Source organism: Triturus cristatus, chromosome 12, assembly GCF_964204655.1.
Source record: "Triturus cristatus chromosome 12, aTriCri1.1, whole genome shotgun sequence".
Lineage (NCBI taxonomy): Eukaryota > Metazoa > Chordata > Amphibia > Caudata > Salamandridae > Triturus > Triturus cristatus.
Window position 1 is genome coordinate 849,968,440 of NC_140595.1, and position 72,089 is coordinate 850,040,528.

A 72,089-nucleotide genomic window follows, 5' to 3' on the forward strand; every position below is an offset into this window, starting at 1 on the left:
GGGCGGTGATGGGAATGGAGGAGGCGGGGACAGATGTTGGGCTGCTGCCAGGTGTTGTAGCAGCCTCCGCCCCCTCGATGAGGTCAGCCTCGGACCCGTCAGCGTCGTAGTTGGTCTCGCCTCCAGACAGGTCCTCCGACTGACTCCCCTCGCCCTCCGTGCCACTTGCTCCCGCAGACTCGCCAGCACTGGTGGCACCGGTGCTGGATCCCTCCTCCAGGTCCGTGCAGGTGTCTCCCTCGGTTTCCTCCGATGATGCTGTGGGCAAGGTGAAGATACAGAAAAAAATCAGTCACCTGTATACATCTGACACATGAGTCCAAACAAAATAGGTCACAGTGCATATCAGGCAATGCATCATGAGTAACATCTAGATTACTCCGCACATATGTAAGCCCTGTACTCCCCAGTTGGTTGACGCACCATGCCACTTGGAAACAAGGAAAAATAGGACACATCAGCCAAAAACTTGAATGAGAAATATACTGAGAAGCTAGTGTCTGGGAACAGTTGAGCACAACAATACTATGAAGTCATGCCACCTCTTGTTTACCTGGAAAGAAACAGTATTGGTGCACCCAATGCTAAATAACAGACCTCAATGCTAAAGGTGTCCCCACACTCAGAGACCTGTAAGTACTTTGGAAACCCAAACGAAATACATTTTGATCCCTTGAGAATCACACCACTTTACACCATCGACATGTTTAGAATGTGTGAATGTGCCACTTTGTGAACAGAACACACATGTGCCTGTATAAAAGAAGACTCAAAAGGAGGTGCACACAAAACTACATTTACACAATCATTGTATAAGCTGCCAGCCTTATTTAAAGAAGCCACTGTTAGAAAGAAATGGTGTTTCAGAAAGTACATATACATGGGCCCACGGCGGTCTGGATGACTTGACACTTGTAAGTTGGTATCACCAACAACCAAGGACTTACCCAAATTCCACCACACTGTGGGAACATTGATATGTATAATCTGAAAAACAGTCTTATTCGAACTGTGCCTTTCTTTAAAATGTGCCAGCGTGTTCCCTGAAAGTGTAAAGGTGGTTTCTTGTGCACTTCCTTGGGAGACAACTGTCATGCAGGCACATTATTGTCCTTCACAACAAAACATCAAACTCAAGCATTGAAAACATGAAGACATGTTGACAAGTGTAGTGAGTGCCAAGGTACAATACTTTTTGACTAACAACTTGAATTATGCCACTTGTCACATGGCCATCCGTACCATGATGACTAAGTTGGCAACACATCTGACCCACTGCCTGTCATGTGGAGTGGCACACATGTCCAAACACAGGTCAATGCATGAGCTAATGGGCCTGCAATTGTGTTGGAAAAAGGCATACCTGCACTGAGGAGACACCCTCATGGCAAGCCAGAATGTCCACACAGATGTCAGCACACAAAGACAAAACTACGTAGCATCTGGACCACACACTGATGCCAAAAATGTATGAGCAGGAATTGTGTATTTAAACTATTGACACATGCTGCAAAGCACAAACATTAAACCCTGCACAACATGACTGGGTCACTGCATGTTGAGTCTCTGTCCAGCCAATTATCACACACAGGTCAGACCTGGCAAGGAGACATAAGATTTGGCCATGTAGGCCTCGCACGTACAAACCCCCCATACCTGAGACAATGTGATTGAGACAGATCAAGAAGTGACACCTCTTAATCAGGGTTTACCAAAATGTGCAGCAAGAATTACCAAATGTACTCCACATCACCTCGTGAGGCTGCCAACGCATATTTGTGACAAACAACCATCAACAGATTGTTGTGAACAGACACACAGGCACTGCCAGATGTGAGTATGCACAAGCCAAATGGGGTCTCCCTGTCCAGTGGACACATGTAGCACACATTCGATAAATACAAATGAGGGCAGGGAACAATGCCACAGACGCCAACCTATGATGAACACACAGAGAATGGGCACAGTGTTGGATGACACACATGATTACGAGGCAAGCGTGTCTCAGGGGACTGTAGTGGGCACACTGCTCCAAGGTCCTGGAATGATCTGGCACTATGCATATCTCCCACTCATGCACATCATGTCTGAGGCCTCAACATCGGTCATGCATGCTGCAAGTGTGTTCATTTGAAATCTCAAACTCCTATGTTGAGACTCAGCATCAGTGGCAACAAATATGGACCCCCAACTGACTGAACAGGACAGGGCACAGGCAAGGTACCAACATATGTCACAGACCACCCTGAAAGCAATGTGCACTTGGAATAACTGGCAGCCTAGATGACCATGTGCAATAGTGATTACACTCAGACCAGGGAACACATGTCAAGGAGGGAAAGAGAGGAATACGAGCACCGGTTGACTTGGGGGAACAGAATATGCACTGCACATGTAAACCCTGGCAGTGTATCCAGGCGACAGAGCACTTCCAAAAGCTGGTGACACACAACAAACACACCTGTACCTACCCCCTCCTTGCTGCTGTCTCTCCTGGATCTGCCTATCCATGTCAGGGAAGACCACCGCCAGGACACGCCTCATCTGGTGGGTCAGGCGTCGGCGCACGCCGTGGGGGCGTGGAGGTGAGAGCCCCAGCTGGACCCGGGCGATCCTCCGGGTCCAGCACCGGATGTCCTGCCACCGTTTTCAGACTTGGGCTAGGCGCCGACTGCGACCCTCTGCCGATCTCGCGGCCCTGACGGCCCGCTTCCAGATCTCCCCCTTCTGGTAGGCAGTTACCTGTGGGGATGACAAAGTGAGACAACATCACTACACCTGCTCCATGTCACAGAGACACATATTTGAACGTCTTTGATATGTTGAACAGGGCATAGGATGCTGCCAAGGAATAGCATCTTTGTCATATGGACATTGGCCTCTATGGAAGCCCCAATGCACTACATGGCATTGAAAGTACACAGGCGGCATGAGGGGTGCGACACACTCCCTGATCATGGCACACACTGTGCATCACAAGCAACACCAGGCTGATGGACAGCACCTCAAAGCAGTTACATGCCCCAGGCCACTGACGCAATCTCAGCAGAGTACACAGACACACACAGGCACAGATCAATCACCTGCCATTGGCAGCAGCGGATACAAATCTCACTCTGCACATGTGCCACTTGCCTGTGGGGTGTCACAGGTGTAGGGCTAGCTCAGCAAGTCAGACACACAGCACAGCTTACTTCTCACATCTGATGGGTAGAGCTGTTGCCTCCTCCATGCAGCTGTGGTGCAACACTTCACATAGACACTCACCCACATGACAAGGAACATTCACACACATCAATGTCCAGGGGTCGTACACATCACTTGGACACTCTCACCACAGCTCCAATCAACTCACACACATCTGTGGGTACAGTCACCTGTCACACCGGGGGGACCACTGAATCACTTCAGGACTATAGACCAAAAATGCCATAAAGGATTACCCAGGCTGAATGTGTCATGCACTATGCAGTGAATGTCACAGTAAGCACAATGCAAGTGAGGAGTGCACACATGAACTACATCATGCTCTGCATGAGAGACATAAGCCATTCCCCCCCTGGGACCCACTCGAACCAACATTGCATGTCTGTCACACCTGGACACAATGCCAGAAGTGACAGTCACAAAAAAGGTGCACAGTCAAAGGTAGTGGAGTCAGCACTCACCTGCTCTCCTGGTCTCCCATAGAGGCTGGGGTACTGTGGGAGGATGACATCCAGGAATGCCTCATTCTCCTCCTGGGTGAATGGCTGGGCCCTCTCCACAGACCTTGACATGGTGCCAGAGGAAGCACAGACAGCAGCAGTGTTGTCCACAGGAAAGTTGTGCAGGCAAGTGCCCTCTCATGGGTTCTGGCTGACTTATATCTGTCTTGCTGAGGGGCATTCATTTGGAGGAGTACATAGTGATTGGTCAGATTCATTTGCATCTTACGTTTACTCCAATCCCTTTAAACATACACCAGAGACAGCATTTGCATCGTTCAAATTTTGAGCATCATGTCAAATATACAACCACTTTTCAACATTGTATTTTGTGGCCAACTGACTTTTCCAGGACACCTGATGGTGACATTTCTACTGAAAACTCGGTATCCATGACAACCAGCATGCATTTAGGGCCTAATACTTGTCCCTTATGTGTCCCCTATGCAATTTTCAAATCCACACACAGGTACGGTGCGTTTCACACGTACCCCTACGGCACCAGGTGCACAGTGCGTTTGACACGTACGTGTACGCACTGGTAGTACACGTATGTGTACTAAGGTAGTACACGTACAAGTACGTGTATGCACTAGTTGTACACGTACGTGTACTATCTTAGTACATGTATGTGTACTACCAGTGCGCACACGGACTTGTACGCGTACGTGTACTAAGGTAGTACACGTACGTGTACAAGTCCGTGTACGCACTGGTAGTACACGTACGTGTACTACCTTAGTACACGTACGTGTACAAGTACGTGTACGCACTGGTAGTACACGTACATGTACTACCTTAGTACATGTATGTGTACAACTAGTACGTACACGTACGTGTACTAAGGTAGTACACGTACGTGTACAAGTACGTGCACACACTGGTAGTACACGTACGTGTACTACCTTAGTACAAGTACGTGTACTACCAGTGCATACACGGACTTGTACACGTATGTGTACTACCAGTGCATACACGGACTTGTACACGTACGTGTACTAAGGTAGTACACGTACATGTACAACTAGTGCGTACACGTACGGTACTACCTTAGTGCACGTACGTGTACAAGTACGTGTACGCACTGGTTGTACACGTACGTGTACTAATGTAGTCCACATACGTGTACACATACGTGTACGCACTGGTAGTACACGTACGTGTACTACCTTAGTACACGTACATGTACAACTAGTGCATGCACGTACGTGTACTACCTTAGTACACGTACGTGTACTACCAGTGCGTACACGGACTTGTACACGTACATGTACTAAGGTAGTACATGTACGTGTGTACGGTCCGTACCACGCGTACTCCTACGGCACCACTACTATAGTGATGCGGACCGTACACACGCCCTCATAGCGTGTGTACGGTCCACATCACTATAGTAGTGGTGCCGTAGGAGTACGCGTGTGTGTACGGACCGTACACACACGCGTACTCCTACAGCACCACAACTATAGTGATACGGACCGTACACACACCCTCAGAGCGTGTGTACGGTGCATTTTCACACGCTTACACTGGTGATAGGATGCGCACACGAAAGGAATGGAGGTCTCAGACTCGCAAAAGGATGTACATCAAGTCATTGTCATTGCAGTCCTTCATGTGCAGGGCTTAGGTGTGTCAGGCAGCGATATTGCACATGTCTCCTCATGTATTTGTACAATTGATGTGTGATGACCTGTGTATACATGTCATGTGTGATGGGGCACTATGTGGCACACTTCCACTTCACACTTTGCACATGTGTGCATGTAGTACAAACGTGTCAAGCACAGCATCACTGGTATGGCACAGTCACCACCACCCGCAACTGTCCCCTGATGCCAGGGACAGGGACACTAACAACTGACATTTAACGTGTTCCCATGAGCTTGCTGTTGGTGTTCCGTCAACTGCATCTGCTGTTGCTGCATCCAACATGTGTCTGTGTGGAGATGGGCATGGCACACATCTACGCACACCATGCCACATGTGGATTCCCACGTAACGTGCGTCTATATGCATCAAACATGATATTTTGACATGAGGACATATCTGCGTCGTCTCAATGTCTGTGTTTTCTGTTTTCACGCGTACCCCTTCATCGCAATGTGTGTGACCTGTACCTTTGACATTCCATGTGACCTGTGCGTCTAGCTTGCCGTCAGCTGTCTGTATGAGATGACATCCTTCAAATGCAGATATGTGGATGTATGTCACTCCTGTGATGTCTCTGGCTGTTCACTTACACTGGCCCACAGCTCGTTTCAGGGCATGTCATGTAGACTTGCCAATCAACGGGTGTATCTGGCTTTTCGTAGGAGTATCACCTGGCTGGCATACGTGTCCTGGATGTATTGCACAGACCAGACTCTGTATTTAGCAGATGTGTATTAGCAGTTGAGCATGTGCTCAGTTCATTGACATTGATGTTGTTATGTTCTCACTCTTCGTTATTCATTCCAATTTTCTGCAGGGCACCGCCTCTCCCCCGACCAATGCCAGACTTGGGTGCCATGAGGGAACGGGACTGCATACGACGTTACAGATTCACCCAACAGTTGATTGAGGACTTGACCGCCAAGCTGGCACCACACCTCCAACCGCGAAACAGGTATCCTACTGCGCTGACCCCCAAGATGAAGGTGATGGCAGCCCTAAATTTTTTTGCCACCGGTATGTTTCAATTCACCATAGCTGATGTTGGTGGCATGTCACAGACGATGTTCAGCCGTGTCCTGCATGATGTTTTAGAAGCCATGTTGGAGCACCTTGATGAATTCATCCATTTTCCGACTCCTGAGGAGTTGACAGGTGTCAAGGGTGATTTCTATGCCCTGGGAGGGATGCCCCATGTAATTGGGCCCATTGATGGGACACATGTGGCTTTGGTACCACCCCAGGCACAGGAGGTAGCCTATCGCAACCGTAAACACTACCACTCTATAAATGCCCTTGTGGTGTGTCTTGCTAACATGCTGATTTCCCATGTCTGTGCACGTTTTCCAGGGTCAGCACATGATGCCTACATCATAAGGCGTAGCAGGGTGCCACAAATGATGCTGCGGCTGCACAACAAACGAGCATGTCTTGTTGGTGGGTATACTCTGTTTGTCCTGTGTTATGCGGTATCTTTGTATCTTACGGCATCTCCTGACCCACTTCTTTACATGATGTTTCCATGTAGGGGACTCTGGCTATCCCAACATGCCATGGCTGATGACGCCTCTCTGCAACCCAAGATCAGCTGCAGATCACCGGTACAACAATGCACACGTGCATACCAGGAGAGTGATTGAGAGGACGTTTGGCCTCCTGAAAAGCCGATTCCGGTGCCTTCACAAGACAGGCGGGTCCCTCCCATATGCACCGGCGAAGGTCTGCAAAATCTTACTCGTGTGCTGCATGCAGCACAACATGGCAGTGGAGAAGGCAGTGCCACTCATTCTGGAGCAGGATGAGCAGGAACATCCACCCGTGGAGGATGAAGGGCTTGGTCACGAGGCAAGTGAGGAGGAGGAGGAGCAGGAGGAGGATATCCGGAGTCAGCTCATACGCAACTTCTTCTCATAATGGTGAGTCACTTGGTCTGAGTGTGCACGCTTGGAGCCTTGTGTGGCATGTGTTGCAATGTGTGTGTCCAGCTGACTGTATGCTAAGTGACTTAGATGTGTGTTCTGATGTGTCACTCGAGTGATGATGTCATTCCACACATTTTAGCTGAGACACAAAATTTTAAATTAGCATGGTGACAACATTATTCCTGTAGAGTAAATGACCATGCATGCAGATGACAATCTTTTACCTGACTTCTTGTGTGTCTGTCATCCCCAGGTTCTTGCGCATGTTGTCTGCTCGTGTCATCGTTGGCCTCCTGCTATTCCTTATGAGTATTGCAACGTGTGCTGAATCAGCGTTCCATGCACGGACATGGGGAAAAGTCATTTTGGGTAAGGATTGCAGCAAGGCATTTTGGGGGTGGTACGTGTTTGGAATGTGTGGGGAATGCTCCTGTGCATGTTGTGTTACCATGCATACATGTCGACTCACCATGGGGCACATGACATGTAGCATGACTCCCATGAATTGATAGTCACCCTTCGTGACAGTCATCTGTAATGGTTTGTGGATTCTGATGAAGGCATCAATGTGTGTAAAACTTCCCTCAGAAACATACAGGATGCTACGGGTGGACATAGTGTGGGACATCCCCATAAGAAGATTAATGGGGAATTGCAGCCTCTCCGTGTGCAGCAGGGGGTGTTTGGCTCACCCCCTTAACTTGTGTGCCAGTTCATTTGGATTTTCAACATCTGTGTTGTGAAGGGGGTGTCCAGTGTAGGTCCCACATGTTCAGCCAAATGACCTGTGAGTCTGTTCATATTGATGCATTTCCCTTAGTGTGAGCCTGAGTAATAAAGGTATTCCTCACCCTCCAAGGTGCCTCATCTCTGTCAATGCAGGTCTCTTGCCACTTTGCATGCGGCATCTCTGGCATAGTTGTCAAAGATTGTACATAAGAGTCTATGTGTAGTTTTGCAACATGCATGCAGTTCTTCATGGATTAGAATCTCTATTGTGCATGAATTCCATGGTTGTGTATGTATTTGGGCATGTTGGTCCCCACAACGGGCCGTCAACGCCTGCTGAGGGTGTGTCTCCTGTGCGCAGCTCGGCCTTCTGTTTCCTGATCATGTGTCAGTCATCTTTGGTGATTGTACATCCATTTTCTCTGGATGTGCCATGGGTAACCGGACACTCCTTCCTTTACATACGCCTGTTGCAGTTGTCCTTTCTGACACCCTTGTCTTTGTGTGCTACTTTTGGCATAGTTTCCAGGACATGCCGCCTGCTGCTGCGGCCCCTGTAGCAAGGGCCCACAAAGTTGCCAGATTCGGCAACACACATGCCTCAAAGATGCTCCTCACTTCCTCCCTCCACCCATTCATTTGGCTGTCATCAGCTTGTCTGTGCCACTGTTGCGGCCACGCGGTGCCAAAGGCAGGACCATCAGCGCATGCAACGTGCACATTGCACGACCCTCATGTCCTTGCATGACCCACATCATACTACAGTCTGATGTTGCAGCCACCCTCCAAGCAATGTCCATCCGAAAATCAACTGCCTGCTCTCAGGCATACCCTAAATGCACACACGACACCTTTGCATGCTGAGTGTGCAACTCCAACTGCCTACACAGCGCTGCCCCGCCTTCCAGGCCCTGTCACACCAACCAGGTCATGTCCCTCCTACTCCACACCGGCTCCGTACACCAGCAAGGCCATGGGAGTGGGACTCTAGCCTTCAGCATGTAGTATAGTGGCGTCATCTGGCACATGGCCCAGGGATCATCTCTCAGCGTGTCAATCTTCAATGTGTCCAGGACCCCCCGCTCCACCATCACATGCGCACACAACCTCATCATCAGCTCGTATGCCATTGACAGCCAGGTACTCCTCACCCTCACCAAAGATGCAGCCATTGCCAGTTCCAACATTCAAGAAGGCATGAGGTCCGTTGATGAATGGCTGAACATCAGCCACCTGAGGCTGGACTTGTACAGGACTGAGGAAATCATCTGAGGATTGTCCCCTTACAACTGGGTCGACTCCTTGTGTCCCACCCGCCAGTGCACTGCGCAAGCACCCAGTGGCCACGCACACAAGATGGTGTGCATCATGGATTCGTCGCTCACATTTGCCATGCAAATCACCAGCATCTGTACCTCATGCTGCAACACCCTCTGCATGATGCACATGATCCACAGATAGATCCACTCCAAGGAAACACAGACCATCCCCCAGGTCCACGACAACAGCCATGTCAACTACTGCCCCGCCCTCTATGGAGCAAGTACATCCAAACTCCCGGGAAACTTGTCCACATCCAGGGTGCATCTGCACACCTCAGCTTCAACATCCCACGCCCCAGCCACATCACCGTCCACCTGAGATAGCTGCAATGGATCACTGTCTGCTGCAGGATGACCTTCAGACTCCTCACCCACACTCAGGAGGCAGTCCACAACCCCAGACCCCAAACCAACCTTGGACGTCTGTCATCCGAGACCCCGTTGGGCCAACTCCGTGCTTCCAATCTTGCCCTGGCCACCATTCTTCACATCCACCGAACTCCAGCATGCAGGACATAGTTCTCCCACCTGGCCAAACATACCTGGTACTCCCTCCCCGGTAACATCCACATGAGCCATGACCTCTACGCCTTAATGATACTCTTCCAAATTGGTCTCTCCGCACAGTATTGCAAGCCCCCCCTTAGCAGCTTGAGGCCATCACGGGTGAGTACTGTGCTCCATGTCTGTATTGGATGATACATTGAGACCCATGTGTGTCCTGTACCAGACTCAGATCCCAGAGTATGGATGGCTGGAGTTAGTTCAACACTCAGGCATAGTTTGACATTTCCCCACACGTAGGTTGTGTACTCATGCAAAATGACTGCAACATCTAATTAAAGAAATTTAGTTTTATTCTTAGTGGGGGGCGTGTTTAGTGTGGAAAAATAGTTGCTATACAGTGTGCATAGAATCCAAAGTTCACAGTGGGAGATGGGATCCTTGTCATTTGAAGTCATCAGAGTCCAGACCACAGTGTTTGTCATCATTGGTCAGACTGTGACCAGCAAGTCCATGTGGCAGAGAATGTCATTGAATGAGGTGCTGCTGTTGCGCATGAGGGCCAGGTGCCAGGCCAGGTGACCTGGGAGATGTGGATGGTCCGCTGCCTCTCATGGTCTTTTCCGTGGACGACCCATCTTCCTCGGGGGACCCTCAGATGCAGGCCTTGACGTTGTTTGTGATGCTCTGTCGGACGAATCCTCCTCCTCCTTCTCCCTGTGGCTGGTGGTGGTCTTCGCCTGGGGGCACAGGGAGGGTTGCCCATGTTGTCGGCGATCCGACAGAGTGAACGGCTTATGTCCTTTTGCGCCGCCAGGAGCTCAGCCAGTCTTGCCTCCATCCGTTCTTGGTGTTGTTGTTGACTGGCGTGTTGCTCGGCCTGCTGGTTCTTAATCTCTGTGAGGGTCTCCACTACCTGGCTGATGGCCCTGGTGTCACGCCGGTATGTGTCCAGGATGTGGCGTATGTGTGACATACCGGTCCCTTCAGCTGGCTGGTCAGGTTCTCGCCTCTGCCTGCCTCCACTCCCACCACCCCTGCCCACACAAGCCTGGCCTGGCGTTGTGGGCACATCGGGCCTACGGGACCCCTGAGGGATGGCATTTGCGGGGTTGTCTGCCTCCTCCTGGGTGCCCGGAGAACCTTGACCCTCCAGGTCGAACTGGCTCAGTTGTTCAGTGCGGGCAGGGCTTCTCGGTGTCTCCTGGGATGTGGCAGGAATGGGGGTGGTGGTTGGCACAGATGTACCTGAAGCAGGTGCTGCAGGGGCTTGGGCACCAGAGGGTCCGGGTGGATTGGGGTCATCCACGGAGTGTTGAGAGTCGTCACTGCCGGTGGGATCAGCTTCCTGCCGAGCCTGGGACTGTGATTCTTCCCCCCCATTTTTGGGGGCAGATCCATGACGTTGCCCTGTGTATGAGAGAGAGACAATGTTAATGCTGTTTCATGCGACATCCATGTTTCATACATATTCAAGTTGGCACAGTTCCTCCAGGTAGTTGGATGTGCCTAGCATTCCTCTCAATGTTCACTTGTGGATGGGTATGTTGCGGGGGACAGATTGATATTGTGTATTCGGAAGGGCGGTACGGATCGTACTTGCACGCTCAGACTTCAGTTTTACGATTTGTACGTAAAACTGTCCGGCTCCCTCTCGTACACCTTTTCCCGAAGCGATTCGTATGTATTTTTCACATACGAATCGTACTTCACCGGTTGTACGGGACTTGTACGATTCGTACGTAAAAATATACGGTTAATTTTTTTACCCGATCGGAATTGGCACCTTAGTGTGTATTCTTTCATGTATTTTGGTAGAATTTTTTATTTTAATAAGTAGTAATTGATATTATTTTAAGTCTTAATATTTTTAGCAAACTTTGTATAAAAAGTTAATTATAAAAATAAATTGATATTTAGAAGGATGTATTTTAGGTATACAACACTTACAAAGTTTAATTTTTAGGTTGAATTAATTTTCCGTTATTTCCTCTTCCTCTTTTCCTTATTTATGCTTCCTCTTTTCAATATTTCTACTTACTTTTTCCCTTATTTCTCCTTATTCTTTTCCTTATTTCCTCTTCCTGCTTCCCTTATTTCCTCTTCCCCTTATTCCCCCTTTCTACTTCCCTTATTTCTACTTCCTCTTTCCCTTCTTTCTACTTCCTCTTTCCCTTAGTTCCCCTTTCATTTTCCCTTAATTCCTCTTTTTCATATTTCTACTTTCTCTTTCATTTATTTCCCCTTCCTCTTTTCATTTTTCCCTTTTTCCATATTTTTCCTTCTTCTTTCCCTTATTTCCTCTTCTCTTTATTCCCCCTTTCTTTTTTCCGTATTTCTACTACCTCTTTCCCTTATATCAACTCGCTGTTTCGTTTATCCCCCCTTTTTCGTTTACTTAGTTCTACTTAGGGGTTGATTCTGATTCCGGCCGCAAAATGAACCGACCGACACGAACCCGGACCTAATACCGACCGACATGGACCAGCGGCGTACGACCCGTGCAGTACGATGCAACGCAAGTGAATTACAACCGACATGTACGGAATACAAGCCGTACGACCAAGCCGGAGGGAAAATAGTGATCCAGCCGGAAAACCAACGCGATTTTCACCGACCGACACGAACCCGGAATCAACCCGACCGACCCGTACCCGCGATGTACGATTAGCACAGTATGATGCAATTCTTGTAAAACTAGACCGACTCGCACGGAGACCAAGCCGCATGACCGACATGCACTGAGAAACCGGCACACAAGCAATAGACACCGCTGCGAATGACGCCTACCAAACACAGAAGACAGGCAGCGTGAACGAGGCGGAGAATCCCGCACGAGACAACAGCAGCGTCCGTTTCCGTCACATGAACGTCTCCTACATGCCTACAAAACACAAAGGAAAAAACACAAAAAAAGGACCAAACAAGCAATGACTGAGCCAATAAATACCCTAAAAAAATGTATTGGACAAAGACACACCCACAACTCCAACAGAGATCCCAGAGACTGGTGAGTACACAAACAACATACCCAAGATTGTGTGCCAAGGGGACAGTGAAACCATACGCCCCAAGCAAAGCTACACTAACCAATAGATAATCAACCCAAGATGTGTAAGCCAGTCACACAAACACAATACCTGCCATCTCATAGTGACTGGGGACTGTGTCATGACATGCACCAACCTACAAACAAATAGAGCAAGCCAGTGGCACTAAGCCAAATACACCCAGCCAGACAGTTTGCCACCACAAACACACCACCTCACAGTGCAGCTGACTGTCAGGAAGGAATAGTGGGGATGCAGGTGAAGTGAGTGTAGCCAAAAGCATGTAGTCACAGATAATGCTCCCCCTCCTGATTGGCCCATCAAGACCCCTCTAAAACATGCCCACATCACAGGGAGTGGAAAATGACTGACAAGATGGCTGACACTAGCTCCTGCTGTGGGGAGCACAAGGCCCTGCTAGGGCTTGTGTGCAAATCAGAAGCAGGACACCACTGACTGACATCCTGAAAGACAACTTGCACGCCCTACAATGGAAGTACGTTTCATGATGGGAAGGAGGACTGACAGCCCTGACCATACTAATCAGCATGGGGAGACACCCCCCCAACACAAACTCCATACAACTCACCGGTTACAAATGCATTGACACACACCTCATTAAAATATCAGCAAAAGATACTCCGTACTGGGTGCTGCTGTGTGAAGTACAGGGACGCACTTGGGACTTGTAGCCAAACAAACACCAGGATTCCACTGTCAGCCATCTAGCCAGTGATGTCACACCCCCTCACAGGGAAGCAGAGTCAAGAGGGAGGAAGCATGGGTATGCTGGGAAGGGGGGTGTAGCCAAGAGTATGATGGGACTCGCAGTCACAGACAACCTACACCCACTCACATGGCACAGAAAGATCAACCTGAACCATACTCGCCTCACAGGGAGTGGGAAGGGACTGACAAGATGTCTGACACTGGGCTCTGTTGTGGGGAACACAAGGCCATGCTGGGAAATGGCCAACATCATACATCAGGGCTACACAGTCAGCCATCTTGCCATTGCTGTCACACCCCCTCACAGGGAAGCAGTGTCAAGACGGAGGAAGCATGGGCATGCTAGGAAGGGGGGTGTAGCCAAGAGTATGATGGAACTCGCAGTCAAAGACAACCTACACCCACCCACATGGCTCAGCAAGATCAAACTGAAACATGCTCGCCTCACAGGGAGTGGGAAGGGACTGACAAGATGTCTGACACTGGGCTCTGTTGTGGGGAGCACAAGGCCATGCTGGCAAGTGGCCAACAAGAAGATCAAACTCTGTCTGTGACAAGCTGGGAAAAAGCAGTGTACAGGCAGGCATCTGTATGAAAAGTAGAAAATCTCATGTTTGTGAATCAACGCTGCATGTAGAAACATAAATCACATTGTGTGTCTCTTCCAAACACAGGTCGTGCTGGGCACCCAGCGCCAAATGACGAGGATACCCAGTCCCAGACTCTGGCGGACACTGAGCTCTCTGGTCTGACTCTCTCACTGTCCTCTTCGGATGACGACGACGAACCTGGCCCCTCCGGTGTGAGCCATCATGCAGCACCAGGAGCAGCAACATCTGCCCCCCCTGTACCCACGCCTCCAGCATCTGGACACCGACAGGGCACCCCTGCCAACACGGACAGACCAAGGACAATCAACACCCACAGCACAGGGACACAGGACCCCCCGGAAGCTACAGCCAACACCACCAGCAACACCACCCAAGGGGTCCCAGTGTCACCTGTGCGTACCGCCGCTGGTCCTGCCCGTGTGGAGAGGGGTGCTGGGAGGGGTGGGAGGCACAGGGCACGCCTTGCAGAGGGGCCTGGAGTGCATGATGACCCCCAACTGGCACGCATCTTAGATGCATACCAGGATAGCACCGGAGGATTTGGCCAGGTAGTGGGGATCCTCAAGGACATGCAACAGGAGCAGGTCGCCCACCATGCCCGCATGGAGGCAAAGTGGGATGCCCTTACTGCGGTGCATCGGGACATACTACAATGCCTCCGCCAGATCAACCCCAACCTGTCCACACCCCCCTGTGTGCCCACAACATCTGTCGCAAAACCATCTGCCAGCATCACAGGGAGGGAGGAGGACTCTGGCGGAGAGTCCCCTGCACCGCAGAGGCCTGCACATGAGGATCCCCCCCGGAAGAAAAGGGGTCGTCCGAAGAAGGACATGTGAGAGGCAGATGTCCCAGCACATCCCCCAGGGCCTCGAAACCTGTTCTGGACAATGTTCTTTGTGCGCAACCCGTTCACCTTGTCCAATCGCACACAACTCGCCCACATGACATGGAGGGTTCATGTTGGGCCAATGTAGCAGACGACTGTGGACTTTACTCTGGACATTTCATCTACCAGCACTTCCAACTCGAATGTGAACTTTGGATTCCCAAACCACTGTACAGCACCCACAATCCTGTGCACTTCACTCACACATATTTGTAAATAAACTCACCAGCACACCATACTTGCCTTTGTTGTGATTCCAACTTGTCATGTTCAGGGCGAAGTCGATCCGCTACACAACACAGTGCATGCCAAATACTGCAACAATGTGACCAACGTAAGGTGAGTCATGGGGATGTGACACATGTGAGGGAGACACACCACTATGGCAACACAAAACATACTCCCCATGGCCATGTTACTCATCACACACAATGATGTTGACCTGAAACACATTGGCATGCACAGACACAACACCAAGCACAGTCAGTGGTAACAAGTTCACAGGTGAGGTAAGCAGATGTCACTCAGATGTGGGAAGACAGACAATGCACATAACAAAGCGTAGCGCAGGTTCATTACACATCAGCAACACGTTTATTCCACACTAGTTGCACGGTAATTCTACGTAACAGTGGACACACGCTCACAATGTGTTGGAGAATGGAAGTCCAGGGATGTGTGGTACATCAGTTGATGGGAATGGTCAACTTCCACACTGGTGTTGGCTTCTGGGTGTTGGAGGCCAGTGTTGACCACACAACAGGCAAAGGACCTTGGGAAGGACAGACAAGATACAGTCAAAAGCACAGACGAACAGGAGAGAAATGCAATACACATGCACAAAACATGTTGCAAAACACCTACACAAACACTAGTTAGCAGTACTACCCTATTGTGGAGTACACACCACCTGAATGGACACATCACAGCACGCATCCAGTCAAGTGGCACACAGACACACTCAGACAGCAACAGAGCTGGCTCAACACATTCCAGGCTACCTCCATACATTCACTTAACAACACTGGAAACTCACATTCAGGTGAAGAAGTTGTTGATGAGCTGGGAGCGGACGTCACCATCATCTTCATCATCACTGGCATCTTGTGCCGGACGTTGGTCATCGTCATCCTCGTCCTGGATGAGAGGCACCTCCTTCCGCACCGCCATGTTGTGTAGCATGCAGCAGACCAGTATTATTTTGCACACCTTTGCAGGCTCATATGGGAGGGCCCCTCCGGTCTTGTCCAGGCAGCAAAAGCGGCTCTTCAGGAGGCCGAATGTCCGCTCAATCACCCTCCTGCTCTGACCATGTGCCTCATTGTAGCGCAGCTCGGCTGGTGTCACAGGGTTCCTGAGGGGTGTCAGCAACCACGGCATGTTGGGGTATCCAGAGTCACCTACACACACAAAAATGAACAAGTAACTGAGTTTTGTAGGAGTGCGGAATACAACACTGACAAACACACACAATGAAAAACAGTCAGTACACACCGACAAGCCAGGCACGCTGAGCTGGCATCCGTGACATCAGCGTTGCAATGTGACTACTCCTCATAATGTAGGCATCGTGAGCCGAACCAGGGAACCGTGCACAAACATGTGTGATCAACATGTCAGCAAGACAGACCACCAGAGCATTGATCAAATGGTAGTGCTTCCTGTTCCTGTATGCCTGCTCATGTGCCTGTGGTAGTATCAGGGCAACATGTGTCCCGTCAATGGATCCAATGACGTTTGGCATCCTCCCCAGTGTATAAAAGGCATCTTTAATTTCAGGGAGTTCATCTGGGCTCAGGAACTTGATGTACACGTCTAAGAAATGCAACATCCCCTCCAAGACAACGCGTAGCACCCGACTAAACATTGTTTGCGACATCCCACCAGCAGTAGCCACAGTGAACTGGAAGGTACCAGCAGCAAAGAAGTGCAGGGCTGCCAATACCTTCACCTCTGGGGTCAGTGCTGTAGGGTATGTCCGGCCAGGTAGCAGATGTGGCGCCAACTGCTCCGCCAACTCCTCAATCAGTGGCCTGGTGAAGCGGTACCGTCTGATGCTGCCGCGTTCCTACATGGTTGCAAGGTCTGGGAACAGACAAGGGACAGCTGGTTGCCTGCAGTACAGAGATGCACAAAGGAAGATTGTTAGTACATCCACCCATGTGGCCATGACCACAATCACTATCACATGCTAGTTCATGACAATACACAATGTACTGAGGTGTGTGCTCTTGGGCATGGACACATATGTCACCTCCAAGAACACCACCTCACATCTCAATTCCACATGTCCACATGAGTCCCATGTAGTGCAATGGGCTAATCATCTGGCTGTGTCACCCAACCTATGTGCTGCTGCAATGTTAAAAAAAAACACCCCAGTGACAAATGAGGACTCATTTCTCCCAGGAATCAGAGATCTTTGCCATGCAGAAACCCAGGCTCCCTGTATTGCCACATCAACACACCAATGGACATGGCGTAGCACATACACATCACAAGGCAAGCGTAAGTCCCACAGGTAGTGGCCACTGTTGTTCATGCCAGCCCTACATGTACGTCTCTTAGACACACACCCCATCAGGGTTGATGCATATACCACATGGATGTGGAGACTGTCACCCATTGGTAACATGTGATCAGACACATCTGAGATACAATATGCACACAGACTGTGGGTGCACATCAGTATTGGGGCTACAGGTCTCACTGTGACATACATGCCATCACCCCCAGGACTCAGGGTGTATGTGACATGTCTTAAACATATCCAACCTGACACTTTGGCCTTCACTCATGCACATTACTATCCAATTGCACATCACAGTGCTAATGTGCACAACACACAAATAACTCTCCCCCCATGTACAAGATAACAGCCTGGGAGTGGCTGCACAAACTGCCACACAAAGAAACTGCTGTGGCCCCCTCAAACACCCAGGGAATACAGCCTCACATGCAATGGGACACTGTGTGGCCAATGCTATAGTGTGGCAGGTGTGTGCAGGTGTCCATGGCCAGTAAATGTGTGTTGCATCCGACTAATAGTCACAGCAATGAGGTCCGATACGGGTGACAATGCGTACGTATTGCACGGGTCATGACCGAACCGTGCGTACGCCTTGTCATGGAATGCAAAGAGGTCCGACGCGGGTGACAATGCGTACGCATTGCACGGGTCATGACCGAGCCGTGCGTACGCCTTGTCATGGAATGCAATGAGGTCCGACGCGGGTGACAATGCGTACGGATTGCACGGGTCATGACCGAGCCCTGCGTACGCCTTGTCATGGAATGCAATGAGGTCCGACGCGGGTGACTATCATGCATACGCGTCGGACAGGCATGGTCCGAGACAGGCTTACGCCTTGGCCATTGAATCGTATGGAGACGGGTGCATGTGTATATTAAAAATACGCGTTGTACAGTCAGTTGATCGAGCCGGGCGCACCCATTGGCTCAGGACTGTCATGGAGACGAATGCGGATTCAAAACTTGTACGAGTTGTGCACTGGAAATTCAGTTGGATGCCTACAACAATGTTGCAATTTCAAGTGTTCCATGAAGGTGAAGATTTGAACGATGCGGAAGGCGTGTACGAGTCGTACTTTTGAATGAATTGGCCAGATTCATAGGATGCAACCGTGTTGGACCTATCACTTGGGACACATGGCACAGAGTCTGCCTCTGCAGCACAGATATAAGGCTGGCTGGCCACCAGGGAGCTCACTTGCCTGCACTACATGCTACTGGACCACATCCCTGCTACCACTGCTGCTGTCTATGCATCCTCTGGCTCCTGCCATGGCACGTACACTGGAGAGGGCCCCTGCCTTCACTGAGGAGGAGAACCAGGCCCTGCTGGACGAGCTCCTTCCAGAGTACAGACAGCTCTATGGGACACCAGGGGAGCAGGTGAGTGTGCTGTCCACTGCCTTCCTAATTATGCATGTTGTCTGACTAGCAGTACTAGCAGTGTGTACACCAGTGGCAAGCATTCTCACTGACTACTTTCATCCACCAAAGTGTGTAGGTACATGTAAAGAATAGTTTTCCTGCTGCTAAAGTGCATTATTGCAAGCTTAAACTATCCAGGCATTGTTAACATGTCAGACATGCATGTGAGTTTTAATTCCCCATGGTTGCACTACCTGTGTAATTTATTTCCCTATGTGATGATGACATGTATATCCAATTGTGTGCTGCACAAATCTGGGGCATGTGTGTTAATGTACTTTTCACTTTGTCATCCTCACAGGTTGATGCCCACCAGAAGCAGGAGATCTGGCTGACCATCGCCCGGGCTGTTCTTTCTGTGGGGGTCTATAAGCGCCGGATCCGCAACTGCCAGAAGAGATGGCAGGACCTTCGGGGCTGGACCCAGAGGATAGCTAGAGTCCAGCTGAAGCTGTCACCTCCACGCAGGAGGGGCGGACACCGGACCCTGACTCCCCCACATGCTCCGGATACTGGCGGTGGTCTTCCCAGACCTGGATAGGCAGCTGAACGCCAGACAGCAGCAGGAAGGGGGTGAGTCCATGCCTGACCTGTGTACTATGTCTGACATGCAAATAACAGCCTTTTGTCCGGGTCACACTTCCACATTACGTAGTTCTTGTAGTCCCAAAATCAGGTCCCTCATCTGTGTGAAGCACCCTCCTCATCTGTTCCACAGGTGTGGCCCCTACAGTCTGTTGCTTGTGTCACTAGGGCACTGTGTCCCTGCAGTCAGCTATGTTTCAGGTACCAGTCAGCATCAGTTCCCGTGACTCTGTTGTGTGTTTCATGTGTGGGTCAATTGTTTACACAATGCCTGAGATCTGACATGTGAACTGTATGTGTCCTTGAGATGTGTACCAATTGCTGGTCTGACTTGCAACATGTTTCTTGGGTATTCAGAACAAAACCATGCAGCAGGGGACTCCAATTTTTGGGCATCAGGAGTATGTATGTCAAGTATGTCACAATTGCTTAGCCACCTGAGTACTGTCCGGGGCAAAACACTGTTTCACTTAGTCCTGGCCAGTCATGCCCCCTCAAGGGCATTCAGAAAAACTCTGTAATCCCACTCCTGTGTATGAAATTGCAGGTTGTGCTTTGTGACATGTGCCCTCAGGTGTGTGCCTCTGTGTCATTAGGGTGTGGCTTGTTGCTACGTACAACTGGGGTATCCATGATTCAGAGGGTCAGCATGACATCTGCAATGTGACTGTGGGAGACAAGACCAGTGTGACATATAGGTGTGTGATCATCTGACAGCGCACAATGGTGTATGCAACTGTGTCTCTCATGCAGCTGGTTTATATGCATTGCAGACTGTGATGTGTTAATGTACATGGGTTTGTGTTTGCTGAGACTCATATGAATGATTTTCATGATATGGGGTCTTCTGGGTCCTGGATATGTTGTTTGAATGGGATGGGCAGGTGCGCTGGTCATCTGCAGAGTCAGATTTACCCCTGAGCTAGGATTGTGAGTCAGTGCATATTGTTGTTGTCTGGATGCCCTGCCCCTGTGACAGGAGACAGTGTTGACTGACTTTCAGGGCATCCCAGTGCCATGGCATTTAACTTACTATGAGTGAGCCTGAGTTGTGTTCAAGTGTGCACCATGCACCCCATTGTGGCCTTGCCCATCAGGACATGAGTACATCATAGTGCGTGTTGCTGGCATGCATCCCGAGCATGTGAAATGAGTCTCTGCCCATCCCTTCATCCGGACACCTGTACTGAGTCAGTCGCAAGAGATGTGCTGAGTGTCTAGTGACATACTCCTAAATGTTCACTTGCATGTACAACTAATGTGTGGGTGGTGCATGTTGGCACATTGGTGTGTTAGCATCCAACATGCAACGGACATATGTGTGAAAGTCAAGGAGAGATATATGTGCCATGGTTGCTGTTGAGAATGACTTTTTTTTCATCTGAAACAGTGTTGGCACTTTGAGCTGTGTTCAGCTGATGATGCCAGGGCTTGCCCTGTGATGTGATGTACTCACTGTGGTGTGTGCAGTTGGTGCAGGTGACTGATGTTGTTCTGTTACTTCCTATTTGTATCCAGATGCATCCACGGCCACAGGAGGGGACAGCTCCATGGAGCAGGAGGAGCCAAAGAGCCTTACATGGACAGAAGGAGAGGAGTCAGGTGGACCCAGTGGCACGGAGGGTGAGTTGAGCCACACAGAGGAGTCGTCAGCACCATCCCCCCCAGCTGACGGCCACAGCAGCTCTGAGGATGACTCCCCTGTGGAGGCGGGTGTCAGCAGCCACCAAACACCAGCTAGTGAGGCTGTCTCTGCCACCGCCACCACCACCACCACCCCCATCCCATTGGCTCCCATCCCAGAGGTCCCTGTGGGCTCCTGTGTTCATGAGCATGTCTCCTTTGTGCCAGGCACTGCACCCCCTACCCCTGTGTCCCCTGCTGCCCTGAGTAAGGAGTCTGTGGACTTACTTCGACAGATCCATGTAGGGCAGACATCGATGCTGAAGGTCATCCATGCACACACAGGTCTGTTGACACAACTGGTGTCATTCATGGAGGGCATGTCCTCGGTCATGTCTGCCCTACAGAGGACCAACCAGTCCGTGGCCTCCTCCCTGACGGCAGCAGTGTCCCTCCTCCAACAGTCCCACACCCCTCCTACCCCTGCACCACCCACGATTCCTAGCACCCTACCTGTCCCAAGCACAGAAACCCCCAAACCAAGGGCTAGATGTGCACACAAGCAAGCGCAGGGGACTGATTCCACACTCACAGGGGCTGGTTTGCAGACACACACACAGTCATCCACAACCACTCCACAGTCCTCCGAGACCTCTCCCTCCCAGCCCCCTTTCCTTGCCTCACCTGCAACCCCATCCCCCCAGAAGCTCTTCCTTTGTGGCCTTGGCCTCTTCCCCACTGACCCAGCAGATCCTGATTACAAGGGGAAGAGGAAGTCCCCACACACAGAAGGGAGTACCCCTCACACCCGGACACCCTCACCCAGGCGCCGTCAGACCGAGACGCCCTCCCGCAAGTACACCTGGCACCAGAAGAGCAAGACCTCCCCGCCACCATGCAGCTCCAAGGCAAAGTCTCCGTCCTCCATCCCCCAGGCCACCACTCCAGAGGTATCCCTGCCATTCCCTGCCCCGAGTTCCCCCACACACAGATACACCATCCCCAAAATGCTAAGGCCATCCCCCCCTAGCACTTGCTCCTCCACACCTGGTCAGACAGTTGGTGCCACTGATGTGGGGCCCGTGTCCCCCGCCCTGCCCTGCCGACCTCACCTGTCCCCCATTCCGCTCCCATGGGTGTAGGCACAGCTTTGGAGTCCACGACCACCCCGTCTGACTTGGGCACTGCAGTGGTGATCCAATCCACTCCATCTGACCTGCCCACTGGAGTTGTGCCAGCACCCACCCCATCTGACTTGTGCCCCACAGTTGTGACAGCACCCACCACTTCAGTCAGCTCCTCTGCAGTTGCAAGTGTCTCGCCTGCATTCCCCACCTCTTCACTGCCTCCTTCTGCTGCGCCCTGATCCTGTCCCTGCGGTGCCTGGCCTGCCCCCATGTATGCCTCTCTGAGGGGATGACCCCGGTCCTTAGCAGTGCAGGCAATCAAGGTGTGACAGTTGTCATTCTAGTTCACTCCTTGGCATTTTGACATGGACTGGCCATTGGCCTTTTGGTTGCACAGACGTTTAGCATTTCATATACTGAATCTGTGACTCTAGTTCACTCCTTGCCATTTGGACATGGACTGGCCATTGGCCTTTTGGTTGCACAGACGTTTAGCATTTCATATACTGAATTTGTCACTCTAGTTCACTCCTTGCCATTTGGACATGGACTGGCCATTGGCCTTTTGGTTGCACAGACGTTTAGCATTTCATATACTGAATTTGTCACTCTAGTTCACTCCTTGCCATTTGGACATGGACTGGCCATTGGCCTTTTGTTGGAACAGACATTTCACTTTTAATATGCTGAATAAAGCTTTTTTCTTTGTCCCTGTGAACTTGATTTAGCTGCACATCAAGTTGATGTTGTTTTACATGCCCTTGCACCTGTAATGCTTGGTTTACAATGTTGCATACTGATGTGTTGATGTGATGTACTCCCTGTGGTCCATGAGATATGTATCCTATTCTGGTGGGTATCCATGTCATCCTTTGCAGCTACCTGGGTGTGTCTGGATCAACTATTTGTGTACATCTCTCTGCGAGCATTTAATTGGCATGGTCACATCTGTGGCTTGCACCCCTGCACATATGGTGTGCTTACCATTGTCCTAATTGTCACTTCCACATATTTCGTGCTCATCACTACAGGCCCTACAGGTGTGGGCATCATCGTAATAGGAGCAACTGGGTCCTCTGTGCAACTTGCTAGACATATGTTTTGGGTATGTGCAGCTGACTTAGGGGAGACTCCCATACCCAGGCTGTTGTAACCAGAGCCTTCATTGTGTGATAACTGATGGCTGACTGACCAAGTGTTCTGCAGACATGAGTGGGACTTGCGGTGAATATGTTTGGCACAGCTGGGCTCCCACAGGAGTTGGGTCCCCTCAAGTTAGTGTGTTGTCCAGTGACATGGCCTGGGCCCATGTTGTGTGTTGTATGTGCATGTGTGTGTGTGTGTGTCCACATGCCTGTTCATACACAGACAGGGTTCCCTTGAAATGTTCCTGTTGTTGATGCTGAGTGGTACTGAGTTCATCCCACTACTTTTCCAATGGGCTACCAGATGTGTGGGTGCATGACACACTACTGTAAATTGGTGTATCATCATTGTGATTTGTCAGTTCTGAGTGGTGATGATGTTGTCAGACACAGATGGGACACAGTCAGGGTTCCTCAAGGCACTTGTTTGTTTGCAATATCATGTAGTTGTCCCTAGGTGGCCGTTTTCATTGATTGAGACATTAGTATGTGTGTGTGACTGCTCCCACTTGTCGGGTTCACGGCAGCGATGCTGGCAGGTGTCAGCATGGGTGCCTTGTGTTCCTCCTTGGCATCTGCATAGTCCTGGGACAGTGGCAGGGATTGTGAAGCTCACATGAGCTTTGAGGTCATGGCCATGTACAGCATACTGTGCAGTGTGTCTGTCATTCCCCAGGGTTGTAAACAGTCCTTGTGTGATGTGTGTGTGCACCTTAGTTCCTGGCAACATTCCTGTGTTTGTCATGGGTGCATGTGCAATGTCACCTGTCCATGTGGACTTCACAGATACACATTGTTGCAGTTCAGGTGTGTGGTGTTGATGGTGGACTGATGTGAATGTTTGCATGGATGGTCCCCTAGCTCCCGTTTGTCCATGGATGAGGGGCAATGCTGAGTGATTTGTGTTTGTGTATGTGTGATGTATGTTTGTGGCACAGGACACATGTCTAGGTTTCCCAGTTTGTACGACATCTGCCTTTGTCATCACAGTGGAGGTATCATGCATGCTTGTGTCACCCCACTGTCTGTTCCCTGAGGGTAGTGGTGTTGTGTGTCAGTCTCTTGCTGTGTTAGTTGGTGTTCATTCCAGCTTGTTTCACATGTGTCTGTTGTGCTTCCTCTCATCTCCCAACGCCTGATTGCCCACTGAGGGTGTCCCAATGATGGTTTACTTTTGTATGGCACTGTGTCCACATCTGTGTCACTGTGGTTCAGCCCCCCTCATGTGTTGTGTAGTTGCCTGGGGATACTGTGACACACACACACACATGTTGTGTCCGATGTGCAGTGTGAGTTTGCCTGTTTGTGCATCTGCACCAGTGCATTGGTATTGCTGTTGTGGGCCTTGGTCTGGATGCTGTTTCTGTGATTTTGCATGGTGTCCCTGTGAGTCAATTCACATCACTGTACACATTCATCCGGGTTGTTGGGTGCCTTTGCTGGCATGGAATGTGAGTTTGTGAGCTGACACCTACAGTCTTCACATGTTGTTTTGATTGGTGTGTCTATTTTCGAGATGTGTGCATGCTTGGTGATGGTCACTTCTGCTGTTGTGTCATTGTACGCTGTGTGCATTGTCAGCCCCCATGTGTGGTGCTTGTCTGCACAAGGCCGAGAGTGTTATGTTTTTACAGCACTGTTAGCCTCAGCACATCTCTGTGTGTATGGGACACAACCATTAGTTTGCCCCAGAAGTGTGTGATGTGTTGGGAGCAGGGATCATACATGCTGTTTGTTATTTGCAGCTTTGACCATGATGACACTTACCTTTTGGTCACTGTGTTGAGGGGGGATTGGTCCCCATCACCACAATGCTCGACATCTGCTGGATTTTGTGGGCCCCCACTTAACTTCTGCTCTACACAGTGAGGGGGTATTCTTTTTACATTGCCACAGTGCTATGGTGATGCTTGCCATTTGTATGTCACACTCATGTGTTGGTCACACATGTGCTGTTACTTACATTGTATGCTCGTAGCCATAATCACTGTTGTGGGTATTTGTCTACACTGTTGTCATGATGTCATGGGGGATGTATTTTGCGGACATACCTGATGTTTGCGTATGCTGGATGTGTTGCGCATCACCCATCCTATGGCTGGGGGTGGCAGGGGTGATGTGCAACAGGTCCCCTGTGAGTGGGGGTGGCAGGGGTGATGGGCAACATAAGCCCTGTGAGTGGGGTGGAAGTGGTGATGGGCAACATAGTCCCCATGGGTGGGGGTGGCAGGGGTGATGGGCAACATAAGCCTGTGAGTGGGGGTGGCAGGGGTGATAGGCAACATAGTCCCTATGGGTGGGGGTGGCAGGGGTGAAGGGCAACATAAGCCCTGTGAGTGGGGGTGGCAGGGGTGATGGGCAACATAGTCCCTATGGGTGGGGGAGGCAGTAGTGATGAGCAACTGGTCCCCTGTGAGTGGGGGTGGAAGGGGTGATGGGCAACAGGTCCCTATGGGTGGGGGTGGCAGTAGTGATGAGCAACAGGTCCCCTGTGAGTGGGGGTGGCAGGGGGGATGGGCAACAGAAGCCCTGTGAGTGGGGGTTGCAGGGGTGATGGGCAACATAGTCCCTATGGGTGGGAGTGGCAGGGGTGATGGGCAACATAAGCCCTGTGAGTGGGGGCGTCAGGGGTTATGGGCAACATAGTCCCTATGGGTGGGGGTGGCAGTAGTGATGAGCAACTGGTCCCCTGTGAGTGGGGGTGGCAGGGGTGATGGGCAACAGGTCCCTATGGGTGGGGGTGGCAGTAGTGGTGAGCAACAGGTCCCCTGTGAGTGGGGGTGGCGGGGGTGATGTGCAACAGGTCCCTATGGGTGGGGGTGGCAGGGGTGATGGGCAACATAAGCCCTGTGAGTGGGGGTGGCAGGGGCGAGGGGCAACAGGACCCTATGTGTGGGGTGGCAGGGGTGATGGGCAACATAAGCCCTGTGAGTGGGGGTGGCAGGGGTGATGTGCAACAGGTCCCTATGGGTGGGGGTGGCAGTAGTGATGAGCAACAGGTCCCCTGTGAGTGGGGGTGGCAGGGGTGATGTGCAACAGGCCCCCTGTGAGTGGGGGTGGCAGGGGTGATGGGCAACATAAGCCCTGTGAGTGGGGGTGGCAGGGGTGATGGACAACATAGTCCCTATGGGTGGGGGTGGCAGGGGTGATGGGAAACATAAGCCCTGTGAGTGGGGTGGCAGGGGTTATGGGCAACATAGTCCCTATGGGTGGGGGTGGCAGTAGTGATGAGCAACTGGTCCCCTGTGAGCGGGGGTGGCAGGGGTGATGGGCAACAGGTCCCTATGGGTGGGGGTGGCAGTAGTGATGAGCAACAGGTCCCTTGTGAGTGGGGTTGGCAGGGGTGATGTGCAACAGGTCCCTATGGGTGGGGGTGGCAGGGGTGATGGGCAACATAAGCCCTGTGAGTGGGGGTGGCAGGGGTGATGGGCAACAGGTCCCTATGGGTGGCAGGGGTGATGGGCAACATAATCCCTGTGAGTGGGGGTGGCAGGGGTGATGGGCAACATAAGCCCTGTGAGTGGGGGTGGCAGGGGTGATGGGCAACATAAGCACTAGGGGTGTGGGTGGCAGGGGTAATGGGCAACATTAGCACTATGGGTGTGGGTGGCAGGGGTGATGTGCAACATGTCCCCTGTGAGTGGGGGTGGCAGGGGTGATGGGCAACATAGTCCCTATGGGTGGGGGTGGCAGGGGTGATGGGCAACATCAGCCCTGTGAGTGGGGGTGGCAGGGGTGATGGGCAACATAGTCCCTATGGGTGGGGGTGGCAGTAGTGATGAGCAACTGGTCCCCTGTGAGTGGGGGTGGCAGGGGTGATGGGCAACAGGTCCCTATGGGTGGGGGTGGCAAAAGTGATGAGCAACAGGTCCCCTGTGAGTGGGGGTGGCAGGGGTGATAGGCAACAGGTCCCTATGGTTGGTGGTGGCAGTAGTGATTGTTGGACAGGCCACACGAAGGGCTTGCGCCCTCCCCGCATGACAGGGCCCAAGCCCCGGCCCCCCAGGCGCGGCCCACGAGAATCACCCGCACCCCGTCTCCCGATAGAACTCCTGCCCTCGGACCTCCCTGTAGCACGGGCCCAAGCCACCACCGGCTCCCTCGGCCGGGTCAAGCCGCCATCTTGGGCCCTGCGCCACGAGGCCGCGTGGCCTCCCCCCGACCCTAACCCTGGGCCTGGCCGGCCCCGACATTCCGGCACCACCATCCACCCAGGAGGTGAGCGGATCACTTGGCAGGTCAATGGGAGGACGAAGTGCCAAGGACTCTCCCCGCCAGGTGACGATCGCCTCCAGCTCCCCCCAGGCACCGGCTCCACCCCCCGCTGGGTGTCTGGACACCTTCATCCCGGACCCTCCGACCCCCAAGTGCGAGGGTCCGGACATCAAAGGGCACCTGCCCTATAACTGGAGCAGCTGCGGAGCAGGAGGGCAGTTGTATCCTGGAGTCGAGAGACACTGAGAGAACTCAGCCTTGACGGACTACTGGCGCTGCCGTAGCCCTATCTTGTGATCTATCGTCCTGCCTGCTGGCGCTGCCGCGGCCTTCTGCAACATCCATCCTCGTCGGGACCTGCTGGCGCTGCCGCGGCCCGTTGTAACGACCATCTTCACCGGGACCTGCTGGCGCTGCCGCGGACCGTACATCGACCACCTTCTCTGGGACCTGCTGGCGCTGCCGCGGCCCGTGTATCGACCATCTTCACTGGGACCTGCTGGCGCTGCCGCGGCCCGTACCAGCTAGACCCCCTAAGCTCGAGGATTGTGAGCTACCCACCACACCACCTCAACTACCAGACTGGTAACCAGACTGTCCCGCTACCCCCTTTTCCCATCTTGAGAGACTTGAATCGAGGGGACCCCTGAGTCCAGACCTCCTTGTACCTTTTCATCGTACCTTAAGAAGTGCTTATAAAGAACGCTAACTCATCTCCTTGTGTGGTATCTGTCTGTGGGGGGGAAGTTATTTGTCTGTACGATCGCTGGAGACGGCTCTCCCCGGAGACCTCTCCCCTTGTCCTCGGCCGACCCTCCCGGTCCGTCTAACATTGGTGGCCAGCGGGGCGATCCGAATCAACGCGTAATCGTACAGAGAGTAGCTCACCCCACGACAAAACCACGATGTCAGCTAAAGATAGCGGTTCCACTGAAAAGTTCCAAATGGATAAGTTGGAAGAGTATAACCACCGCGAACTTAAACAATTCTGCATGGAACTAGGCATTGCTACCACCGGCCTGAGTACCAAAGAGGATTTGAAGCGCGCCCTTGAGTCGTGGGCAGAAACTGGGATCACCGGATCCTCCGACCAAAACAGTGTCGCACCAGAGGGGAACGCCACGGCTCCCGAGGAAAGGGGAACGGGCCTCTCGCAGGAGGAGATCCAGGAAAGAGAAAGGACCAGATTACACGAGTTGGAAATGGCACGACTCAAGATGGACGGTGAACTAAAGTTAGCCGAGCAGAAACTAAATCTAGAGCATCTGCGGCTCCGAGAGGAGCGAGAAGAAAAACAGAGACAGAGAGAGCTTGAGGAAAAAAGAATAACACTCGAACACGAACGCAAACTGGCGGAAATAGAACTTCGGAAACAGAATAAAGAGACGGGGGTGCCTGAGCGACCGCACACCCCAGGGGCAACCGAGAAAAAAGTCCACATCCCCAAGGATGTTGTCCGAGAGTATGTCCGAGAAGACGACATACAGCAGTGGTTCAAAGCCTACGAGATCGCCATGACCTCCCACCGGATCGACCGGAGTGATTGGGGAGCTGGACTATGGGGGAGGTTCGTCAACGAAGGTCGCGATGCCCTGTTGCAGCTCCCAGATCACCAAATGTCGTCCTACGACCACATGAAGGCTGCCCTCCTCACCCGCTACGGCCTCACACCCGAGATGTACCGCCAGAGGTTCAGAGATTGCACCCGGATCCCGGGTACAACTTGGGTGGAGTACGTAAACTATTTCAGCAGAGCCTTCGAGGGGTGGATCAAGGGGAGCCATGTAACGACCTACGAACAACTCTTTAACCTCATGGTATGGGAACACCTGTCGAACAACTGCTTCGTCGAGCTCAGGCAGCACCTCCTCGACAGTAAATTGACTGACCCCCGGCAGCTCGCCGCTGAAGCTGACCGATGGGAGAGCACCCGAGTGGGCCGGAGAGGACCGCACGAGCAGAACCGAAGCAACCAAGGCCAGCACCGTCCTCGGGGAGGAGGAGGAGGCCAGGGGCGAGGGAGAGACACCCTCCCGGCAACACCCGTGGCCAGCACCCCGCCCCCGGCCGGCCGGGGAAACCCCCCGATGCGTCCAGGGTTCCGAGCCAATGTCACGTGCCACCGATGCCAGCGAGTCGGCCATTACGCCAATGACCCGAGCTGCCCGCAGAACCAAACACCCAAGCCCCGCCAGGTAGCTGCCGCCGCCCTGGGGGAAGAACGACTGTCAGAGGAACAGGAAGAGTATGAGCCGGCCCAGCAAGAGTGGGAACCGGCCGCCATGGTTCTAGCGTGCCTAGGGGGAAGAGACATAGTCCCGCGGGCTCCCCTACCCGCCAACACCAGGAAATACGGTCAGTGGGTAACCATTAATGGGCATCGGGCCGAGGCCTTACGTGACACAGGCGCCAGTGTGACGGCCGTCCGCTGTCACCTGGTGAAACCCGAGCAGATCCTGCTGAACATTCTCTGCCCCGTCCGCTCAGCTGACAATTCCGAAAGTCTGTGTCAAATGGCCTGCGTCCCCTTCGAATGGGGAGGGGTCTCCGGCCTGTTGAAAGTGACGGTCCGGGATGATGCTCCCGTGGACTGCCTCCTGGGGAATGACCTTGAGAGTTCCCAATGGGCCACCGTCGAGAGAAGAGAGCACCTGGGGATGCTGGGCCTCCCGGACTGGGCCTGCATAACCACCCGGTCCAGGGCAGCCCGTGCCGTTCCCCGACGAGAAGAACCGGAATGGCCAGCACCTCTGCCCCCGGTCGCCCCAGTAGAAGACAACGATGAGGCCAACCCCCCGGAGCCAACGACCGAAGGGGACGCGCACCTCCAGGGCGTCCCCGGCCTGGCTCAGTGGCGTCAAGAAGGGGGGCCCACCCAAGAACAGTTCCGCCAGGAGCAACAGACCTGCCCCTCCCTCGAGGGACTCCGCCAACAAGCCAGCGCCCAGAGCGCAGGGGACCCCACCGGAACTCACTGGGTCTTCTGGGAGAACGACCTGCTATACAGCGAACAGAGGATCGCAGAGCTAGGGGCCGGTCGAGTACTGGTGGTACCTCTCCGCTTCAGAAACTTCCTGCTCAATCTGGCCCACGATGTTCTCCTGGCTGGACACCTGGGCCAAGACAAAACTTACAGTCGCCTAGTGACCCACTTTTTCTGGCCGAAGATGCGGAACGACGTCCTGAACCACTGCCGGTCCTGCCCCACGTGCCAGGCCAGCGGGAAGAGTGGCCGTAAGCTGAAGGCCCCTCTACAACCCTTCCCGGTGGTCACCACCCCGTTCGAGAGGGTAGGAATAGACATTGTGGGGCCCCTGGACCCCCGCACGGCACAAGGACATAGGTTCATCCTAGTACTGGTGGATCACGCCACCCGCTACCCCGAGGCGGTGCCTCTACGAACAGTAACAGCTCCGATGGTTGGCCGGGCCCTAATGGGGATCTTCTCCCGGGTGGGCTTCCCCCGAGAAGTCGTCAGCGACCGAGGCACGAACTTCATCTCCAAATACATGAAGTCCCTCTGGCAACAGTGCGGGGTCACCTACCGATTCACGACCCCCTATCACCCCCAAGGGAACGGACTAGTGGAGCGATTCAACCGCACTCTCAAGGGGATGATTGGGGGATTGGAAGAGCCCCTCCGTCGCCAGTGGGATGTACTACTCCCGTGCCTCCTCTTCGCCTACCGGGAAGTTCCCCAGAAGTCCCTCGGTTTTAGCCCCTTCGAACTCCTGTACGGGCACCCTGTGCGAGGGCCCCTCAGCCTAGTCAAAGAAGGTTGGGAGATGGCCCCCCTAAAGACCCCTCCAGACGTCTTCAAGTACCTCCTGGCCCTACGTAATCAGACCCGGCGCTTCAGGGAGATGGCCAAGGCGAACCTCGAGGCCAGCCAGGAAGACATGAAGAGATGGTATGATCACAATGCCTCCTCCGTCGAGTTCGAACCGGGACAACAAGTGTGGGTGATGTCCCCCACCGAACCATGTGCCTTGCAAGATAAGTGGACGGGGCCCTTCAAGGTGGTCGAGCGCAAAAGCCCCGTCACTTACCTCATCGACATGGGGACCACCCGGAACCCCCTTCGGGTCCTCCACACCAACAAACTCAAACCACACAGAACTCAGCCTCCTGATGGCTACAGACAGTGGGGCGGAAGAGGACTCCGAGCCTCTCCCTGATCTCCTGAAGACTCAGGAGAAAGACGGTTCCGTGGACGGGGTCCGGCTCTCCGATGCCCTCACCCCAGAGCAACGCCAGGGCTGCCGGGACCTCCTGCTGCGGTTCGCTTCACTGTTCTCCCTCACTCCCGGGGTCACCCCTTGGTGCTTGCACGACGTAGACACCGGGGACAGTCCCCCTGTCCGGCACCGGGCCTACCGCGTACCAGATCGGGTACGGGCCTGCATACAAGAGGAAGTGGCCAAAATGCTCACGATCGGGGTCATCGAGCCCTCGGACAGTCCCTGGGCCAGTCCAGTTGTATTGGTCCCCAAAGCCGCTGCCCCCGGCACCACACCTGAACTGAGATTCTGCGTCGACTACCGGGGCTTGAACGCTGTCACCCGAACCGACGCTCATCCTATCCCCAGAGCGGATGAATTGATCGACCGACTGGGGGCCGCCCGCTACCTCAGTATCTTCGACCTAACAGCGGGCTACTGGCAGATCGGTCTCACACCCCGAGCTCAAGAACGATCCGCCTTCTCTACCCCCGATGGCCACTACCACTTCAAGGTCATGCCCTTTGGCATGAAGAACGCCCCCGCTACATTTCAACGTCTTGTGAACCAGGTCTTGGCGGGGCTCGAAGAGTTCAGCGCTGCCTACCTGGACGATATCGCTGTATACAGCCGCCACTGGTCCGACCACCTCCTCCACCTCCAGGAGGTCCTACAGGCCCTCCAGCGGGCCGGCCTCACGATTAAGGCCGGCAAATGCCAAATTGGTCAAGGGTCCGTGACCTACCTGGGGCACCAGGTGGGGAGCGGGCTGGTGGCCCTACTGCAACTTAAGATTGCTGCCATCCAGTCCTGGCAGCCCCCCGTCACTCAGACCGAAGTCCGAGCCTTCTTGGGGCTCACCGGCTACTACCGGCGGTTCGTGAGGGACTACGGCAGCATTGTGGGGCCCCTCACGGGTCTCACGTCCAAGAACCAACCAAAGCGGATTAACTGGACCCCCGATTGTCAAGCGGCCTTCGAAAAGCTGAAGGCCGCCCTGTGCACCGCCCCTGTGCTCCAGGCCCCCGATTACAGTCGGGAATTCGTAGTACAGACAGACGCCTCCGACCACGGCATCGGAGCGGTTCTTTCCCAAGTGAACCCCGAGGGTCATGACCAGCCGGTGGCCTTCATCAGCCGACGTCTCCTGGGCCGAGAACAGCGCTGGAGCACCATCGAGAGGGAGGCCTTCGCAGTGGTGTGGGCCCTCAAAAAGCTCCGGCCCTATCTCTTCGGTACCCACTTCCGGGTACAAACTGACCATAGACCCCTGCAGTGGCTGATGCAGATGCGGGGGGAAAACCCCAAACTACTCAGCTGGTCCATCTCCCTGCAGGGAATGGACTTCACCGTGGAGCACCGACCGGGCCAAGACCACGCCAACGCAGATGGCCTGTCCCGCTTCTTCCGCCTCGACGAAGAGAGTCCCCAAGGAGATGGGTGACTCTCCCCGCCTTCAGCTGGGGGGGACGCATGTTGGACAGGCCACACGAAGGGCTTGCGCCCTCCCCGCATGACAGGGCCCAAGCCCCGGCCCCCCAGGCGCGGCCCACGAGAATCACCCGCACCCCGTCTCCCGATAGAACTCCTGCCCTCGGACCTCCCTGTAGCACGGGCCCAAGCTACCACCGGCTCCCTCGGCCGGGTCAAGCCGCCATCTTGGGCCCTGCGCCACGAGGCCACGTGGCCTCCCCCCGACCCTAACCCTGGGCCTGGCCGGCCCCGACATTCCGGCACCACCATCCACCCAGGAGGTGAGCGGATCACTTGGCAGGTCAATGGGAGGACGAAGTGCCAAGGACTCTCCCCCGCCAGGTGACGATCGCCTCCAGCTCCCCCCAGGCACCGGCTCCACCCCCCGCTGGGTGTCTGGACACCTTCATCCCGGACCCTCCGACCCCCAAGTGCGAGGGTCCGGACATCAAAGGGCACCTGCCCTATAACTGGAGCAGCTGCGGAGCAGGAGGGCAGTTGTATCCTGGAGTCGAGAGACACCGAGAGAACTCAGCCTTGACGGACTACTGGCGCTGCCGTAGCCCTATCTTGTGATCTATCGTCCTGCCTGCTGGCGCTGCCGCGGCCTTCTGCAACATCCATCCTCGTCGGGACCTGCTGGCGCTGCCGCGGCCCGTTATAACGACCATCTTCACCGGGACCTGCTGGCGCTGCCGCGGACCGTACATCGACCACCTTCTCTGGGACCTGCTGGCGCTGCCGCGGCCCGTGTATCGACCATCTTCACTGGGACCTGCTGGCGCTGCCGCGGCCCGTACCAGCTAGACCCCCTAAGCTCGAGGATTGTGAGCTACCCACCACACCACCTCAACTACCAGACTGGTAACCAGACTGTCCCGCTACCCCCTTTTCCCATCTTGAGAGACTTGAATCGAGGGGACCCCTGAGTCCAGACCTCCTTGTACCTTTTCATCGTACCTTAAGAAGTGCTTATAAAGAACGCTAACTCATCTCCTTGTGTGGTATCTGTCTGTGGGGGGGAAGTTATTTGTCTGTACGATCGCTGGAGACGGCTCTCCCCGGAGACCTCTCCCCTTGTCCTCGGCCGACCCTCCCGGTCCGTCTAACAGTGATGAGCAACAGGTCCCCTGTGAGTGGGGGAGGCAAGGGTGATGTGCAACATGTCCCTATTGGTGGGGGTGGCAGGGGTGATTGTCAACATAAGCCCTGTGAGTGGGGGTGGCAGGGGTGATGGGCAACAGGTCCCTATGGGTGGGGGTGCCAGGGGTGATGGGCAACATAAGCCCTGTGAGTTGGGGTGGCAGGGGTGATGTGCAACAGGTCCCTATGGGTGGGGGTGGCAGTAGTGATGAGCAACAGGTCCCCTGTGAGTGGGGGTGGCAGGGGTGATAGGCAACATAAGCCCTGTGAGTGGGGGTGGCAGGGGTAATGGGCAACATAAGCACTAGGGGTGTGGGTGGCAGGGGTGATGGGCAACATAAGCACTATGGGCGTGGGTGGCAGGGGTGATGTGCAACAGGTCCCCTGTGAGTGGGGGTGGCAGGGGTGATGGGCAACATAAGCCCTGTGAGTGGGCGTGGCAGGGGTGATGGGCAACATCAGCCCTGTAAGTGGGGGTGGCAGGGGTGATGGGCAACAGGTCCCCTGTGAGTGGGTGTGGCAGGGGTGATGGGCAACATTGTCCCTATGGGTGGGGGTGGCAGTAGTGATGGGCAGCAGCCCCCCTATGGGTGGGGTTGTCAGTGGTGCTGGCCATGCAACCCCTATAGTGGGCTGTTGTTAGTGGCCAGGATATGGATCCCCTGTGTGTGTGTGCCCCTATTTGCGTGTACGTGTCATTTGTTTGTGTTGTAGATGTCTGACTTACCGTCTGCATCGGTCCCTGAGCCGGTCATAGATGTAGAGTACTGGTTTGACCTGCGCGATGGGATTCATGATGTGTTCGTGTCGTACACGCTGCTTGTTGCTCCGTCTCGTACCCGCTGCAAGGTGGTCCGTCTCGTAGCCGTGTATTGATTTGTGGCGTGAATCGTAGCTGATATGCTTGTTTTCCGGATACTGTGACGTGACGTATGTGACGACCCGTCCGGCATATAGGAAGTACGCATCGTACTTGCCATGCCGGAAACTGCTATGGATACTGCTTCCGGGCGACACGGTTCCTCTTTGGGAGTTACGGCTCGGACGGAGAATGGGTCTTGATTCACAGCCTACGCGTCGGTCGTGTTTTTGGCAGTTATGCGCATTTTACTTACTCTACTGGACGGACCGGCTCCAGGTACGTGTCGGTAGCAGGGTAAGGCTACGGACAGCTGTCTGACCGGCCATCGGAATCGGCCCCTTCCTATCTGTTTTTCTTATTTCCTCCTTCTGTTTCTCTTATTCCCTCTTCCTCTTACCCTTATTTCTACTTCTTCTTTCCCTTATTTTCTTTTCCTGTTTCTCTTATTTCTTCTTCCTGTTTCCCTTATTTCCTCTTCTCCTTATTCCCCCTTTCTCTTTCCCTTGTTTCTATTTCCTCATTCCCATATTTATACTTCCTCTTTCCCTTAGTTTCCCTTTCATTTTCCCTTCCTCTATTTTTCTCTTTTTTCCATATTTATACTTCCTCTGTTCCTTAGTTCTTATTCATTTACCCTTATTTCCTCTTCTTAATATTACCCCTTTCTCTTTCCCTAATGTCTACTTCCTTTTCCCCTTACCCTCCCTATCTCTTTGCCTTAATTCTATATATTCTTTCCCATATTTCCTCCTCCTGTTTCTCTTATTCACTATTCTCCCTTTCTTTTTCCCTTATTTCTACTACCTCTTTCCCTTATTTTGTCTCCCTGTTTCCTTTATTCCCTCATTTTTGTTTACTTATTTCTACTTACTCTCTGTTTCTCCTATTTCCTCTTCCTGTTTCTCTTATTCCCTCTTTCACTCATTACTACTTCTTCTTGCCCTTCTTTCCTCTTCCTGCTTCTCTTATTCACTCTTCCTGTTTCTTTTATTTCATCTTCTCCTTATGCCCCCTTTCTCTTTCCCTTGTTTCTACTTCTTCTTTCCTTATTTCTACTTCCTCTTTCCCTTATTCCCCCTTCTCTGCCCTTTATTTCTCTTTTCTTCATTTCCTCTTTATCTTTTCCATATACTTCCTCTTTCCCTTAGTTTCCCTTTCATTTTCCCTTCCTCTATTTTTCTCCTTTTTCCATATTTATACTTCCTCTGTTCCTTAGTTCTTATTCATTTCCCCTTATTTCCTCTTCTTAATATTACCCCTTTCTCTTTCCCTAATTTCTACTTCCTTTCCCCCTTATCCTCCCTATCTCTTTGCCTTAATTCTATATCTTCTTTCCCATATTTCATCTTCCTGTTTCTCTTATTCACTATTTCCCCTTTCTTTTTCCCTTATTTCTACTACCTCTTCCCTTATTTTGTCTCCCTGTTTCCTTTATTCCCTCGTTTTTGTTTACTTATTGCTACTTACTCTATGTTTCTCCTATTTCCTCTTCCTGTTTCTCTTATTCCCTCTTTCACTTATTTCTACTTCTTCTTGCCCTTCTTTCCTCTTTCTGCTTCTTTTATTCACTCTTCCTGTTTCTTTTATTTCATCTTCTCCTTATGCCCCCTTTCTCTTTCCCTTGTTTCTACTTCTTCTTTCCTTATTTCTACTTCCTCTTTCCCTTATTCCCCCTTCTCTGCCCTTTATTTCTCTTTTCTTCATTTCCTCTTTATCTTTTCCATATACTTCCTCTTTCCCTTCGTTTCCCTTTCATTTTCCCTTCCTCTATTTTTCTCCTTTTTCCATATTTATACTTCCTCTGTTCCTTAGTTCTTATTCATTTCCCCTTATTTCCTCTTCTTAATATTACCCCTTTCTCTTTCCCTAATTTCTACTTCCTTTCCCCCTTATCCTCCCTATCTCTTTGCCTTAATTCTATATCTTCTTTCCCATATTTCATCTTCCTGTTTCTCTTATTCACTATTTCCCCTTTCTTTTTCCCTTATTTCTACTACCTCTTCCCTTATTTTGTCTCCCTGTTTCCTTTATTCCCTTGTTTTTGTTTACTTATTGCTACTTACTCTATGTTTCTCCTATTTCCTCTTCCTGTTTCTCTTATTCCCTCTTTCACTTATTTCTACTTCTTCTTGCCCTTCTTTCCTCTTTCTGCTTCTCTTATTCACTCTTCCTGTTTCTTTTATGTCATCTTCTCCTTATGCCCCCTTTCTCTTTCCCTTGTTTCTACTTCTTCATTCCAATATTTCTACTTCCTCTTTCCCTTATTTCTACTTCCTCTTTCCCTTATTCCCCCTTCTCTGCCCTTTATTTCCCTTTCCTCTTTATCTTTTCCATATTTCCCTTTTTCTCTTCCCTTTATTTCCTCCTCTTCTTTCTCCTTCCTCTTCTCCTTATTTCTACTTACTTTTTCCCTTATTTCCTCTTTCCTTATTTTCCTTCTTTCTCCTTCCTCGTCTCCTTATTTCTACTTCCTTTTCCTTATTTTCTCTTACCCTTATTCCCCCTTCCTCATTCCCTTATTTCCTCTTCTTCTTTCCCATATTTATACTTCCCCTTATTTTTTCTTCCTGATTATTTTATTCCCCTTTCTCTTCCTCTTTCCCTTATTTCTACTTCCTCTTTACCTTATTTCCTCTTCCTGTTTCCTGTATTTCCTCTTGCTGTTTCCGTTATACCCCTTTTCTCTTTCCTTATTTCTACTTCTTCTTTCCCTTATTTTATCTTCCTGTTTCCTTTATTCCCACTTTCTCTTTCCCTTATTTCTACTCCCTCTTTACCTTATTTCCTCTTCCTGTTTCCTGTATTTCCTCTTGCTGTTTCCCTGTTTTCTTCTTCCCTTAATTCCCCCTTTCACTTTTCCTTATTTCTACTGTGATTTCACTGCAGCACTGATCCATGAGGCAAGATCATGTGTTGCTTGATCTAAATGGTATTTTATGAAGTATATTGAAGTTAAATTTGCAGGATGATCTCATCAGTGATGTCATCAGTGATGTCATTTGGGATGTCAACAGTGATGTCACCGACCATGCCATGAGTGATATTATATGTGAGGTCGCAAGCAGTGAATTGCATGGGCTTAAGTTATAGTTAGCTCAGATAACTATACAACTGCTTTTCTATGGTTTTGTGTGTGTAAACTCTGAAGCTTACTATAACATCCCTGTACCTTTGTTTTTTCAGTGAATTTCAGAGGTTTTTTAAAATTCTATTTCCTAACTATAACATCCATGTACCTTTGTTTTTTCAGTGAATTTCTGAGGTTTTTTAAAATTCTATTTCCTAACTATAACATCCCTGTAACCTTTGTTATTTTTGTGAATTTCTACCGTTTTGTAATTCTATTTTCTAACTATAGTTCCCCTAAAACCTTTGGGGGCAGATTTATGTTGCACTTGCGCCACTTTTGCGCTGCCGTTGCGTCACTTTTGTGACGCAGCAGCGGCGCAAATCCTGCGCCATGGTGCGGGGTATTTACAACGTGACGCATCTGGGAGATGCGTCACGTTGTAAAGCCCTGCGCCACATGTAGGCGTTCCAGGGCAGGTGGGGGCGTTCAGGTGCAGGAACGCCTCCTAAAAGTGGCTGAGTGAAATCTACAAGATTTCACTCAGTCACTTTTAGGCCCATGCTGCGTCAAAACCCTGCGCCTGCTTGAAGCAGGCCTAAGGATTGACGCAGCATTGTACAGATAGGGCCCCCCAGAACATTGCTGGAGCTGCGTCGCGCTTGCGACGCAACTCCAGCAATGTGCCACTTTTACGGCACAGATACGTCACGCATCTGTGCCGTTTTTGCCCCATGGTGCGCCACATTATAAATGCGGCGCATCCATGGTGGCGCAGCTGTGGCGCATAATAATTGGCGCATCCCTGCTGATATGCAGGGATGCGCCAGTTAACATAAATCTGCCCCTTGGTATTTTAGTCAGTTTCACAGTTTTTGTTAATAGAAATTGTACCACAATTTCGATTTTGTAATATATATATGTTTACAAGTTTATAAATACATTTTATTCACACATGTATTCTAATTATACATTTTCAAAGGAACAATTAACAAATCAACGTAACCTAACTTATGTAAACTTTCTAGACATGCAAGTTTTTCTCTTTTTTTATTCATTTTACGGATCACCAGATCCGCTGCAATCCCACCACAAATCTGCTGCAAATCTAGGAACACACCCAAGCCACAATTTACCATTGGATTCAGAAGTTTCCACCTATCCACTTTGGAAACCACACCCTAAATCAGTTATTTGTGTTTCACATCTCTCTGGAGACAGTCTGAAAATCACAGCTCCATCATTTTTTGGCTTTCCTTCAAAAGAAGAGAGTTTCACAGTTAAGATGTCTTTGGTTGAAGTTATAAGAGAAGGGAAAGAGTAGGACAAAGAGAAGAAGACTAACCACCTCCAAAGAATTCCTCACATCTTTAAAGATATTGCTCAATCCCTTCAGGAAAAAACAAAGGGGCATATCAACAACAACCGGCGATAATTATCGCTAAGCGCACTTAGCGCTAGGATAATTATCGCCGGCTAGCGTTGATTTTTATCGCTGAGATAGCGTGCTATTAGCAACGCTTATCTCAATAGCGATAAAAATCCTCACGCTAAGTGGCTAACGTGAGATTATCGCTGGAAACCCAACGATAATCTCACGTTAGCTTGTTGATAGGGACAGACAAACTTAGCCATGATATCCACCCTCCATAGGATATCATGGCTAAGTCAGAAAAATACCAGACGTAAAAAAGCAGCGTTAACCACGGTTAGCGCTGCTTTTTTTGTCTCTAACAGGGTTAGCGATATTCTTGATAATAGGAGAAATGTCGCTTAGCGACATTTCTCCTATTATTTTACTCTGGAACGCCCCCTTTGCATCTCGTTAGAGATGCAAGGGGAAGCGTAGAGTAAAAGGGTGCTAACATGCAAATTTGGATGTTAGCACCCTGTTGTTGATAAGGTGCTAGTTTTATCTCTGCTTTTTTGGCTTTTAAAGCCAAAAAAAGCAGAGATAAAGCCCTTGTTGATATGCCCCAAAGTTCTTTCACAATTTGTCCAATGCAATCTATGCAGCAAAAAACTATCAAGAGGTACAGTGAAGAAATATTCACATGACACGTCCCCTATTATAAAACATCTGAAAACCATACATACAGAGAGGCATCACAGCATATTAAGAGAGAAGTATAGTAGTGTTTCAGCATCTGCAGCTGAACCATCAGCGGGACTCTTAACTCCTGACCAAATGGTTACCATCCTCACTGTTTCATCAAAACTGTAAGTCATGGTCACTCATTGTGGCAAATACCATATAAAATTTGCACTAAAAATTTCGGGCCAGATGTACGACCATTGGCTTTTGCGAAATTGTGACAAATTGCAAGTCGCAAAAGCCAATGTACAACAGTGTCTCAGACACTGTTTGTGATTCCCAATGGTGTCGCAAATTGCATGCCTCATGCATATTAATGAGGCAGTCGTAATTTGCAACCCCATTGGGAATGGATGGCCCTCCCAGGGATGGTGGCCTGCTGGGCTCAGCTGACCACCATGTCTGGTACTGCTTTTAAATAAAGCAGGCTTTTTTTTCCAAATGCAGTCCGTTTTCCTTAAAGGAAAATGGGATGCATTTAAAAAAAAAAAAAATTCGAAGTTTAATTTTTTAAGGGCAGGCAGTGGTCCCTCGGACTACTGCCTGCCCTTAAAAAAATGTTTTTACCTATTAACAAAGAGGAAGGCGCATTGGTTTAGGAGTCGCTATTAGGAAGGCACACCCTTGGAACGCCCCTTCCTAATAGCGAGTCCCTAAACCTATTTTGCGAATTGCTTATTGATTAGCGTCTAGCAAAATAGGTTTAGTACATTAGGCATACCTATTTTGCGGTCGCAAATGGGACGGAATACCCTTTGCGACTGCAAAATACGGTCGTACATCTGGCCCTTCATCTGTTGCTCAGTTTATGGATGCTGTCAACAAGCATATTTGGAATTTTTTTTCACCTCACTGTTCCATCTTCCATTCCTCTTTAAACAAAAGTAGATATCTGAAAAGCAAATATAGAACACATTTCACTTCACATTACATACTTTTAGATTACATACTATAAGCATTTGATTAGCAACACAAGTGGTTATGTCAGCGTGTAAGAGGCTATGTAAGTGCCAGGGTAAGGGTGTACAAATAGGTATATGAGTGGATGTACGGGTGGGTGACTGGGTGTGTGAGTGGTTGAATAGATATGTGAGTGAGTGTATCAATACCTCTGTGGGTATGTCACTGGATATGCAAGTAGCTGTGTGGGTGTGTGACTGACTGGGTGTGTTAGTAACTTTATGGGTGTCTAAATGGTAAATAAGTTGCTGTATGGATTGGTAACAGGCTGTGTTAGTAGGTGTTTGGGTATGTAACTGTGTGTGCAAGTGGCTCTGGTAGTTGTGGATTCATAAGTGCTGTGTGGGTGTGTGAGTGGATATGTAAGTGCCTCCGTCACTGTCTGACTGGGTGTGTGACTGACTGTATGGTTTTATACACAGGTATATGAGTGGCTGTAGGGGTAGGTACCTCAGTGTATAGCTGAGTGAATGGGTGTGTAAGGGCATGTTTATCTGACTGTCTGAGTGCTAATTATATGAATGCCTGTATAGGTATGTGAATGGGTGTGACAGTGCCTGTATGGGTATGTGAATGACTATGTAATTCGATGGATAGGTGAGTGAATGGGTATGTGAATGGTTTTATGGGTGTGTGACTGAGTTTGTCAGTCACTTTCTGGCTACATGAGTGGTAGGTACGTATCCGTTTTTGTGACAATGTATCTGGGTGTGTAAGTGCCTGTCTGACTGTGTGCAAATTCTAAACTATTAAATTATATACTATAAACAAGCACTCACGTCTAATTTCAAATGCATTCATTCATACTGGTTTTATAAATTAACTATATTTTCAGTATAGCAATTCCTTTTCCTCCTTTGCTGCTCACTATATTTTTAGGTAATGTTCTCATCTAACCTCCCCTATATTTTGCCTTTTACTATAGTGTCTAGAAACTGCACAAATGGCTATGCTTATTACTGTGTTCTCACACATAATCTTATACTTAGCAAATCACAGACTTCTTTACATCTTTTATTTTTGTTATACCACTTTTAAATGGTCAAATTGTTTTAACCCTTTCCCTTTTTCATGTAAAGCAGCTGCATTTGGTAGTTTTCTTGTGATTCTGAGGACCCACCACAGTGCTCAGAGTGACCCCTGTGGGAGTCTGTGGCAGATCCACGGATACAGATGGAAGCCCTTAAAAGCATTCAACTATCAGCTGTTAATGCTTTTCATTTCTGTTTTATTTTGTAAAATGTTGTCAATTACAAGACACACATTCTCTACTGAGCAATTTGTGTACACTAGTCTTTCAGTTTCACACTGCAGTCTCTTTTGTTTCCTTCCCCCACACTCTTTTAGCTCCGTTTCCATAGTAACCATGGGGCATATCAGCAACGGCTGGTGATAATCATCGCTAAGCGCACTTACCGCTAGGATAATTATCGCCGGCTATCGCTGGTTGATATCACCGAGATAGTGTGCTATCAGCAACGCTTATCTCAATTGCTATAAATAAACCAGCGATAGTTGCAAAAAGGTGCGATTATCGCTGGAAATCCAGTGATAAACGCACAGGGACAGGGGTTCCCTTGTTGATAGGGCTGGGTGGTCTCAGCCCTATAATCCACCACCCATTGGCTAACATTGTTTAGTCAAAGGAAAAGCAGGCGTAAAGAAACCTGCGATGAGCGCTCCTTTTATCATCGCTGCACAGATTACCGTGCAGGTTGATAATAGGAGTAATGTCGCTTAGCCACATTTTCCTATAAATATCTCTGTGTTATGCCCACTTTGCATCTCATTAGCGATGCAAAGCTGGGCGTTGTTGTAACAGGCGCTAAGTCAGCAAAACACGCAATAGCTTGTCTTTGCTGATAAGGCGGTTAAATTATCGCCGCTTTTCGCCCGAAAACAGATGCAAAAGCGGCGATAATTTCATAGTGCCGCCTTGATGATATGCCCCCATGTTTCATATAGTCTGTGTCTACCAGTAGATCAAAAGTTCACAATACTTTCTCTAAACAGCATATTAACTTCACATTAACTGTAGCAGGTGTGGTTGACTGTTAGCAATTCCAAGCATATCCCAAACAACATAACAAATACATTTTTCCAAAGCCAATCAGAGAGTTAGTTACGTTTTTTCTTAAAGTTAGTACCTAATTTTAGTTCCCTGCACATCTCCGCCATCCAATCAACTATGTTATATCTTACTTGCTGTCGTCCATTGTGGCTGCTTTCAATATTCAAAACGGACTCATTCTGCTGCAGCCTTTTCCTGGGTGCCACTCCTGCTTGTCTCCAAAATGGTCCGAGTATGGATTCTAGGACCAAGTGTTGTGATTTGGGCAGAGAGAGTGCTGGAAAGAATGGCTTAGACAGGGACCTCGGCCTATCTAAAGTAGACATTACATGGGTTGGTCAGAGAGGGTTAAATTGGCATCATTTTCTGCCTTTGGTTGAAATCATTGTATATTTCCAACATCCAGACTTCATGATTGTGCACTGTGGTGTCAATGACCTAGGCACAATTACTGGGATACGACTGGAAATCCTAATGAAGGATACCTTTGGAAAATGAATGCCACGTTTCCCACATACTGTCTGGGTGTTCTCCAACACCTGCCAAAGACAAAAGTGGCAGTGGTCAACCCAAGTTTGCCCGCAGTTAGAGAAAGCCAGGAAACATGTGAATAAAGCTATTGCTGCATTTATGCGAGATCACAATATGGGCTCCATATAACACAACAACTAATGCTTCGACATGGAAGGAAAATATCAAAAAGACAGAGGGGCATATTATCAAGCACGGCGTTCAAATTATCGCTGCTTTAGTGGCAGAAAACTGCCGCTAAAGCGGCGATAATGGGCTTGATAAGACGCTCTGGAGAATTCCCATAGAAGCCCATGTTGACACCAGAACATGGGCTTCTATTGGAATTCTCTGCGGCATATTATCAAGCCCATTATCGCCGCTTTGGCGGCAGTTTCGTGCAGCTAAAACGGAGATAATTTTAACGCCGTCCTTGATAATATGCCCCAGAGTGGGGTGCATCTCGCTAGACATTCGTCAGGCATTTGACACTCAAGCCCGGGAGTATATGCTATTCACCCTTAAGAAATATGGAATCACACCCGAGTATATACGCTGGATTCAGTTACATCAGATTGGTCGCACACTGCACACGCCACGCATACTTGCATTCACACTCGAGCATAGGTGTATCCGCCGACGCTGACCTTCAGGGACCATTTTCATTGGGGGAACACGCCTGGTAGGTGTAGCAGTGTGCGACCAATCTGGTTTAACTTTATATTCAGGCTCCCTTGAGCCGGTGGAGTCGACGGACTCATGGTTACGCACCTGCGCGCTACGAGAGGTACTAGACCTGATAACGATTTTAGCAGCTTACACAGCAACCCCACACATTTTCCTACTCCCTGCTGACGAGAGGCAACTACCTCGAAACACGTGTCCAGGGATGGCACACGCCACGCATACTTGCATTCACACTCGAGCATAGGTGTATCCGCCGACGCTGACCTTCAGGGACCATTTTCATTGGGGGAACACGCCTGGTAGGTGTAGCAGTGTGCGACCAATCTGGTTTAACTTTATATTCAGGCTCCCTTGAGCCGGTGGAGTCGACGGACTCATGGTTACGCACCTGCGCGCTACGAGAGGTACTAGACCTGATAACGATTTTAGCAGCTTACACAGCAACCCCACACATTTTCCTACTCCCTGCTGACGAGAGGCAACTACCTTGAAACACGTGTCCAGGGATGGCACACGCCACGCATACTTGCATTCACACTCGAGCATAGGTGTATCCGCCGACGCTGACCTTCAGGGACCATTTTCATTGGGGGAACACGCCTGGTAGGTGTAGCAGTGTGCGACCAATCTGGTTTAACTTTATATTCAGGCTCCCTTGAGCCGGTGGAGTCGACGGACTCATGGTTACGCACCTGCGCGCTACGAGAGGTACTAGACCTGATAACGATTTTAGCAGCTTACACAGCAACCCCACACATTTTCCTACTCCCTGCTGACGAGAGGCAACTACCTCGAAACACGTGTCCAGGGATGGCACACGCCACGCATACTTGCATTCACACTCGAGCATAGGTGTATCCGCCGACGCTGACCTTCAGGGACCATTTTCATTGGGGGAACACGCCTGGTAGGTGTAGCAGTGTGCGACCAATCTGGTTTAACTTTATATTCAGGCTCCCTTGAGCCGGTGGAGTCGACGGACTCATGGTTACGCACCTGCGCGCTACGAGAGGTACTAGACCTGATAACGATTTTAGCAGCTTACACAGCAACCCCACACATTTTCCTACTCCCTGCTGACGAGAGGCAACTACCTCGAAACACGTGTCCAGGGATGGCACACGCCACGCATACTTGCATTCACACTCGAGCATAGGTGTATCCGCCGACGCTGACCTTCAGGGACCATTTTCATTGGGGGAACACGCCTGGTAGGTGTAGCAGTGTGCGACCAATCTGGTTTAACTTTATATTCAGGCTCCCTTGAGCCGGTGGAGTTGACGGACTCATGGTTACGCACCTGCGCGCTACGAGAGGTACTAGACCTGATAACGATTTTAGCAGCTTACACAGCAACCCCACACATTTTCCTACTCCCTGCTGACGAGAGGCAACTACCTCGAAACACGTGTCCAGGGATGGCACACGCCACGCATACTTGCATTCACACTCGAGCATAGGTGTATCCGCCGACGCTGACCTTCAGGGACCATTTTCATTGGGGGAACACGCCTGGTAGGTGTAGCAGTGTGCGACCAATCTGGTTTAACTTTATATTCAGGCTCCCTTGAGCCGGTGGAGTCGACGGACTCATGGTTACGCACCTGCGCGCCACGAGAGGTACTAGACCTGATAACGATTTTAGCAGCTTACACAGCAACCCCACACATTTTCCTACTCCCTGCTGACAAGAGGCAACTACCTCGAAACACGTGTCCAGGGATGGCACACGCCACGCATACTTGCATTCACACTCGAGCATAGGTGTATCCGCCGACGCTGACCTTCAGGGACCATTTTCATTGGGGGAACACGCCTGGTAGGTGTAGCAGTGTGCGACCAATCTGGTTTAACTTTATATTCAGGCTCCCTTGAGCCGGTGGAGTCGACGGACTCATGGTTACGCACCTGCGCGCTACGAGAGGTACTAGACCTGATAACGATTTTAGCAGCTTACACAGCAACCCCACACATTTTCCTACTCCCTGCTGACGAGAGGCAACTACCTCGAAACACGTGTCCAGGGATGGCACACGCCACGCATACTTGCATTCACACTCGAGCATAGGTGTATCCGCCGACGCTGACCTTCAGGGACCATTTTCATTGGGGGAACACGCCTGGTAGGTGTAGCAGTGTGCGACCAATCTGGTTTAACTTTATATTCAGGCTCCCTTGAGCCGGTGGAGTCGACGGACTCATGGTTACGCACCTGCGCGCTACGAGAGGTACTAGACCTGATAACGATTTTAGCAGCTTACACAGCAACCCCACACATTTTCCTACTCCCTGCTGACGAGAGGCAACTACCTTGAAACACGTGTCCAGGGATGGCACACGCCACGCATACTTGCATTCACACTCGAGCATAGGTGTATCCGCCGACGCTGACCTTCAGGGACCATTTTCATTGGGGGAACACGCCTGGTAGGTGTAGCAGTGTGCGACCAATCTGGTTTAACTTTATATTCAGGCTCCCTTGAGCCGGTGGAGTCGACGGACTCATGGTTACGCACCTGCGCGCTACGAGAGGTACTAGACCTGATAACGATTTTAGCAGCTTACACAGCAACCCCACACATTTTCCTACTCCCTGCTGACGAGAGGCAACTACCTCGAAACACGTGTCCAGGGATGGCACACGCCACGCATACTTGCATTCACACTCGAGCATAGGTGTATCCGCCGACGCTGACCTTCAGGGACCATTTTCATTGGGGGAACACGCCTGGTAGGTGTAGCAGTGTGCGACCAATCTGGTTTAACTTTATATTCAGGCTCCCTTGAGCCGGTGGAGTCGACGGACTCATGGTTACGCACCTGCGCGCTACGAGAGGTACTAGACCTGATAACGATTTTAGCAGCTTACACAGCAACCCCACACATTTTCCTACTCCCTGCTGACGAGAGGCAACTACCTCGAAACACGTGTCCAGGGATGGCACACGCCACGCATACTTGCATTCACACTCGAGCATAGGTGTATCCGCCGACGCTGACCTTCAGGGACCATTTTCATTGGGGGAACACGCCTGGTAGGTGTAGCAGTGTGCGACCAATCTGGTTTAACTTTATATTCAGGCTCCCTTGAGCCGGTGGAGTTGACGGACTCATGGTTACGCACCTGCGCGCTACGAGAGGTACTAGACCTGATAACGATTTTAGCAGCTTACACAGCAACCCCACACATTTTCCTACTCCCTGCTGACGAGAGGCAACTACCTCGAAACACGTGTCCAGGGATGGCACACGCCACGCATACTTGCATTCACACTCGAGCATAGGTGTATCCGCCGACGCTGACCTTCAGGGACCATTTTCATTGGGGGAACACGCCTGGTAGGTGTAGCAGTGTGCGACCAATCTGGTTTAACTTTATATTCAGGCTCCCTTGAGCCGGTGGAGTCGACGGACTCATGGTTACGCACCTGCGCGCCACGAGAGGTACTAGACCTGATAACGATTTTAGCAGCTTACACAGCAACCCCACACATTTTCCTACTCCCTGCTGACAAGAGGCAACTACCTCGAAACACGTGTCCAGGGATGGCACACGCCACGCATACTTGCATTCACACTCGAGCATAGGTGTATCCGCCGACGCTGACCTTCAGGGACCATTTTCATTGGGGGAACACGCCTGGTAGGTGTAGCAGTGTGCGACCAATCTGGTTTAACTTTATATTCAGGCTCCCTTGAGCCGGTGGAGTCGACGGACTCATGGTTACGCACCTGCGCGCTACGAGAGGTACTAGACCTGATAACGATTTTAGCAGCTTACACAGCAACCCCACACATTTTCCTACTCCCTGCTGACGAGAGGCAACTACCTCGAAACACGTGTCCAGGGATGGCACACGCCACGCATACTTGCATTCACACTCGAGCATAGGTGTATCCGCCGACGCTGACCTTCAGGAACCATTTTCATTGGGGGGAACACGCCTGGTAGGTGTAGCAGTGTGCGACCAATCTGGTTTAACTTTATATTCAGGCTCCCTTGAGCCGGTGGAGTCGACGGACTCATGGTTACGCACCTGCGCGCTACGAGAGGTACTAGACCTGATAACGATTTTAGCAGCTTACACAGCAACCCCACACATTTTCCTACTCCCTGCTGACGAGAGGCAACTACCTCGAAACACGTGTCCAGGGATGGCACACGTCACGCATACTTGCATTCACACTCGAGCATAGGTGTATCCGCCGACGCTGACCTTCAGGGACCATTTTCATTGGGGGAACACGCCTGGTAGGTGTAGCAGTGTGCGACCAATCTGGTTTAACTTTATATTCAGGCTCCCTTGAGCCGGTGGAGTCGACGGACTCATGGTTACGCACCTGCGCGCTACGAGAGGTACTAGACCTGATAAACGATTTTAGCAGCTTACACAGCAACCCCACACATTTTCCTACTCCCTGCTGACGAGAGGCAACTACCTCGAAACACGTGTCCAGGGATGGCACACGCCACGCATACTTGCATTCACACTCGAGCATAGGTGTATCCGCCGACGCTGACCTTCAGGGACCATTTTCATTGGGGGAACACGCCTGGTAGGTGTAGCAGTGTGCGACCAATCTGGTTTAACTTTATATTCAGGCTCCCTTGAGCCGGTGGAGTCGACGGACTCATGGTTACGCACCTGCGCGCTACGAGAGGTACTAGACCTGATAACGATTTTAGCAGCTTACACAGCAACCCCACACATTTTCCTACTCCCTGCTGACGAGAGGCAACTACCTCGAAACACGTGTCCAGGGATGGCACACGCCACGCATACTTGCATTCACACTCGAGCATAGGTGTATCCGCCGACGCTGACCTTCAGGGACCATTTTCATTGGGGGAACACGCCTGGTAGGTGTAGCAGTGTGCGACCAATCTGGTTTAACTTTATATTCAGGCTCCCTTGAGCCGGTGGAGTTGACGGACTCATGGTTACGCACCTGCGCGCTACGAGAGGTACTAGACCTGATAACGATTTTAGCAGCTTACACAGCAACCCCACACATTTTCCTACTCCCTGCTGACGAGAGGCAACTACCTCGAAACACGTGTCCAGGGATGGCACACGCCACGCATACTTGCATTCACACTCGAGCATAGGTGTATCCGCCGACGCTGACCTTCAGGGACCATTTTCATTGGGGGAACACGCCTGGTAGGTGTAGCAGTGTGCGACCAATCTGGTTTAACTTTATATTCAGGCTCCCTTGAGCCGGTGGAGTCGACGGACTCATGGTTACGCACCTGCGCGCCACGAGAGGTACTAGACCTGATAACGATTTTAGCAGCTTACACAGCAACCCCACACATTTTCCTACTCCCTGCTGACGAGAGGCAACTACCTCGAAACACGTGTCCAGGGATGGCACACGCCACGCATACTTGCATTCACACTCGAGCATAGGTGTATCCGCCGACGCTGACATTCAGGGACCATTTTCATTGGGGGAACACGCCTGGTAGGTGTAGCAGTGTGCGACCAATCTGGTTTAACTTTATATTCAGGCTCCCTTGAGCCGGTGGAGTCGACGGACTCATGGTTACGCACCTGCGCGCTACGACGGGTACTAGACCTGATAACGATTTTAGCAGCTTACACAGCAACCCCACACATTTTCCTACTCCCTGCTGACGAGAGGCAACTACCTCGAAACACGTGTCCAGGGATGGCACACGCCACGCATACTTGCATTCACACTCGAGCATAGGTGTATCCGCCGACGCTGACCTTCAGGAACCATTTTCATTGGGGGAACACGCCTGGTAGGTGTAGCAGTGTGCGACCAATCTGGTTTAACTTTATATTCAGGCTCCCTTGAGCCGGTGGAGTCGACGGACTCATGGTTACGCACCTGCGCGCTACGAGAGGTACTAGACCTGATAACGATTTTAGCAGCTTACACAGCAACCCCACACATTTTCCTACTCCCTGCTGACGAGAGGCAACTACCTCGAAACACGTGTCCAGGGATGGCACACGCCACGCATACTTGCATTCACACTCGAGCATAGGTGTATCCGCCGACGCTGACCTTCAGGGACCATTTTCATTGGGGGAACACGCCTGGTAGGTGTAGCAGTGTGCGACCAATCTGGTTTAACTTTATGTTCAGGCTCCCTTGAGCCGGTGGAGTCGACGGACTCATGGTTACTGTGGTAAATATTCTTTTACCTAGACTGAATTTCATACGGAATCTAAAATAAGTAAATTAGCTCAGAATAATAAGAGGCAGAATCCGTGGTATAAGAGGTTTTCTGAATGGGCTTTATTCCAAAATGGCCGACTCGAGTGGCGGCCTTCAGGTTCCGTCACCACGAGGGTTCAGGAAGTGAAGTACAGTACTTTATTGACAAGAAGTAACTTTTATAGGTCATACATTACAATGAAACGAATGCAAAAGGCGTAACAATTGATAAGAGAAATGACATAGTAATACGTAATCGAAACTAGGCGTAATAAGGAGCAAAAAGAAACATGATTGGCTCTGATTATCATACATAGGTGGATCTATAAGATAATACTTAACATAGATGCGCGCGCAGCAGCATGACGTGTGATTGACGTGCAACTAGGGGGTGAAGGGGACTTGACATTTAGCTCTACATGTGGAGACGAGAAGTCTGGGGGGTCAAGTCAACCTAATCCCAAATCATATCTAACATCCTATGTTTAGAGAACTATGTTATCCACAAGGAAGGACTCTCGGACAGAATCTATTCTATACTGACTGTGTGTGCGTGTACAAGCGTCTAAGTGCCTATATGAGATGCGAGGGGCAGAAAACTTTCCATGGCAACAGGGCTATGAATTACTTGCAGGAGGACGGAAAGGCCGAGTCCTTTGCTTGTGAGCTAAAGGAGATGTTTACCTAAATCACTAGACAGGAATGCATCGGCTGAAGAGCAAAGTAGATAATCCGAAGGTGAAATACAGCTTCTTGGCAGGCAGGCGAAACTGGCCGAGGCAGGCACTGTTAGCTGCACAGGGAGTAGGACAAAGTTCATGGATACAGATGCGAGCTCAAGCTGAAGCTGTCAGAGACAGAGAGTAGGGAAAGGCTTTGAGGACAGAATCGGGCCTACTTGCCTGAACTGTAAAAATGGAGTAACTTAGCCATATAAAGTCGGTGGCCTTTCATACTTAGGAATCGAATATCCAGCCCATTGATGGCGGATCTGACAGAGAACATGTTGACGGTGGACGCACATATGTTTGCGTCTTGGAAACTGGAACTGGAGGGAACATACATGTACTTGTGACATGCACATAGAACCGTTGGGGTCCAAGATAGGGGACATAACTGATCAGGAAAATCCACATTTCCACATTCCCTCCTTGTCCCCTACTTGCCCTTCAAGAGATATCAATCTTCATCATTCCATCGATTTGCTCATGGAGCATCATTTCTTCTTCCTTCTTCTTCCGGCATTTTGAACGAAAACCTTGATATGGAATGCACGATGTGGCACACAGACCACAAATCGCTGGTCCACATTGCAGGCATAAACAGCAACTGAAGAGCATAAGAAGGCCAATACCTAGGAAGGATAGAACTCTCCATCCCCAGGCTGATATCACACTCCAAAACCACCCGGACCACGTCCAAGTGCCTGGGTTCTCGTGTATCTGGCTCACAATCTTATGAGGGCGTGTTATAGCTTTATATACAGATGGCGAATTTTCTGGTATGAATATGCAGCAGCTGGATCCGATGACCCTGCAAGCTCCGCCCCTATCGGCCAGGATGACGTCAAGGACAAGACGATTCTGGAGAACAACAATTCTCATCACTGATTGTTCCTCTGTCAGATTGCCTAGGGCGGCTATAGTCTCGTTTACCACAGCTTCAAGAGTCTTGGTTAGTCTACGTATCAGCTTACTATTTGATATTGTACCTATATAGGGAAAGATACCTTTATTGAAATCTACATACTTGTCCCATGCCGTCTCAGTATAATCGACAACTGGGAGATCTCTTCGCTCTCTATTCTGTACTAAATGAACATTTCGATAATAATCAGGGGGAGCTAGGAAAACAGGTGGTAGGAGGAATGCTATGTAACAGGTACCATCCCAATCTAGAGGCAGACGCATATATGCCGTCTGACCACATATAAAGTAAGAATGGCGAGAAGCTCTAAATGAAGATTTACCTTGATCACTATATTCTACTGTAGTAACGCATTGGCTATGGCCCATATGTATGGAACCAACTTTTCTTACACATAATTCACCCTTAACTGGAAATACTGACATAGTGGGCAGAATTAGTTCAACTTCGGATTTGACATTCAGAATCATAAGATTAGGTGTAAAATTACCTAATTTATACACTTCATTTTCTAGATCAGTCCCTGTTCTACTGGGGTGACCCTCCTTATTAGGGTGACAGACTTTGAATAAAACTAGATTCAGATTTCCCCATATCCAATGTTGTTGATAAACTGCTGTGTCTGGGTCTATGGAATTTAGTAAACTAAACCATGCTCCACAGGAGCCATTATGTGTGAACGGATGTGGAAAGAAAGGCAGAACTCCTTTGTTATTCTGATAGGGAGGGAGTCGGCCACACACCCAACAATTGGTGGCATTACTAGTCTGATGGGAATGATGTAACATACTAATGAAAGTGTTATTGCGCAGCGCAAGTCTATAAGATAATTCATGTGGCGGTAGGTCACTAAAAGAATGTTCAGCAGCAACATTATAAACATGTCTAGAAATAGGATGATATATGTGCAAAATCACACTCGTAATAATTATTAGAAGACTCAATAAAAACAGAATTAATAATGTCCTCATACAGTAGCTACGCAGTGATTTACAATACGCCTGTCGTTTCAACATTTCTCGGGTATTTTCTCTACTCAGGTCCAAGGGATACATGTCAGAGACAATTCAACCGCTTCACCTTGGAGAGGACTTAAACAATCAAATTGCTCGACTGTTTGGGCCTAAGCTTTAATTTATAGTACTGAGAGTCATTCTGTTCAACAAAGGGAAGTTTTGAATCAGTCTGTGAGGGAGTGCAGGGCACAGTGTATATATCCGAGGATAGTCCATGAAATTTCTTAATGTGGCTGGAATGTATCCAGCCCTTGCGGCCCTCAACTTTCACGGCTGTTCTTGTGGTCAGCAGGACTAGCTTCGGTGCTTTCCACCTGGGCTCCAACTGGGTCTTTCGATCGAAATTCCTCACAAACACCAGATCACCCGGAGCAACGTCATGGGGTTTCACCTCAGTGTTGTCAGGAAAAGCTGCAGCTACCTGTGAACGACAAGATTGTAGTGCAGACATCAAGGAAGCCAAGTAATCTGTCAGCATATTACAATTAACATCAGTTATTTTACGTGGTATAGGCGTCCCCCACATATTTGGTGGTCTTCCGAAGATCACCTCATACGGGGATAGCCCTGTTCGAGAGTGTGCTACCATTCTTATGTAAAATAGTGCAACTGGTAAGGCTACTATCCAGTCAACACCTTTCTCCTTACATATTTTAGACAATCTGATTTTCAAAATTTGATTATGTCGTTCCACGAGACCTGCTGCCTCGGGGTGTCGGACACAGTGGAATTTCCACTGATATCCCAACAAAAGTGAGACATGTTTCATTAATTCGGATGAGAAAGGCTGGCCGTTATCTGAATATACAACACGTGGTAAACCGTACCGTGGGAAGAATTCTCGGACTAACTGTTTGGCAGTAGTCGGGGCCGTGTAATCTGATACTGGGTACGCCTCAGTCCATCGGGAGAGAGCGCAGACAACTACAAGAACATATTTGAATCCTCGACATCGTTCCATCTGGATATAATCCATTTGGAGCACTTCAAAAGGATGATCAGGAGTCTGGAATCCACCCTGTTCTACGGGAACACTTTTTCCTGGGTTGAACTGACAACATATCATACAGGTACGGACTTTTTGTTTAGCTGCTGCTCGTAAATGTTTATTGAACCAAATGTGTTGAATGCTATCTAGCATAGCTTTCTCTCCTAAATGCGCCGGGCTGTGAATTGTAGCTATAATGGCTTGGACCATAGAGTCAGGAAGAAACCATACAGATTTCTCCTTCGTCATCCATCCCTGATCTGTCTGGATCCCTCCTAGTTCAGTCCATTTCTTTAATTCTTCTGCAGTAGCATGTGTCTGTATGTCAATTACGTCAAGTGCGGGATCCTTAATTGTCATACACTGTGTTGGTGTCTGAACTATTGGCTTTGTCATGTCGAACGTGCGAGTCTGAGCAGTCTGTTTAGCTGTTCTGTCAGCTAAATCATTGCCTTGAGAAATGATATCAGTAACCTTCGTGTGTGCTTTACATTTCATAATCGATATAGCAGTGGGTAGATGTATTGCGTCTAATAAGGCATGAATGAGGGGTCCGTGCTGAATGTGGGCACCATGGGAAGTTAAATAACCTCTCTCTCGCCACAGCACGCCGAAGTCGTGTACAACTCCGAATGCATAACGTGAGTCAGTGTATACATTAACTTTCTTATTTGTGGCTTGAATACAGGTTTGTGTTAGAGCAATAAGTTCTGCTGCTTGGGCTGACAAAGTATCTATACAGTTTGTCTCAATAACTTCAGTGTCTGTTGTGACTGCATACGCGGCCACTAAATCTCCTGTACTTGTTCTCATGCACGATCCGTCTACATACAACGTCAGGTCTGGATCTAACAATGGAACGTCTGTCAAGTCTTGTCTAGGTTTCGTCTTTATCTCAATAATTTCAACACAATCATGAGCTAGTGGGTCTGTTCCAATTACAGGTAACAGTGTAGCAGGATTCAATGTATTACACCGTCGGATCTCTATGTGTGGCTGAAACAATGTCAGTTCATAACCGGTAAATCTTGCTATGGTCAAGTGTTGTGTTTGTGTTCGGTTCACAAGAACTTCTACTGCATGTGGTACTTGTACTGTCAATGGATGTCCTAACACTATGGCATCGCTTTGTCTGATTGCTAAAGCGGTTGCCGCCACTGATTTCAGGCACGCGGGCAAAGCCTGAGCTACGGGATCTAATGTACTGGAAAAATAAGCACATGGCTTGCGTGATCCTGCTTGTTCCTGAGTGAGTACTGACAAGGCAGTACCTTCGCGTTCTGTAACAAAGAGTGTAAAGTGTTTGCTATAACATGGTGTTGCTAAAACAGGTGCTTGACATAAAGCTTTCTTTAAGCTTTCAAAAGCTTGTGTATGTTCCTGAGTCCAAGGGAGAACAGTCGATGTGGCTGCCTCCTGTGTGGTTAACTGAATGAGTGGTTTTGCTAGAAATGCATACTGAGGGATCCACTGCCTACAATATGAAGTGAGGCCTATGAAAGCCCGCACCTCCTTTTGTGTCTGGGGTATTGACATGTTAGCAATTAACTGGATGCGATCTGGTGTAAGCTGCCTTCCCTCCTTGGACAGCGAGTGACCAAGATAAATAACTCGCTGGACACAGAATTGCAGCTTAGAAGGAGACACCTTGTGCCCCTTGTCGGCTAGAAAATGTAAAACTGTCAGAGAAGCCTTTTCGCATTCGGGTTCGCTTCTCGCGGTGATCAGCAGATCATCGACATATTGAAGTAGTGCAGTATTGACTGGCATGTGGATACTGTCAAGTTCTCGTTTCAGTGCTTGGCTGTAGATGCTGGGGCTTTCTGTGAATCCTTGGGGAGCGCGTGAGAATTTAAAGCTGCGCCCATTTAAACTGAATCCGAACAAATATTGGCTTTCCGGATCTATTGGGACGCTGAAAAAGGCATTCTTGAGATCAATTACAGTAAAGAATGTTGCTTCGGAATCAATTGCTGTCAATAATGATGATATATCGGGGACCACAGGAAATTGTGGCACAATGCACTTGTTTAGTTCACGCAAATCAATAACCAATCGGTATACTGGCGGAGCAGTAGGATCAGTTCGTTTAAGAATCGGAATTATCGGTGAATTACATACATTGGAGTCTGTTTCTACAACTACTCCTTGGGCAATTAGCTCATCAATGAAGTTCAGCAAAGCCACTACAGCATCTTGCGGTAACTTGTATTGTCGCATTCGTGGTAATACCACTCCTGCCTTGAGTGTAACTCGGTATGGTGTAATGTTCATGCAACCAACATCAGTAGGGCCTTGTGCCCATAGATGTGCTGGTAAAGTCTGTAGTCGGGGATCCATGTCTCTAGACACATAGTGACCTTTAAAATCACGTAAAAACAACCTTACTCCTTCCGGAGAACAACATATTATGGCTCCTAGGGCTTTCAGAGTTTTAATTCCTAACAGATTTTCTGGGCATGATTTAGTAAGCAATAAATCTGTAGTTCGTGTCAAAGGTCCTATCGTAAGTGGAAGAGGCTGTGATACTTCATTAACAATAGGTTTTCCTGAAAAACCAAGGGAAATATTTTGAGAGCCTGAGAGGGGTGCCCCTGGAACTTCACTACGTTTTATAGTTGTTCGACTTGCCCCTGTATCGAGTAAGAATTTTCTATCTTGACCTAATAATTCACTATGTACATAAGGTCCTTCTTGATCTACAGGAATCTCGATAAGGGGTAAGTCAACTTCCCTCTCTAGGCTGGTTCATGCGTAACGCTGATACTCAGGATATTCATACTGTGCAGTCTGATACATTTGTCGTGTTGTGGTTTGTGTGGCAGTAGCAGGCAACGGTGGTGCAGCTGGCACAAACTGTATTGGCTGTTGTGCGGCTGGCATGGCCTGGGAATGTGGCATAGCTCCTTGTTCATTCTGATCTTGTCTGAGTGGCCGTGATCTTTCTTGTGTTTTACCTATGGCGATATTATGTTTTAAAACTGGACAATCGTGTACGTAATGACCTGGCTTTTTGCAATAATTGCATGTCCCTTTTATCGGTCCTGCTGAATCGGACTGTGTCATACCCTTTTTATGTCCTTCAGCCGGTACTGTCTGAGACACTAGCATTTTCATTTTTGTATCTTTCATACGTCTTTGTTCGTGTTCTTGTTCATCTCTAATTCTATTGTGATGATACTGTAACATTTGTAGCATTTGTGACGGAGTGTTACTTTGCCAGGTACTCTCGAATTTCAATATTCTATTCTTTACTGGAGGTAATGCATTTTCTACTAATTTTGTCACAAATAAATGTGGATACGACTCACTACTTGTTTTTATACCACTATTTATTCCAAAACATTTTTCAAATCGGGCATAATAATCACTTGTGTCTTCATCATGCTTTTGTTTACAGGCCGTGATTGCACCCCAATCTTCCTTTTTCGTAGTTAATAAACGTGGCAGTACTTGTACTAGTAAACCTGGTAATGCTTTGACTTTATCCCCGAGCCCTGAACCTGCAGTTCGGGCCTTTTCTTCCGTTTCTAATGCTGTCCAATCTATCTTTTGGTCTCCCACTTCCCACTCTTTTTCTTTCAGTTTTTCATAAATGCCAGCAGGTAAGAGCACCTTTAATATCGTCATAATATCAGGATAGGTATACTCTCCCATCAGTAACATGTCCTTAATTTCTCGGTGGAAACCCGCTGGGTCTTTGTCATGACTGGGTACTACTTTCTTCATTTCTAACAATTCAATTTTTGATATGGGTGTGTATACAAATACACGGTGAAACTGATTGTCTTCGCCTTTTATTGGGTGCACTTCTCGTAAGGGATTTTGTCTATCCATATAATACGGCGTTCTTTCTTTGCGGGGCAGCGAGAAAGAATCCGGACTTACAAAAAGGACATACTGTTTACGTGACACTAATATTTCTTTAATTAACTTGTTACTAGAACCTCTCCATCTGTTCGTGAGTAGTTCCGTTAATATATCAGGTAAAGGACCAGGGTCAGCATGTTGGCTCTTATATAATATAAGGAGTTGCTGAATCATATAGATTCCAGCTAAACGTTGTTCATCTGCACTGAGGTTAAAAAACGTGTGTGCTACGGTCTCATCACCGTATTTTTCAGGACTGTCAATCCAGTGAACGGCTGATCTGGCTAATTCTTGCTCATCCATGGAATCGAGGAGGTGGTAACCCCTTCGTTCTCGTAGTATTTTATCTGCGGCTTGAAACAAATGTTCAGGAGATTTCAGATTTATTACAGGCGTCGGATACGTTCTGCTATTATTTGGACATACAGAGTGTATGGGATCAGAAAAGCATCTAGTATTATCACAGGATCTTCCTCTGCCTACGTAGGCTACGGTCTCTGACTGTCTTGCGGAATTCCCTGATTCGGACACTTCATCTTGCTCGAACTCGTCTGTTTCCAATCTTTCTTCATGAATACGTTCTATTTCTCTACGGATTTTTCGGCACATGGCTATTATACAGTTTTTCTTATCGTGTCTCCCTTCTGATATATTCTGGCTCCATCTTGTAAGAATAAGCATTGCATTCGGGTCTACCCCCGGACGGTCTTGATTTCTGATCACACAGTTTATGAGGAAACGTAACAGTTCCCCCTGTATCTCTACTTTCTGGAATTCCATAGCTCTGTTAATACATTCTGGGTCTCGCCCTGTTTGGACAAAATGATATATTTTATCTAGATGCGTAGTCATTCCTGGTAACCTCGCTAAATACTCTGCGGCTCGTCTGATACGTAATGATGCCAGGACCATTTCGTCCTCTTTACCGACCACCGGGTCATATCTACAATCTATAAGGAGTTCCTTAAGCGCACGTTCACTTACGAATTTGGGTGTACGTGAATGCGCTGACTCTTGAAAAACAAGTCTATTTATTCTAGGTGGTGTAAAGGTATTGCTAGCACCTCCCGTGGCCCCATCTGGGGTGTCGGGTGTGAATGGATTCGTCGAACGTGACACAGCAACTATAGGTGTCGATACCACTGTAGAATCGATTGCGGGGACAGATGCGGAAACAGATGTGCTTGCCGGAGCTTGTGTCGGGACTTGCTGTTGCACGGGGACAGATACCTGATCCTGACGTTGAACCCCTCCGCCAGACGGTCTATGTGGTGCGGGGTTAGCATACTCGGGAGCTGCGTCATCTAGATATGAGGAAAGAAAAACATCTTCTGCGGTTCTGGGATGCCCTTTTGGATGTACCTTAATTGGAAATAATGGGGGTGGCAAGTCTTTTGGCATCTCTGGAACAGCCTTAGGTAGTCCTTCGGCTAGGAGGGGATACATACCATTCATAAGAGCATTTCTTTGTCTATCTACTTGTTCTGATTTCACTCGGATACCTTCCTCAATTAATAGATTTTCTTGAACTTCCTTTGAACTTTCTTTACTCCTCTCTTCTTGTCTATGTGCTTTTTCTGTACGTCTATGAGATTCTTTGCGCCATAACTCAACAGCGTCTTTCTGTGACTGTCTGACTTTTCTTTTCCATAACTCTTCCTCCACTTTCATGATGCACTCTGCATCCCAGGTTCCCGCTGCGGGCCACCTTTGACTTTCCGGCAATCCCTTGGTATAATCTACCCATAAATCAAGAAATAATATGGCATCTAAGCCATGCTTGTGATACATAAAATGCCCTGGAGTGTCCCTAGGAGGAATAGGAACTGCTTCTTCAAGCACCCCTTTTCTGGTAGTAATCTGTCTTAACTTCGAGAAGAGCGGCATCTTGACAACTGATCTGATACTTACTCTTGAACTCACTTAATACGAAAAAACACAATAATGAACAGTGAACAATGAACAATCATTCATACCACAATATGCAAGACATTTGAACACTTTAAACATTAAACATTAAACATTTTAAAAATGACCGACAATGATGACAGTCTGCATAACTAATCACCAAGCTGAATTCTTGACAATAACTGAATACTTCGGAATACTTGATATACTGCTAAACAGTACATATACACTGCTAAACAGTGCAGACCGGATTTGTGTACCCAAATCCGTCTTGACCGGCACAACCTATGTGCGCGTCAACACGCCTCCCCGGCGATGGTACTCACCGAGTAGCTCCTTGAAACGGAAGGCCTCAGAGAATGGACGGGACTCGATGACTGCGGACAGCGGACCCTCTGGACATCGGGATTTCGAAAACCTGGTGGGCCTCTGTATACCTCGGATCTTGCTCTCTCAGCTAGGCTCTGGTCGGGATACTTCGCACTTCTCACCGCCTCGTCTGGGTTGATCGCAGCCTCAGTCGCCCCCGCTTGACCGGAGGGAGCTACAGGAAATCCTGCTGGTACGCGTTTATGGTCCGTCCAGCTGTGGCAGGAGACCGGGCCTGCAACGCACCGCCGGCGCGTGAGATGAGAAAGTGTCCCTGTTCGGGCGCCATTATGTGGTAAATATTCTTTTACCTAGACTGAATTTCATACGGAATCTAAAATAAGTAAATTAGCTCAGAATAATAAGAGGCAGAATCCGTGGTATAAGAGGTTTTCTGAATGGGCTTTATTCCAAAATGGCCGACTCGAGTGGCGGCCTTCAGGTTCCGTCACCACGAGGGTTCAGGAAGTGAAGTACAGTACTTTATTGACAAGAAGTAACTTTTATAGGTCATACATTACAATGAAACGAATGCAAAAGGCGTAACAATTGATAAGAGAAATGACATAGTAATACGTAATCGAAACTAGGCGTAATAAGGAGCAAAAAGAAACATGATTGGCTCTGATTATCATACATAGGTGGATCTATAAGATAATACTTAACATAGATGCGCGCGCAGCAGCATGACGTGTGATTGACGTGCAACTAGGGGGTGAAGGGGACTTGACATTTAGCTCTACATGTGGAGACGAGAAGTCTGGGGGGTCAAGTCAACCTAATCCCAAATCATATCTAACATCCTATGTTTAGAGAACTATGTTATCCACAAGGAAGGACTCTCGGACAGAATCTATTCTATACTGACTGTGTGTGCGTGTACAAGCGTCTAAGTGCCTATATGAGATGCGAGGGGCAGAAAACTTTCCATGGCAACAGGGCTATGAATTACTTGCAGGAGGACGGAAAGGCCGAGTCCTTTGCTTGTGAGCTAAAGGAGATGTTTACCTAAATCACTAGACAGGAATGCATCGGCTGAAGAGCAAAGTAGATAATCCGAAGGTGAAATACAGCTTCTTGGCAGGCAGGCGAAACTGGCCGAGGCAGGCACTGTTAGCTGCACAGGGAGTAGGACAAAGTTCATGGATACAGATGCGAGCTCAAGCTGAAGCTGTCAGAGACAGAGAGCAGGGAAAGGCTTTGAGGACAGAATCGGGCCTACTTGCCTGAACTGTAAAAATGGAGTAACTTAGCCATATAAAGTCGGTGGCCTTTCATACTTAGGAATCGAATATCCAGCCCATTGATGGCGGATCTGACAGAGAACATGTTGACGGTGGACGCACATATGTTTGCGTCTTGGAAACTGGAACTGGAGGGAACATACATGTACTTGTGACATGCACATAGAACCGTTGGGGTCCAAGATAGGGGACATAACTGATCAGGAAAATCCACATTTCCACATTACGCACCTGCGCGCTACGAGAGGTACTAGACCTGATAACGATTTTAGCAGCTTACACAGCAACCCCACACATTTTCCTACTCCCTGCTGACGAGAGGCAACTACCTCGAAACACGTGTCCAGGGATGGCACACGCCACGCATACTTGCATTCACACTCGAGCATAGGTGTATCCGCCGACGCTGACCTTCAGGGACCATTTTCATTGGGGGAACACGCCTGGTAGGTGTAGCAGTGTGCGACCAATCTGGTTTAACTTTATATTCAGGCTCCCTTGAGCCGGTGGAGTCGACGGACTCATGGTTACGCACCTGCGCGCTACGAGAGGTACTAGACCTGATAACGATTTTAGCAGCTTACACAGCAACCCCACACATTTTCCTACTCCCTGCTGACGAGAGGCAACTACCTCGAAACACGTGTCCAGGGATGGCACACGCCACGCATACTTGCATTCACACTCGAGCATAGGTGTATCCGCCGACGCTGACCTTCAGGGACCATTTTCATTGGGGGAACACGCCTGGTAGGTGTAGCAGTGTGCGACCAATCTGGTTTAACTTTATATTCAGGCTCCCTTGAGCCGGTGGAGTCGACGGACTCATGGTTACGCACCTGCGCGCCACGAGAGGTACTAGACCTGATAACGATTTTAGCAGCTTACACAGCAACCCCACACATTTTCCTACTCCCTGCTGACGAGAGGCAACTACCTCGAAACACGTGTCCAGGGATGGCACACGCCACGCATACTTGCATTCACACTCGAGCATAGGTGTATCCGCCGACGCTGACCTTCAGGGACCATTTTCATTGGGGGAACACGCCTGGTAGGTGTAGCAGTGTGCGACCAATCTGGTTTAACTTTATATTCAGGCTCCCTTGAGCCAGTGGAGTCGACGGACTCATGGTTACGCACCTGCGCGCTACGAGAGGTACTAGACCTGATAACGATTTTAGCAGCTTACACAGCAACCCCACACATTTTCCTACTCCCTGCTGACGAGAGGCAACTACCTCGAAACACGTGTCCAGGGATGGCACACGCCACGCATACTTGCATTCACACTCGAGCATAGGTGTATCCGCCGACGCTGACCTTCAGGGACCATTTTCATTGGGGGAACACGCCTGGTAGGTGTAGCAGTGTGCGACCAATCTGGTTTAACTATATACGCTGGATTCGAATACTCTATCTGCCCGAGGACGCACAGGGACTCACATATCACCCGCATATTTCATACAACGAGGAACGAGACAGGCTGGCCCCCTTTCACCCATGCACTCAAACCTCTAGCCCAGACATGGCGCACCGACTCCACCGACTGGGAAATTGAAATCAACCAGACCCTCCGACATCGCTTTGTGAAGACAACATCATTTTGTATTCCAAAGACTTACAGAACAACTTCTGCGCAGTGGCGCGCATGTGTGCGCAGTTTGAACACATATCAGGAGTTGCCGTAAACCATGAAGAATCCTACGTATTACCTTTTAAACCGGAGCTTAACGCGTATACGATTCCCTTTGGGGATCCAGCCATTGCAGAAGCTCCGACCACTTTCCGATACCTTGGAATACACATACACCGGAATACACAGGACCTCCTGGAAGGTAATGTACAGAAGGCGATAAAGGCCCTGCGCTCCCAGGTCACTCTCGGGGCGTCCCTGCCTATTTCAATCGCAGGCCGTCTGGCGAGTTTGAAAGGGCGATGCTGCCCCGCCTTCTTTATTACTTTACAAACCTGCAGGGAGCCGTCCCCAGATCAGTCTGTAACACACTGAACTCACCGCTAACTGATGTAATCTGGGGAGCGGGCCGCTGGCGAGTCAGCCTCGCAAAGCTACCGTTCCCAGCAGAGGCCGCGGGAATGGAGCGCCGGATTTGTCTGCACAATGCTTAGTGCGCCAGTTGCCTTGTCTTTCCTACTGGTTCACGGGCCGAAATCTGCAAGAGATGACGCACATAACACAAATGATAGACCGAGGTACACTGCAAGCGCATCTGTGCCCAGGCAGCACAAACCCAGCCACAACACCCCTCCTTCTCAGAACTGCCCCAGAGTACCGGAAGCGAGCGGTTACATACACTGCACACACCTCCACTTATGCCCCAAATATTCCAACTTTAGGAATACGAGCCAGCACAGGCGCACTCACAGAGCGCAGGCTCTCGCGGGGGCCGCAAGAAGGGATTCCCGTCATTGGAGATGTTTGGGGTCGGAATGTTACTATCATCACATACTGATTGCATTCATGAACAGAGAAGTTCGGGGGCACCTGTTTTGGTGCATGCCAGCCTGACACATTTCATCAAAGAACACTGGGCACCTGAGGGGCTGGAACCAGATGAGTACACTTAACATACTTCGCGGGCACTGGGCGTCACTCAGTCAGATGGCTCTACCAAGGGGTTCAGTCACATCACTCGGCTTGTTCAGGAATGGTGTGAAGCAAGTGGGAAAGAGGGATACAAAGACAATCCACAAAGAATGGATGACAGAACTTGAATACCCCAAGCGAGTGCCCCGAAACACCTTTTCAAATGTATACAATATATGCTGCCATAGTGTGCCCACCGAACACCACACAACCTGCCACAACCTGCCACAACACTTCAGCTGCCTGCCCCGTCACACCAACAAAGACGCAGACCTACTACACATGATCTGGACCTGTCCCAGCCTTTGCAGCTACTGGAAGGCAGCCACAACCGCCTTGATGGAAGTAGTGGCTGGAATGGGCTGGCACTCCGTTGAAACATGGATACTCGAACTGCACGCTCGACACAAGGGGCGGGAAGTAAAGAACACATTTGCAGATTCAGCACTTATCCTGGTGAAAAGAGATATGAGAAGGAGATGAAAATCACCAACCCCCCAAGATACAGGTATGGAAAGAGGAGGTGGAGACATGGGACCCCGAAAAAGGCCCATAGCAATGCAATGGGACCTAACATTAACATCCGTTAAAGCTTTAGGCACACTAGACCATTGGGTCTTAAAATATAATATACACTCGCACCACCTTAGACTCACCCAGATAACACAACAGATGCCGTTCTTCCATAAGAAATACATGTTTCCACTCATAGATCCCACTGTCAACACAGTCATGTATGGCCTGTGCCGCCCAAGTCAGCGCCTCAAACTCCCTGAACTTCACTCGGAGAGTCACAGTCGCCCTAACTCAGGGTAACAGAGCCCCCCTACAGAGCTGGTCCACCAGACAGACCCTCTTAACTAATAACCCATCAGCGTGGGGGAGGCGGGGCTTTGAGGTACTGTAATGCTTTGTACGGTTTATAGTCCACGTGCCTTCAGGATATTTCAATCAGATATGTCTCAGCGTGACCCCGCGAGAGAAGATGTCATTTTATCCGGAAAACACTGTTACCTATTGCACCTTCACACTCGGATGTTTCATGGATATTACTGCTCGATTCACATGAAAAGATTCTTATCTGATGCTCAAATGCTTGTACTTGTAAAACGTATCATATATACTTAATACAATATGTGTTAAAAACATATATATCAAAAAGACGGAGTCCGTTTCACAGACACAGGCAACAAGGTGTTCATAAACGACCTAAAAGACTGGCATCCTCGTCCATGTGGAGTTATCATCCTCACACTGTGCACACGACGGCGCTATTCAGAGCCACCCTTTTCCCGAATAGCGCTTCTTTTTGTTTTTAAATCCTTTTTTATAATTTCTCACTCTGATCCCCGGATCCACAACCAATCCTGAGCCAAGCAAGATTTCCTCTGGCTATGTTGCAGGCAGATTTGTGACGCATCCTGTGGCTCCGGTCTCAACTAAAAGCAAACATTTGATACGTAACAACCAGGGGTGAGTGGCGAACCACTCTCCGCCGGCAGAGTTCTCCAAGTTTTTGGTACTCCACGCTCCACTTCGAGTGAAGAGTTTGGAATAAAACTCTGCCTATGCATTGGCAGAGCAGAGTTTACTGGTGCGCCTGCAGCCGCTCCACCCTCCTTTGCTAGTCTGCTTCCGCTCTGAGCCCCTGCTCAGTGTCAAGTCAGCCTCACTGTCTCACACCAGATAAGATCTGTGGCAGTAGAGCAAATGCGTGCCCACCATCTTGCTCAACCCTTCTCCTTGCAGCCGCCCTGCCGGCGGTGACCCAGCAGCATAGCCATGCTTGATGCAGCAGCAGAGAGTCTGGGAGAGGAACCGAGGCCCAGCACCACGCAGCTTCCGTTGCTGGACCACAAGTATTGGACCCGCTGTGCCACGCCATCAGCATCTCCCCCAGCTGGACATCTACCCTTCCCCTGTGCCACGGCCACCTGCAGCCCACTGTGGCCTCCTAGAGCAGGTTGTCCCACCCTCTCTGTGACACAATGTGGGGTAGCCCAAGGCCCCACCTGAAGTAAAGAAGATGGCGCAGCCAGTGTCCACAGTGTGCAGGATCGGAAGTACCACGGGAGCTGCCTCAGTGGGCAGCTGAGCTGCCCTGGACCAGCTGTTGCTGGGCCTGCAGCCCTCACTCCAGCTCAGAGGCCCCAGAAGGAGAGGGGCTTCTTCACCAGTGTGACCCCGGTGCAGGCCTCGGCCAGCCTGCGCTCTAACAACAGCATCGTCAATAGCGAGAACATGTAAGGTCTACATTTCTAGGAAATGAAAGAACAAGAGCTTGTAGTATGGGGAGACTGGTCACTGATGCCACTATAAATTTAAACATGTTTGGTTTGGAGCAGGTTCCACTATTGAGGTTTTGGAGACCTGACACCATCTTCACACTGCTGTGTGGCTGCATTGAGCTGCACTGACACATATGTCTGTGTCATTATGATTTTCAAAACTGCCCTAAAGACTGATTCTGTAACCTTTGTTCTCATTTTTTTAGGCCCGGGTGGCATTCCTTCAGATGCAGAACTCCAAAAACTCTGCCCACCCCTAAAAACAACACATTCAATACAAACATTTCCTTTTACAATTTATATAACTGTATCACTGCCCGTGTTAGTGTGTGAGTATCTGTGTAAATAACTGTGTGGATGTTTGAGGGGCTGTGTGGGTCTATGAATGGATGTATGAGTAGTTATATGGGTCTGTAGGTGGGTATTTGAGAGGCTGTATGAGTGGGTAAATGTTACTGTTATGTTACTGTTTGTTTTGTAGAGCGCTCAGCTGCTCCAAAGAGCGTCCCGGCGCTAAAGATCATCACACCAAATACCAGCAGCAAACAAACAGCCATAACAGAAAACATAACCAGAATTAACCATAACAGCATTACAAAGCAAACAGATAGGTTTTAAGTCCTTTCCTAAAAACCGAGAGATTGGTGCACACCCGCAACGTCAAGGGCAATGTGTTCCAGAGGCGGGGTGCAAGGTAACTAAAGGAGCGACCTCCACAGCGAGCACGCTTCACTGTTGGAACAATAGCCTTGGCCTGGGCAGCAGATCTCAGAGGTCTAGATGGAAGATAGAAATTGACCCTTCTCTGCAGATATTCAGCGCCAAAATTATGAAGCGCCCTAAAAGCTGTAGTTAGGGTCTTGAAGAAGATACGCTTACGAATCGGCAACCAATGCAGAGAGACAAGGAGATTGCTGGCCCTAGATCTTCTAGTTAAACCGAAGATTGCCCTGGCTGCAGAATTTTGAACTATCTGCAGACGAGTCAGCAGATACTCAGGAAGACCTAAGTAAAGGATGTTGGCGTAGTCTAGGCGCGAGCCAATTAATGCTTGCACCGTAATTTTCTTATGCTCCAAAGATAAATAGGGCAGAAACTTGCGCAGCATCCTTAAGATGGCAAAGCACTTCCCAGTCAAGCCGGCAACCTGGGTTTTAAAGGAAAGAGTGTTATCGACCATCATACCCAGGTTCTTCGCTGTAACCGAATCGCTGGCAGGGGGAGACATGGCCGAAGGCCACCATAGCTTCCAACGTGGGTCTCCAGGACAGCCAAAGAACAATATCTCGGATTTGTCGGAGTTGCATTTGAGGCCATTTTTCCCAAACCAGTCAAACACAAACTCCAAACACTTCCGAATGGCTGCTCCATCGAAGTCACAGCCCCTGTCACAAGTGAACAGGAGCTGTGTGTCATCCGCATAGGATATGATCTGGGCCCCTAGCTCCTCCACCCGTGCCGCAAGAGGTGTAAGGAAGATATTAAAGAGGGAAGGACTCAGTATGGAGCCCTGCGGGACCCCTACCTTAAGCTGCGGCATCCGGGCGGAGAAAGGGGGAGCCCAGATCGTTTGTGTCCGATCGGCCAAAAAAGACTGAAACCATGCGAACACCGTACCCCGCAGCCCAATCTCCCAGAGTCTAATTAGGAGGAGGTCGTGGGGGACGGTGTCGAAGGCCGCCGACAAACCAAGCATGATAAGCAGGGCCTTTCCACCCCTATCGAGGGTCTCCTTCACAATCTCAGTAACCTCAAGAAGAGCGGTCTCGGTGCTCAGGTTAGATCTAAATCCAGACTGTGACTGATGTAAGAGGGAGTTGCCCTCTACAAAGTTGGTAAGGGTGGTATGAACACACTTTTCAGTGATCTTGGCCAGGGCAGGAAGCAGCGAGATTGGCCTATAATTAGAATGCAGTTTAGCATCTGCATTTGGTTTTTTAATGAGGGGAAGAACTAAGGCCTGTTTCCAGGAGGAGGGGACTTTGCCCGACTTCAAAGATGCATTAATGAGAGGGTTGATGATCGGATTAAGGGCAGGTGCCAGGGTCGCAAGACACTTGGCGGGGCAAGGGTCCAGAGGAGAGCCAGATTTCAGGCTAGACAAAAGGTCAAGCGAGGCCTGAGGCTCTAAAGAGGGAAAACAGTGCAGGGTAGGGCCCACAGAATCCATATGCATAGCTGGTGGGCATAACCAGGGGTTGGAAAGGCCATCGACCTCTGAACCTTTGCTCAAGATGATCTGGGTTCCTTGCAACGCTGACTGGATAGCACGTATTTTATTAGTAAAAAATACTGCAAGCTCCATGATCCAAGGTTCCGAGAAAGCAGATGCAGAAGTGCAGCAGGAGGGAGAGATGAATTCTTTAACAATCTTAAAGATCTCTTTGCAGGAGCTATCTGCTTCCTCGATCCTTCTGGCCAAATAGGATTTTTTCTCTGCAACGAGCTCCCTGTGATATTCTTTCACTGCTGCTCTGTAAGACTGCTTAGCCGATGTATCATAGTGCCTCCTCCAAATTCTCTCCAGCCTCTTGCAGTGCCTTCTCTTGGCCGCCAAGGCAGCAGAGAACCACGGGGCTGATGCTCGTGCCAGTTCAGATCTAACCTGGCGAGATGGTGCCAAGGCTTCCAAACGTGCAGTGAGCCAATTCTGAAAACACACCACATCATCCTCCAGACTGCCCGTAAAAACACAAGGATGGGTATCTAAAGCCTGGGTGATCATGGCCGGGGTGACTTTGTGGAAGGCTCTAGAACTACGAGCAGCGAGCCGCTGCGAAATGCGGGCGGCCACAGGCTGATGTCCTAGCGTGGATGGTTTTTGGGTCTCTGACTGGGTGTGTGAGTGGATGTATGGGTGTCTGAGTGGATGTCTGAGTGTTGTTATAGGTCTCTGAGTAGGGGTGTAGGTGACTGAGTGTGTGAGTGGGTATGTTAGTGCCATATGGGTCTGTGAGTGTTTTTCTGAGTCACTGAGTGGATGTATCAATGACTGTATGGGTGTGAGAGTGGCTGTATAGATGTGTGACTGGGTACGCAAGTGACTCTATAGGTGTGTGAGCAGCTATATGGGTATGTGAGTGGTTTTCTGGGTCTATGAATGGGTGTGTGAGTGGCCCTATGGGTTTGTAAGTGGGTGTGTGAGTGGATATGTTGGTGTGTAAGTAACTGATTGGGTGTGTGAGGGGCCATATGGGACTGTGGGTGGATGTATGAGCGGTTCTCTGTGTCTGTAAGTGGGTGTGTGAGAGGCTGTATGAGTATACAACTGGGTGTGTATGTGTTTGCTGGGTTTTTGACTGGGTGTGCGAGTGGCTGCATGAGTGTGAGTTGGTGTATCAGTGGTTGTATCATTATATAAATTAGTGTGTGACTGGGTGTGTGAGTGCCTGTGGGGATCTGTCAGTAGGTTTATGAGTGCTTCGCTGAGTATCTGAGGGGATGTATAAGTGACTGTATGGGGGTGTGAGGGTGTGTGAGTGGCTGTATAGATGTGTGACTGGATGTGTGAGAGTCTATAAGGGTATGTGAATGACTCTATGGGTTTTTAAGTGGGTGTGTGAGTGGATGTGTTGGTGTGTTAGTGGATATGTGAGTGCCTGTGTAAATATCTGGGTGGGCATGTGAGAGGCTGTATGGGTCTGTAACTGGGTATATGAGTGGTTCTCTGGGTCTGTAAGTGGGTGTGTAAGAGGCTTAATGAGTATGCACATGGGTGTGTGGGTGGTTTTTCAGGTCTCTGAGTGGGTCTGTGAGTGGCTATATGGGTATGTGAGTGGATGTCTGTGTGATTGTGTGGGTGTGTTAGTGGGTGTGTGAGCGTGTTATGGGTGGGTGTGTGAGCTCGTGTGTAAGTGGCAGCATGAGTCTCTAAGTGGTGAATGATTTGCTGTAGGGGTGTGTGAGAGGGTGGGTGAGTGACTGTATGGGTATGTCAGTGGGGGCTTGAGTGGGTGTTTGGATGTGTCAGTGGATGTGTGAGTGGTTGTGTGGGTGTCTGAGAGAGTGTGAGAGTGGGTCTGTGAGTGGGGGTATGTGTTTTTGAATTGGGTCCTGGATCTGCTGCAGATTTACACAGCAGCATGCACAAAAAAAGCATTTTTTACAATTTCTTCCCCATGAGGGGTCCCTTATCGACACCTCCCTCAGGATACCTCTATTCTGACCCCTTATATCCTATTTCTACTTTATTACCCCCTTCCGGGACCCATGTCCCGATTTACAAAATGGTGGCTGCAACATTTTTCTCAGATTGTGGCCTGACAATCATGGCATTGCTGTTGGTGCGTTGATCTGCGGATCCACTGCGGTAGATCTGCGGTAAATCTGCATCTCTAGATATACATAAATCTTTTTCCTTTAATAACTTCAAAAGTACTTAACAGATGCACCCAAAATAACACATGCACTCTTTCTGGACCAAGATCTAGCTTTCTGCTAAATTTGGTGAAATCCCGTTCAGCGGTTCGAGTTGTAGTTGTGTCTGAAACCTGTATGGGAAACTGTATGGGGAAAATTAGTTCTGAGACACTTCCCTTACCACTTTTAGTGATTACTGGCTTGAAATGTAAATTGTAGATACTCTACTGAAAGCTTCTAGTTGAAATGCTGTTGCAATTAGCTCTTCCATTGCAGTAGGTACTCTGCCCACCTCCAGTCGCAGTTGCGTCCCTTCGCCTTGATGCTCACCTCTCCTTCGCTCAATCAGAGGCCATACCACCTCTTTCTCACTTCTTAAGAGGTATGGTTTGTGACTCCAGCTGCATTAATATAATTCTTGGGCATTGAATGAGGCCTTTCCAAAAAGTATTTCCGTTTCAGCCACTCACTCCTCGCTGAACTTGTGCTTCCTTTTGCTGCTGGCACCCTGCGCACCTCCCTGGCAGGGGTCGCACCTACTGCACATATATCCCAGGCTCCTCTGCTGCAAGCACAGGCGCTCTAACTTTTTACTTCTTGGTTTACTGATCTCATCATAAATGGACATGTTAACATTCACTATTTGCGACTGCGAATCACAATTTCCGATTCGCTTGAGGGAACAAAAGAGTGCCGATGGGCAGAAAAGAGTGCCAGTGATGCCCAGTGGCAGCCACTGGC